This window comes from Macaca thibetana, chromosome 3 (assembly GCF_024542745.1).
Source record: "Macaca thibetana thibetana isolate TM-01 chromosome 3, ASM2454274v1, whole genome shotgun sequence".
In the NCBI taxonomy this organism is placed as follows: domain Eukaryota; kingdom Metazoa; phylum Chordata; class Mammalia; order Primates; family Cercopithecidae; genus Macaca; species Macaca thibetana.
The window spans coordinates 96,093,609-96,165,697 of record NC_065580.1 but is presented as its reverse complement, the minus strand read 5'-3'; the positions used below and the strand labels follow the sequence as shown (position 1 = coordinate 96,165,697).

The window sequence follows — 72,089 nt, the reverse complement described above, 5'->3', positions numbered from 1 at the left end:
TTGTTTCAGTTGCTAATAAATGAATTATCAATACAGAGAAGAGAAGCGATCTAAGGCTTATTGAGTACACACTAAGTACCAGGTATTGACCCAGGTACTCTCCACATGTGGACTCATCTAGTCTTTACCACAGCACTGTGAAAGTGGCACTACTGTTTCTGTTTCAAAGATGAAGACACTGACGTTCTCTGAGACTCAAGTATGTGACTTTGTGCATAAAAATAATAAACGATTGAGCCACATGACTCAGGATCGTCTGAATCAAAATTCTGTGCTCTTTTCTGCATACTATCATTTTAACAGCTGGTCTAAATGAATATCAGGTTGTTGTTTAAAATTAAGACTGTATTTTCTTCATTTCCAGTAACAAGTTGGAATTTTTGTGGTTTGAAACAGGGCCTCCTACATGGGTGAGTTTTCAGTAAAAAGTTTATCCCTTTTGGTCCCATTTGTCCACATAGAGTCATGCTCATGTTGTGTAAAAGTCACAGTTTTAGTAATTTTTTGTTCCAGAATCCATCTAGCCCACCTTTTGATTGTCTGCGCTGCAACTTTTTGCTTTCAGATCTCTTGGTTCTTCAACTTCTCCCTCGGTTTGTGTGGATTCTGTGTCTTGGCTGGTGTTCTGTCACCTCTGGTCCCAACAACCTGATTTGGACTTCCTCTGCTGGCAATGATCGGGTGTCCTCGCAGGCACAGCTCCTGGTGTCTGCTTTTCCTTCTCATGCATGGCCATGATGGGCAAGTGGTGTTTGAGCAGCCTTTCTCCCTTGGTTCCCTTATCGGTGGCAGGCATATGGGCTGCCCCTTCTCTGCATCATAGCTTTAGTGCAATGACTTCTTATTTATATAGGAACAGCCTGACAACGTAATACGTTTCTGCTTTCTCGAGCAGTGATATTTAGCATTATTATAATATGGTAAAGTTGTCAAGCCATTGAGAAGGTCAAGACCAAAAGTTTCTTGTCAGTTCAGCTAGATAAATGTATTTTTAACCTCTGTATCTGACCTTTGCAGTTAGTTTTGCTTCTTTCTGCCATTGGTGTAGCTTTTTACATGCAATTGCCTTGGTCAAACCTGAAAGTGCTTCTATGACACCTAAGATATGAAGGATATGGGCTTTTTGATAAGTCTTTGTTTTTTAAGATGTCCTTTGCTTACTTATCTTTCTTCTTCTCTATGTTCTAGATGATTAAAATTGCCTAAAGGGGGTGGTATGTTGCCAATTAAAAGCCCTACTTGAGGAATAGATCAATGATTGTCAACCTTTTTGCCACCAAAACCACTTTCTTATTTTCTTTTCTCAAAGATTCAGATTAGGTCCAAATACTAAATTTCTTTTTCCTATTTTTTTTTTTTAATTTCCCAAAGACAAGCAATTATGAAGTGGCAGAGTGAGATTTGAACCCAGGTCTATCAACTAAAACCTGAAATCTTGGCTCCTCTGCTACAGGTCAAATTGAGGCAATATTAGGTTGAACCATATGAAATTGCCGGTGTTTGACTATTTTTTGACCTACAAAAATGAAAACTGCTTGTGGCTCTGCCAAATAATATTGTTGACTGAATTAATTTAATTTCAGACAGAATGAATGCTTTATATGTAAATCAGCCTAGGTTAGATTCATCGTGGAAAACATACTAGTTCTGGGAAAACTTTTGTAATAGTAGCAATAACTCTAATACCACATTGCTTGACACTCCCTTCCTTTCTTCCACCTGCCCTGCTCTGGCCAACCCTTACACTTCCACAGGCTCCTTGGGGTTAGGGGCATTTCCTTGGGAAACACAAAATTAGGTGGATAACATGAATTCTGTCTGATATTTATATTTATAATATAAATATATATTATAAATTTAAATAAATTTAAATACAAATATATTTATAATATATAATACATATTTAATATGTATGTTATAAAAATATATATATTCATAATATAAATATATATATCATACTTATATGATATATATATATTTTAAGCTTAGTAGTCACACAAAATTTGTGTTCAGATGGAATTCTGGGATCTTTTCCTTTTGCATTGTCTAGGTCTTTGTTCCCAGCATGAAGTGAAGGAAAACCTTTCAAGAAGAAAGAGGGAGCATACAGTTGGAGGAAAACCCTCACAACTTGGGATCATGCAAACTTTGAGTAAAGGCTAACAGTGCTTATCAATCCTAACCATCAGAAGACTTCCTATATGGAAATCATTAATCATCATCGTCGCAATCATTGTTAGCACTATTCTCATCCTCATCCAAATAGCTAACATTTATTTGTCTTATAGCTTACAAACAACTCTTGCATACGTTGGATTCTCCTAACATTCCTGTGAGATAGGTATTATTAATTTCCTAATTTTGCAGATGAGTAAATTAAGTGAAGTTCAAGTTCATGTAGTGAGATCCTTGACTCTGAAGCAGCGTTGTCCAATAGAAGCTTCTGCAATGATAGAAATATTCTTTATCTATGCTCATCAATACAGCAGCCAGGTCACATGTGGCAGTTGAGCAATGGAAATGTGGTGATATAACTGGATTCTAAATTTTATTACTTTTTACCAACTTTACTCACTCGAATTTAAGTTGAAATAGCCACATGTAGCTAGGGCTACCATATTAGATAGTAGCTCAAGAACCTGTATTCTTTTCTTTGCCATGTTTTCTGTCTTTGGTGAGGGATTCTGGAGACTGAAAGAAAGGGAATGATCATAAACTCTAGCATCTTATTTTGATGGATACAAACGTTCCCCTCTGCCGCCACCTGAAAGGGATTCCAAGGGGTTACATGAACCTTGCACAATCTGCCTGTAGAGGCTGTTAGACTATGAGATACTCTGATTTTTCTGGCTGTTTAACTACATTGTCCCAAAAAATACCCTCCAAGACAGGCTAAACCAAACTCACCCAGTTTCTTTCTAGCCATATGGTCTTATGACAAACATGACTAATTCCTGCTCTGTTTGGTTTGAATCTTGTTAATCTGCCAGTTGGTTAGCACCCATTACAAAGCAGCTTTTATCTGGAGATTCTCATTAGCATGTGAAATTAGTCTAAGTCTAAACTTCATTTTGCCAAATCCTCCCTCAGTCTGTTCTTGAAATAGAGTCTGTTCACAATAGAGGTTTTGTTCCTTGACTGTCAATAAGGTCAGATAATTAGCTTAAAAATTTTTTAAATCAGATATTTAGCTTTTTTTTTTTTTTTTTTTTTTTTTTGCTACAGTCTAAGCTTTGGCAAAGCTAGTTTTTTTAAGTTTCACTTCTGCAATAGAGAAAAATGTCTGTTGCCCAGTAAACAAATGATTTCTTATTGTATCAATTTGGTTTCATCAAAATAATTTTAAAATATTCTTTTGCTAAATTTCACTTGACCCGCTGCTGCTTCTAATTATTCTCTCACCTCTAACATTTTTCAACATTGCCAAAAAACCTTCTTGACATTGCTTTTCTACATTTTCCCACCAGTAATGGAAGGTAACACAAAGAATCAGAAATGGCTGCATTAAAATTTTTAAAAAAATAAAATTATACTCAGGAGGACAAGTATGCATATGTGGTTCCCTTAATTATTTATGGTTTATTTGTTTTAAAGTAACTTTTTATTAGTTTTTCAAAAACAAAACATGTTATTCAGAAAACAGAGAAAAATCAGAAGCAATTACCCCAAGACTTTCTAGAATAAGTAAAATTTTAAAAAGAGTCTTTTGAAAAACTGACATTAGGTGACCAACTCCTTATTTGATCAAGTAAGGACAATGAAAAGACAGAGAACGAAAAGGAACAGCTTCTCTCATCATCACTTCTACGGAGAAAGGATATTAGTATACTAAAAAAAAATTTTAGCATAAAGAATAACCAGTTAGACTAAACATATTTAGTTTTATAAAAAGCATGATCATTGCAGTGTCCTCTTTTTCTCAGTTTTGACCCAGACCTGGGGAAAATGTCATGCTGGAAAGCATTTGTGGACAATAGGTATAGAGAAAACATAAAAGTCCCCCTGAGTCCCACTTTGCATGGCTGTTCTATTACTTCATTACACTTTACTGGAATAATGATAACTGTGTCTGTGAAAGAAGGGACTTGCATTTTCCTTGGCATTTCCTGCTATTCTGTGTCTTGTCTACCTCTCTTTGTAGAGTGTTTGCAAAGCCTGCCTGAAGGTAAAATAACTGCAAGTGAAACATGAAGGTCTTTTTCCATCTTGTTGCCTCTCCTTTTAAAATATTTAATAGTGCAACCAAAACAAGATGGGAGATAACCTGAGCAGAAAATGTGTGTCACTCAAAGCCCATCATTTTCTCTGTCCTGGCCATGAATAGTTATTAAGTGGTAGGAGACATTATGGCACACTAGTTAAGAGCTTGGGCTTTGGAACCTGCTGATCTTAGCACAGCTACTCACCAGCTTGGAAAGAATCTGAGTCTCAGCTTTACCATCTGTAAAATGGGGATACCTAAGTCTTCCCACCTATTGACATTCTTGTGAAGAGTAAATGTCAGTTGGTCAGCACAAGATCTGAATCATAGTAAGGGCACATTGAATGGCAGCTATTGTTTGTTTCATCTGTAAGACACTGGGCACTGGGTCGAAGGAAGGTAAAGGAGCTTTTGTGTTTCTCATTGTGTGTGGTGCATTGTCATTGCTCACTAAGTATCAATACTAATCATCATAGAGAGTGGGTGGATGCTCTTTGGAAAGGGCACGAAGGGTCTGTGCAGGGCAAAAGTCAGACGCTTTTGATGTGCTGCTGGGTCATAGCCGGCTTCTTAGAATCTCCAAAGGACTCAAATTCGCCTCCTGCCAAATGTCGATGTTCTCTGAGGCGCAGGATCCAGAAAGGAGAAGCTGAGAGAAAGCTCAAGTGTGGGTGGGACTCCCTGGAGAAAAGCCGCCCGAGGAATGCAGGGACCTGGGTCCCGCATCATCAATCGCCTATTGAGAAGGTGTCCCAGATCTAAGATGCTCTCTGGGAGGGCTTGGCTTTCAGAAAAGACAAGTTCTAGAAAGAGATTTGATTGTTGTTTGAGGGAAGGTAAAGATATTTTAATTTTTTAAAATTTCTATCCCAATTTTGTCTTTGCTGAGGGGCAGAGGTGACAGGGAGCGATGGAGCTGGTCACAGAAGGACTGCAAATCCCAAACTACAAGTGTTCTGGGATGTAGTGCTTCTCGTGTCTCATGTTCTAAATGAGTATCATTTTATTGTTTTTTTCTTTTTGTCCATTAAAACTGGCTTGGTTTCCTGTTGGAAAGTTTTTGGTTAAAAGATCATTTTGCTGCAGATAACACTCTCTTCTCCTTCCTTAGCTAGGAAAGAATAGCTGGCAGCCTGCGGTGCCCCAGATAGTATTGTTTGAATCTGGGAACAAAGATTGATGAAAACATTTGAGCCATAATTTTGACAAATTATTGAACTCCCTTAAGCTTCAGTTTTCCTATCTTTAAAATGGGGATAATAGTAACATCCAGCTTAGAAGGGATTTGGGAGGAACAAAGGTGACAGTGCTGGCCAGATGTGGAGTGCAGTGGCTGAGCAGAGACAGCCCGGAGTGGACATTAGTTGATAACAGGACAAGACAAGTAGAACCAGGCTCAATGTCCCACGATTTATGTCGCTGGTTTCTGCTCTTCAGACAGCACCAGGGCATTTCCTTCAGTCACAATTTTCTTCCCTTAGGAACTCTGGGGGGCATATGCTCCCCTCCCAATGCCCGCCTCCCAGTCAGAAACAAAACTGGGGTTTTCAAAGAAACAACTGCTTTCCCTAAGCACAATCTTCAAAAAGTGGTGCCTTCTCAACAAATTTTAGGATATGTTGACTTGAGATTTGTTATATTTACGGTGAGAAGATATTAAAGAAAGCCCTGAGAAATATGTCAATGGAACACAGTCAAGGTAGTCAAAGGATGGAAACTTTCTTTTTCTTTCTTTCTTTTTTTTTCTTTTTTGAGATGAAGTCTCACTCTGTTGCCCAGGCTGGAGTGTAGTGGCACGATCTCAGCTCACTGCAACTTCCATCTCCTGGGTTCAAGCGATTCTCCTGCCTCAGTCTCTGGAGTAGCTGGGATCACAGGCACCCGCCACCACGCCTGGTCAATTTTTGTATTTTTAGTAGAGATGAGATTTCACCATGTTGGCCAGGCTAGTCTCGAACTCCTGACCTCAGGTGATCCACCTGCCTCCACCTCCCAAAGTACTGGGATTACAGGCATGAGCCACTGCCCCCCGCCAGGGTGGAAACTTTCTATGTGTGCATTCCCTTGCCTGTACCTGGTGTGGGCCCTGCCCTCTGGCCGACCTCGCCCTCAGCTCATCCCCATTGCTATTCAAACACTGCCATCCTCCTTGCCTTCTTGTGCTGGGGACTCATTTTCTTTTTAGGGTTGAGTCATGCCTCATTTGGAACCTGGGACTATGTAAGCCCTCTCTCCCATAGTTGTAGGAACTGAAGGCAAAATGAGCAAACATGCTAGAAATAATAAAGTGCAAGAAAATGATGCCTGTTAGTAAGTGGCGTCTTTTTTGAGTTTTCTACGCATGGTGATTGATTGTGTTGCACCTTTTGCATTTCCACCATTGTGATCAGCACTCATGGAATGGGGGCGTCAGGCTCTGAGATGCATTCTGTGGCTATGCACCAGCATCTGTGTTTTGGTTTGTTTTTACTTTTCTTGTTAAAAGCAAACTATTCCACTATGCAGACAGAGTGTGTAGATCTGGTGAACATTTGATCTGGTGAATATGCTGTTTTCCAAGTGCCTCCCAAATCGGGCTGTGTATTAGAAAAAATCGGAGGCACTGATTTTCAAACAATTCTGGATCTTGTCCTTGAGGATAATTCTGTGGGTCTGGGCTGGGAACTAGGAATGCCTGTTTTTATCACTCATCCTGGGAGATTCTGACAGGGCCAATTCACGGACCAGCCTTTAGGAACTGCTCCATCGGTGACAGCCACACACACACACACACACACACACACACACACACACGCACACACACACACACTCACTCCTCTGCAGCAGATAATAAATCCCTCCATGGGATCAGAAGCTCAGGGCCTCCATTTTCCAAAGGAGGCCGCCTGCAAGAAGATTTTGATGAAAAACAAGCCAAGCCTGGTTCAATTCCCAGGGATGGAGTTTAACAGTGACTGATCACTCATCATCTGCTATTTGAGTGTCATAATAAAGACAAATGGGAACTTGGGAAAAGATTTCTCTATAACTCACCTATAGTAGTCAGTGCACTGCACTGTAGACCACAGGGTAGGCTGCTGAGCCCAGAGAAGGGCAGTTATTAGTTAATAGGTACGCACTGAGCTTATAAAATGTTTTATTAAACAACAAAATCCTAAACATTATACAGGGTCCTGTTTTGTGGTCCGTATGCTGACTAAAATTCCCAGGTGACTTTAATGAGCAAATGGCAGCCCATTAAAATTACAGTAGTTTTGCAAAGAAAATAGGTCTCCAGGGGAGGACGAGAAAACGCACCAGGCTGCTACTGTGTTGATAGTTGTCCCAGGAGCTCCCTTCTCTTCCCCAAAGGTTGCTGGTGGAGGAAAACCTGCTGTTCTGAAAAATGTTTACCCCCGTCTGGCCTGTCCTCCTGTGTCTGAGGACACCGCTTGCTTTTGCTAATCAGTTCCTAGGCTTGCTGACCTTGAAACAATGAAGAAAACAATACTTGGTGGGTATTTTGCTTCATAAAGCAAACATTTATAGTTAACCCCTGGGAAAGAATAAACTTGTTTTTCCATATTAGTATGGCAACCTCAGCTTTCTTTCCAAGAGACTATATTATAAAGCAATAACCATGTACCTCTATGAAGTTATCAAATTATAACTTGTAATTTATATTTTCATTATATAAATTATAAGCCTCTTCTTTATATTAGAGGTCACTAGGAATTTTGCTTTGTTTTGCTCTCAGAAAAGGTACTGTTTCATGCAGACCAGAGGGGCGGTTTCTGATCTTCTTTCCCCGGATATACTATGAACATGGTTCCCACTGTCTTAGAATTTATTCCCCAGAGATGGCATCTTGAATATTTCTTTCCAATGCACATCACCATGCAAGCATCCTTCATACTGAGGTGTGGGAAGAGTTTTTCACAGCATGTGAGATGATAAACCTTCTATTTCAGCGTTTGTATGTAATTTACACTAAATATGATGTTCTATAACCCTTACCATTACTGGTCCCTAAGTGGACCTCAGCATTCAATGGATGAATGCTGAGAGGCAGCAAAGCTGCATGGACCAAAAAGGGACCAAGAAGGGCAAGGGTCAAGGAAGACCTAGATTCCTCATTTTTGCCCAGTCTTCATCTGACTGAAAACACACCCCTATGTGCAAGTTTTCTCTTTAAATCACCATAACCCTCTTCCTCTCCTCTTTTGGTACTTTTTTGGTGAAGTCTGTCATTATTTAGTTACCCTTTAAAACATCATCTCCTTCTGAGGCTTTCTCTAGCCAGCTACTATCACTCCTGTTGCCCCTGCCAATCACTCTTGATTTAATCACTGTCTATTGTATCACCTTTTTATATTTCTGCCCTAATACTTGCTACTCGGTGATATGATCATGTTGGTTTATTTCCTTGACTATTTTTTGTCTCTCCCCATCCCTGTCCTTAGAATGTAGGAGCTGGGGCCTTACATATCTTGTTCTTCATTGCATCTCTAGCACCTCAAACAGTGCTCAGCACAGGGTGACAGACAACAGCATTTGTGGAGTGAATAATCTGTGGAAATTCTTTTTTTTTTTTTTTTGAGATGGAGTCTTGCTCTGTCACCCAGGCTGGAATTCAGTGGCACGATTTCGGCTCACTGCAACCTTTGCCCCCCGAGTTCAAGCGATTTTCCTGCCTCAGCCTCCTAAGTAGCTGGGATTATATGCACCTGCTACTGCGCCCAGCTAATTTTTGTATTTTTAGTAGAGACAGGGTTTCACCATCTTGGCCAGACTGGTCTTGACCTCCTGACCTCGTGATCCACCCACCTCGGCCTCCCAAAATGCTGGGATGACAGGTGTGAGCCACCTCGCCCGGCCAGGAAATTCTTTATACCACCATCACATTTGATCTGACAGTATGCTTCCTTTAACCAGTTATAACAACTTGAGTACAACCAACAATAGAATTCTTTAAATTTGGTGAATGCTTTAGAGTTCTCCATTATTTCATTTATTCCTTAAAAAACCAACGGACAAGAGGCGTATAAGCATTTTTGTAGCCGAGAGCATGGTGGTTGTCACAGGCTGCCTTAGTTGACCCTTGATACCATAGACCTGTGGTCTCTTGTATAGTTAAATTTTGATGATGCTATATTTTGATTGGCAAGATGTTGATAACTTTCACATTAAGACTTTTCTAAAATCCAATTCAGTAGACTCTCTGGAGAAGGGCACTTACTAAAGACTTGAAAAAAGAGATGGTTTCCTACTCCTCCTGCCTCATCTAAACTGCACACTCCAAAGTGGAGCTAACTCTTAAGTCCTCAAGTTCCTCAATCTCCATCCCAGCCCTCTAAGCCTGCTCCAAAGTTTTATTTTTTGGCATTCCCCTTTCTTATTGTTGATATTCCACTTTTTGAGTTACAGAAATGGCCTCCCATTAAATTTTCTTCTGTAACCCTTGGCGACATATTCTTTTTAGGTGAAGGAACCTCTGCCAGTAGCTTTGAAGTTTTTTTTTTTTTTTTTTAGTGAGATGGAGTTTCATTCTTGCCCAGGCTGGAGTGCAATGGTGCGATCTTGCCTCACCACAACCCCCACCTCCTGGCTTCAAGCAGTTCTCCTGCCTCAGCCTCCCGAGTAGCTAGGATTACAGGCATGTACCACCACTCCTGGTTGATTTTGTATTTTTGTTAGAAATGGGGTTTCTCCACATTGGTCAGGCTGCTCGAACTCCCGACCTCAGGCGATCTGCCTGCCTTGGCTTCCTATAGAGCTGGGATTACAGGCACGAGCCACCGTGCCTGGCCACTTTGAAGTATTATTTGTATTTTGTATTTTTGGACTTGGTGCAACCCAGTGGGAAGTCAGATCATTAAGACCGATGGTGATAACATATTTTGGCCAAGTTAAGTAGCAAAACCATGGGATTGGGAGAAAGGTACCTTTTCTTTGATGCCACATCACTGTTCCTTATGAGATTCCCAGGAAGGAAGGCATGGGAGGTGCAGGCTGGGTGTGGTGACTCAGCACTGAGTCTTGCTGAGGGCTTTCGAGGCTCAGTGGGTAAAGTAGGTCAGGGGAGGAATGTGTGGGCTCTAAGTCTGACTCTGCCTCTTAGCTTATACTTTATGTGTAGATAGTGGCATGGAGAATGGAAGCCTGGGATAGAAAGTCCACACTGGTGATTCCTTGGAGGCTGTAAGAGATGATGGCCCTATGGCTGAGAGGGTTTAGTAAGTGGTGAGAAGTGTGCCAGGTGTGCAGAGCCTGGCCATGGTCCCAGACGCAGGTTCTGCCTAAACTGACTTTACTATAAAATGTCTTCAATGGGTCCAGGGTGGACAAGTTCTCAAAATGCTTTCTAAAATAGTGGCAGCCAGAAAATGGCCTACCAATATGCCCGGTAGCTATGCTATTCTAAGCTATGTTTGGCATGTGGCTGCATGAGCAATTAATTCTGCAAGCCATAAATGACACCGGTCTTGTTACTAGATGGTCATTTCTTACTGAGGACACAATTATTATTTCCTTTGTGTCTTGGAGATGGTTATGGTGATTTAAAGGGAAAGCTTATACATACAGGTCTGTTTTCAGTCAGATGAAGGCTGCGCAAAAACAAGGAAGCTTCCTTGATTCTTGCCCATCCTGGTCCTTTCTTTGGTTCATGCATAATGACCTTTAGGAGCATATAAGTATAAGAAACCTTCCGTCCGAGGAATGCCTTCATGCTCTTGATGCCCATGTGTTCTTTGCTCCTGAGGCCATCACCTCTACCCACCATGATTCTAGGTGACCGTAGATCATGAGACAGAGTTGGGAGAATGACATCAGGAACTAAAATCTTGCCTTCTTATTTGATGAGTGAAATTAACTTTCTGAAGAATGAGTAGAGGAGAATGATTTTTTTTCCTCTTAGATAACCTGACCCTGAAGGTTGCCTCCACCTCTTATGCTTTAAGCCTCAGTTTCCTTCTCTGTAAAATGAGAATAATGTCTACCTGGACTTTTGTACAAATTAAATGAGATAATATAAAGGTGGGGTGTGAGAGCCAGGATAAATTCAGTTCCCAGCCATTTACGAGGAGCTATCTGTCATGTGCAGGACACAGCAGACATGCTAGGAGCCCATTGATAAGTAGAGTATTGTAAGTAACTAAGTCACATGTCTGTATAAAGTTCTTTTAGAGGAAGGGCATCTGACTTAACTTGGGAAGTATTTGGGAGTGAGTGAGCCTGGCCTGGGGATAATGTCAGGCAAGGGGAGGTGGGAATGCAGATGTAAGTCTTTAAAAAGAAGGAGAGGAAGACACAAGTAGGGGGAGAGCGACTCTAAGCAAGCAGTACAGTACCTCAAGGTGAGTGAGCTCAGAGTGGTTCTAAGTGACTGGGCTGGAAAGCACAACGTTGGGGTGGATGAAGAAGAAGGTGATGTTATCAGAATGGCCAGACTTGCTGAAGAAACAAACATAGCAGCAAGGTGGGAGGTCTCAAACTGGTTGGAGATCTGCAAAACAATTCTGCTGGTAACTAGCTCACTGATAGAGGTTGAAAACAAGATGTATGTCACATATATCAAGCTCTTTCAGACATGTGTTGGGGGAACTGAGAGACTTAAGAGAGTCAAGCCCAAGCAATATTATTAATATGCTCCATCATCAAATGTTGGAGCCAGGCCAGAGAGGGTTTTCTGTAATAAATTTTTTTCCTTGGATATTATCCTGTGAGATACATAAAGTTTAAGGCTGTCAGTGGAGAAGCATTCTATAAACCAGGAACAACTGACATTTTGGTCTTTAGAAGCTAAGTAGATATGGCTCCAATCTGAGAGGGGTGGAAATTATTTTTATTCAGCAAAGCGTCTTTGTTGGAGAAATCATAGAGCATGCTACAATCATTAAGTCGTTGAGCCTTCCTCTTTGCATAAAACATTTGCTCAATTGGCCTATGTATAAATCTATTTTTTTTGTTCAAAATGGCAGAAAAGCATTGATATGGGAATTGAGCTTAATAGGTTTGGAGAGAAGCATCAGTCATGCACCAGACACTAAAAGACTGGCCTGCAAAGAACTGTCCTCTTTAACACACCAGGGGTTATCCAGCCTGCAGTAGTCATTCAGTAATTCCGCAAGTATTTAGAAAGGGCCATGATGTCCTAGGCTCAGCACCATACTATAGATCACAGTGGTCAATAAGATGGACAAGGCCCTGATCTCATGAAGCTCAAGGTCTGGTTGGGGGACTTGATAGCAATCAAATCATAGACAAGAGACTGTTAGATGGTGCATCATGCTGTGAAGGCACTCTAACAGGATCCGGAGACAGAATGGGGAGTGGTTAGGGAAGGTCTCTGAGGAAGTGACCCTGGGCAGAGACTTGAATAAGGAGCCAGCTGTGCAAAGGTCCAGGGGAGAGAAGAGCAAAGGCCTTGAGGAAGGAATGGGATTGGCAATTTCACCAAGTGCTGTGGGGTGACTCAGGCTGAGAACTCTGAAATCAGGCTGTCCTGGTTTGATCTCAGTGCTGCCACATAATAACTGTACTAATTTGGGCACATTACTTAACCTCTCTAAATCCTACTTAGGTTTTCTATGAAAAGGGAGCTATTACAGAACTGCCGTAGGATGCTTTTATGAGATAAAGCAAGTAGAATGTCTGAGTAAGAGTAAGCATTCAGTAAGTGTAGGTCTTCTTCATCAATAATGAAGTCCTCAAATGTTTACTGGGCATTTTCTACATTCCAGGCATTAAGCCGCAAATGTATTACCAGGGATATTGTCTGCTGCTGTTATCTAGTCCTACGGTTTGGGGAAAGATTTTCCTCTTTAGACTATGACCTCAGGGTACACATAGGACATACACACAGGGGAGAAGCTATTTATTAAATATGACAGATGGTACTTTGTGAGCTAAATGCTGGATTATTGTACTTGAAAACATTGGTTTCCCCAATAAATATTTGTTGTGTGCCTGCTGTTAGTTAAGCAATATTTTAGGTAATGGGGATAAATTATGAATAAGATAAAGTTCCTGAGCTCATACAGTTTACAGTTGAAAACTCTTAGCAAAGACTTATCAATGTCTAATTTGATTATAAGTTTCAACAAATAACTCTGAAAAGGCATGAGATGCATCTGATGTAACCTTTCTCTGGGTATAACTAAAACTATGTGTGTGGAAAAAGGATTCTATTTGGCCACCAAAGTTTTCACCACTCTTAATATGGAACCAATTTTTCAGTATTCAAGAGGTAGTAATACAGGGAATTGGAATGGCAGTCTAAGCCATTGGCTCCTTTTTTCCATCAAGAAGAAATCCAGGGGAAGTGTGTTATATGTATTGAAAGAGAATGTGTTCTGAAGTCAGACAGACCTGACTTTGAAGGCTGCCTCCACCTCTTAAGCCTCAAACCTCAGCTTTTTTTCTCTGTAATGTGGGGATAATATCTACCTGGAGTTTTGTGCAAACTGAATGAGTTAATATAAAGTTTCCATCCCAGTCACTGATATCGGCATGCAATGAATATTAGTTTCTAGTCTCCTTTTTCCCTACGCCCCTCCTCTTCCCACTTACATTCAAAACTGGGGTTTCCTCTGAACTATCAGCAAAATCTAAGCTGTAATTATCTCATGGTTATCTCAATGATAGAAACGTTGCTGGGGCTAGAGATTTGAGGCATCATTTTGGAAATGGTTATCTCCAGTACCCTTCACCTCCTGGGCTGAGATGCAGTTTTCTGAACAAGATGAGATGAACAAGGTGACACTATTGACAGCAATCACATGGGCTGGTTGTGAGAATTAAGTGAGATAATATGTATAAAAAGGGCTTAGCATAGTGCCTGGCACAAAGGAAAAAAAAGTAACAGCTGCTATGCATATGCAGATATTTTAGGCTCTCAGACCAATTTTTCACTGCTGGATGGTCTTGGGAAACAGCCACACTTTTAGAGAATCTTTTGTTCTAAATTTGAAACTGAGAGCAGGCAGTAGGCAGTGTAGGCTGTGACCTCATTTGCTCTTGGACTATGGCAGTGTAGTAGTTCTTGAGACAAATGTGAATAAAATATTACTTTGGACTTTTGACAACACTTTGCATAAGTATGATCAAACAAGAGACTCATGGGGTGAGTCTTCCTCTAGGACACAAATGGATAGAAAGTAGAAGAGAATGAGACTTTTTAAGAGAAAATCCACATTTTAGTTTTGCTAAACAGAGAATCTTGAAAATTTAAGAAGTATGAGTCTTGACAATCCTAGTACAACAAGTTTTAAATATATTCATTCAACAAGTATTTATTAACACCCACTATATTCGGGCCAATATTTTCTGGCTTTCTATTCTAGGAGCCTAGGCCTCAATTTCATGGTGTATCTTGTGTACTAATCCCTAGCTTATTTTGAAAGTGCAGCTAACATTCACCCAACTTCTAAACAAGTCAGCATATTAATAGGGAAAAAGTATACTTTCTTTTGATTAAACTTTGAAATTTAATTAGTTAGTCCCAGGAGAGTGCAGACATTATTGTCAATATTATATAGTAGCTGATCCAAAAGGACCTTGGCTAATAGTGTTCTAATTGTGGAAAGCAGGGAGAGGAAGGCCACAGGCTTTGCCAGAGCCAGCTAACCCAAGCTCCATTTGTTCTTCAGGGAAGGACAGAATTTGGTTTTAAGACCAATTGTGTGCGTGTCAATGTTTTGAATTCATGTTTCTTTTTACATTGTTAAATTTATATATTTCAGCTTCACTTTGTTTCATCTGATGCCTTGATTTTTATCTTATTCAGTCTCTAAAGTGATAGGCAGTCTTTAGACGTATTTCCCCACCATCTCCTCTTCTATTTTTATACTCTACCCTTACTAGTACCAAAACTAGAGACAATACAAGAAAAGAAAACCACAGACTAATACCTCTCATGAGTATAGATGCAAAATCCTCTGTAAAATATTAGCAAATTGTTTCCAATAATATAGAAAAAGGTTAATATATCAGGACCAAGCAAGGTTCATTCCAGGAATGAACCTGGACCATTCAGGCTGGCTGGCTGAACATTCACAATCAATGGGTATAGTTCACCATATTAACAGATCAGAGAGGCAAAGCCATGTGATCGTCTCAATAGATGCAGAAAAAGCATCTAACAAATTCAACATTCATTCAAGATAAATCTCTCTGCATATCAGGAATAGAAAGGAAATTCTTAACCTGATAAGGTCTTCTATGAAGAAGGTTATCTATGAAAAATATACAGCTAATATTATACTTAATGGTGACAGACTGGAAGCTTGCTCTCAAAAATTGGGAATGAGGCAAGGATCTCCTCTCTCATCACTGTTTAATGAGCTTGAGAAGTGAAAAAAACAAAGTCCATGCATACTGGGAAATAAGAAACAAAACTGTCTCTATTTACAGACAACATGATTGTCTGAAAAAAGTTACAGATAAATAAGGGAGTAATGCCAGAATAAACTCTGTGGTGCTGGATTGCAGTCAGAGATGTTGTATGAAGTCATGTTTATTTTAGTACATATACAGCTAAGCAGATAAAGAAGTAAATATACATGGATTAGTATACATACACACATAACCTAATGTTGTTCACTGAGAGCCAGGATCACTCACATCCTTGAGCAATGAACACACTTAGCTCCAGATTTTGGTTTCTAAACATTATTCTCTAATTAAAGGAACCCAATGTTCTTGGGAAAATGGCTAATTCTAGGACTGGGGCAGTAAAAACATAACATAAGCCTGGAGCATCTCATGGTGCCAGAATTTAAAGAAGTGGTTAAGAAAAAAACGGAAAGGATAGGACATATCCAAAGGACACAGGATCCAACCTGAAAGAGTTTCTAATGGCCAAAGCTAGAAAATTTGAGAAGCAAAATCAACAATGACAGTATTAGATTATAACCCCCAAATTAAACAAATATCTATAAATCCGTATGATATAAACACATGATTAAGTAAATAAGCACATGGGGAGAAGGAACAAGTGTTACATATATTAAGTAATGTTAATAGATGAAGGAATGAGGGAAATTGAAAATTGCCATAAGAACCTCACGATAATGATTACTGCAGGCATTATCCACCAAGAAATGCTAAGAATAGTGGGTGAAACTTTAAAGAGAAGTGCGATAGCTATCTGACCTCAAAGTGTCTTCCTCACAATGTTTGTTTATTACTGTAGTGGTTTTAACATGTGTCTGCAAATTCTTTGATATATCTCTCTCTAGGACTTGGAGTTTAATTCATCTCCTCTTGAATGTGAGCTGGATTTCATGACATGCTTCTAATGAAAAGGAGAAATTAGTAACTTTTCCTTGAAGAAATCTCATAGATACTACCTTAATCCAGTGATCAAGGTTAAGTTCACCAATAATAAGACATATTGATACAATATCCCTGAAATGTTGCAAAGGGCATGTCACTTCTGTGGCGTTCCTTCCAAAAATCTATAACTGTATCTAATCCCGAGAAAACATCAGACAAATCCAAATTGATGGACATTCTACAGAATATTTGACCAGCTGTTTTGAAATATGTCAGGGTCACAAAACACCAGGAAAGACGGAGGAACTGTCATAGACCAGAGAAGATGACAAGTAAGTGCAATATGGTGTCCTGGATGGAATCCTGGAACAGAAGAGACAGCACTGGAAAGATCAGAGAAATCTCAACAAAAGTTTTACTTTAGTTATCAGAATTATACCATGCTAACGTCTGAGTTTTGATAATTGTAGCATGGTTATGGAAGATGTTGATACTGGAGAAAGCTGGGTGAAGGGTAATTGGAGACTTATGGTCTTTGCAACTTCTTTCAAAAAGTCTAAAATTAATTCAAAATAATTTTAATTAATTATTTTTTATTTTTTATTTTTTTACCTTTTATTTTAAATTTATTTTTGTTTTTATTTTTGAGATGAAGTCTCACTCTGTCACCGAGGCTGGAGCGCAGTGGTGTGATCACAGTTCATGGCAACCTCGAACTCCTGGGGCTCAAGCACTCTTCCCATCTCAGCCTCTCACATAGCTGGAACCACAGGCATGCACCACCATGCCCAGCTAATTTATTTATTTATTTATTATTTTTTGTAGAGACAGGGTCTCGCCATGTTGCCCAAGCTCACCTCAAACTCCTGGGCTCACGTGATCCTCCCGCCTTGACTTCCCAAAGTACTGGGATTATAGGCATGAGCCAGCATGCCCAGCCTGAAAAATAATTTAAAAGTTGGTGAAAGGGAACTAAATTCTTACCCATCATGGTATGAAGTCAGTAGTCATTGTATAAAATTAATAAATCAAGAAATAGTATTTTAAGCACAATATTTAGCAATACATGAGTAACTATTTGAAGAAACAGCTGAAAGAGATAAAAGTGATTGCATACGGGGAATAGGACTGGGGTGGAGAAACAGTGACCCTTGGGTTGCTGCTTCTCGTTGTAGGCTTTTCTGCATCAGTGCCTTGTAACAAAACTTTTTATTCTGAAATAATTTCAGACTTACAAAAAAGTTGCAAAAACGGTACAGAGATTTCTCCAAATGTTGACATCTTACATAACCATGCTACAATGATCTAAAACCAGGAAATTAACACCGATAGAGCATTGCTAACAATTTGCAGGTTGATGGTTAACTACCATTAATTAAACCATGGGTGTCGTCGTTGTGCCATTATGTTCTTGATCTGGTCCAGGATCCAGCCTGTGATCTCACATTGCGTGTAATTATTGTCTTTCCTTACCTTCTTCCAATCCGTGACAGTTCCTTCGTCTCTGTTTTTTACAATTTTGAGGAGTACTGGCTGCTTATTTTGTAGCATATTTCTGAATTTTTTTTTGTTTTGAATTTGGATTTGTCTGATGTTTTATGCTTTTCTAAACAAGTATTCCTTGCTCTTGATTTAAATAAACTAATTACATAACCCAATTGCATTTTACCTGGGTGATCTTTTCTGATGTTCAATGTACTTGGCCAGGAATTTATTTTCACTGTGTATGTTAAGCCTTTTCTAAGTTTCTCAATGTGGGCTTTGTTTCTTTTGGTTCCATCATTGGTGGAGTGAAGAACAATCTTAATTTCTAGCCCCCTCCTAAGGATTTAAGCTGACAGCAAAGAACAGGTCTAATTTCCTCTGGTCGTGGGAGGAGACCAACCACAGAGGCAGGGCCTGGCCTCGGCCCATGCAGAGGTGCCTGGGGGTTGTTGAAATGAGGGCAAGCTTCCTTAACCAAAGGTTCTGGCAACCCCCCCAAGGCACCCCTTCTCTTCCCTGTGACTGAGCACTTGAGTGCTGACCTTTTCAGGTCTTTGCCTGTCAAAAGCTTGCCTTTGGCCCAATCATAGCTTCTCACTCCCTTTAAACAAAGAGAGTAGAGACCATTGGCGTCTCCAAACGTGCTCTCTGCCTTTTGAAGCTTTGAGAGACCGCACTGGCATAAATCAAAGGAGAGAGAGAGAGAGCTCATTCATTTAGCTGATCAAAAAAAATCCCACTGTCATCATGTCACATACAGGAGTTTATTCTTTTAATAGCTTAATTCTTTGCCTGTTAAGAAAGGAATTGTTCCAGGGCACTCATTCCATACTGTATATTAGCCATTTCATTTTTCACAGATGGAAAAAAGTACCTTTCCACACATGATTAATTTTGCAGTTGAATACCAGAAGAGCCGACCATGTGCTGGCTTTGGGCCATCCATCAGCAATCTAACATCTGTAATCTAGCCACAACGAGTCACTGTTAACATCACGAACAAATCATGGCTGGTTCATGGTCTGAGCAGTTTATGGGCCTTGTGTGGACAGAGCTTGCATTCTCCCCAGGGATTCGAAAATAAGGATGATCTGAAGTAAGGAAAGCTGCGTATGAAAAGAGGGCTCACAGAAGTTTGTCTTTAAAACATTCCTATTCCATTCTTACCAAGGAGAGTTCAGAGCTCTGCCCTCTTCCTCCTTAAAGGAGAATATCAGGGAGAGAACAGTGGGGCTTACACTTTAGAAAAGAGGGGGAAAGCATGATTAGAACAGTTTGAATTAACTAGAATCAGAACAATGGCATAAACACTTTTTTTTTTTTTACTTAGTTTCTCCCATGGATCTGAATTGTGCAAAAGAATTATCACTCACTGCAAGTGCCAGTGTGAACACTCCATCAGATGCTCCAACAGCACAATGTGTCATGGAGCCAGGCGGACTGGGTTCGAGTCCCAGTTCCCCAGCATAACAGTTGTCTTTGGATGCGTCACTTAGCCTCTCTCACCTCCTGTTTTCTCTGGGAGCATAATATCCAACTCACACAGTTGTTGTGAGGTTTCACAGGGCAGTGCTACCATATGTGCGAGGCATCTGACACTTAGTAGGTGTTGCTGGAACTTATGTTTCTGTTGTTTCCTTCTCTTTCCTCAGAGAACAAGGTGTCTCTGCCAGGATTAACAGATCAAGACAACCTTTCTGGAAGTTTAGCTGAAGGGCAGATCCTTTAGAGGAACATGAATAGCTTTATAAATTGCCTTCAAAAGTAGCATCAAATCCTTCAGTCAGTTTTAAAGGAACTGTTTACCGCTGCATATGGCAGTCATTATTTGGAATAATAAACCCTCTGAGAATCTGAACATTCATGGGCCAACAGATGGGTCAACCTGCTTCGCAATTTAACAAAGTAATTTATTTCAATCACCGGGACAGGGCATGTGAAGATTACTAATTCAGTTCACAAGCAAAAGCAGCAAACACCACTTGGTTGCTGAATTGTGCAGCCATTATGGTAATGCACACCTGTTCAGTTGGTTTTGGGACAGTCTTCATTTCGATTAGTGTTTCGTTTTCTTCAAAGGTATGTATTAAATTGCTGTAGATTCTTCTGCCGAAATGCGTGTGCTAATTGGTGTCAGGATGAGATAAAGATCTCAGTGAAAATTTATCCTGTAGTGTAGATAAAATTAAGGTCATCAAAGTTGACTTTGAGAAGTAGAACAGGTGTATCAGAAGTATATTCTTATAATAATTGGGCAATGTGGTGTTCTTTCTTTTTGAAGCATTCTGCCCAGGGTTTATTGGGGAAGAAAAAAAGCCGGGATTATTTTTCTCTCGTCTTCAAATCTGCTTAAATCTCCCAAATCTTGACTTTATCTGTCTTAATCCATGCTCACTCTGGAGTCAAAGGAAGAGAGAAATAGAAACGATGGTCAGAGAGCTTCTCTGGGAAAGTTTCTATGAGCTCAAAAGTGGAATCCAAGATGCTAAAAAGAACTGGGTGGTATTCCCCTTGATAGTTCTCATCTCCTCTCCCCCAACCCCAACACTGAGTTGGACAGAACTTCTCTGATAATGTCAGGAAGCTTCACACAAACGATGGCGCCTGGTTTGCATTTGAGAGCTGCCATATGTTAATTACAATTACGAATCCCACAAGATTGTTTTGTTGCCCTTTTTGAAAGGAAGATACTTGTTTTCTTCTATAAAATTGTTCTCCACTTTGATGTCTGTACTTATTTTACTTCAATATAGACGAGTTTCCTTTCTTACTATCCCTCCCACGTTATTCAATTTTTGGTTACCTTCTTTCTGCCAGAGGTTAGATTAGCTACTGGAATTTCAACTAAGCAGAACACAATTCTATCCCTCATGCAGGGCAGGAAGACGGACAGGGAGGCAGCAGTTATAACTCAGTGAAAATATTTCTACAATTGGAGGTAAATGCAGATTATGAGAGGATCCCTTGTCAGTGTTCTTAGAAGGCACTTCTATAGTATTTTCACATTTCCATGTATATTAGAGCAGTATATTAATATATCAATAGGGCTGCAAAATTGCGATATTTTTTAAAGTTTGTATTTATCAAACTTCAACACCCACACGAATTCAAGGACTGTACACATTAACTCATCATCTGAGGCCATTTGTGCTGCTATTATACAACAAAATACTCAAGACTGGGTAATTTACAACGAACAGAAATTTAGTCCTCATAGTTTTGTGGGCTACAAGGTTCAAAATCAAAGTGCCAGCAGGTTTCGTGTCTGGTGAAACCCTGTCTCTGCTTCCAAGATGGCGCCTTGTTGCTGCGTCCTCCAGAGGGATGAACTCTGTGTCTTCACATGGCAGAAGAACAGAAGAGCAAAAAGACCCTAAGCTAGTTCCCTCCAGCTCTTTTATCAGGCACTAATCCATTCATGAGGGCATGATTTAATCATTTCCCAAAAAGCCCCATCTTTTAATATCACCCCCATGGGGACTAACCTATGAATTTCAGGAACCATTCAGATCACGGCACTCATTAAAGGCAATGTCAAAAGTCTCAGTTTGAGAAATTCACGAATATGAGGCCTGGGCCAAATGGCCCTCCTTCTCCCCCATCCCCACCCCTACCTAACAGCTCTGCATTGCAGCTCCCTCTTGGTTTCATTTGGACGTCTCATCTGCCTAACTCCCTAACTCCTGCCCTGCCCCTCCCAAGGCTCAAAATATCTTAAACCCAGTTTTCACCTTGCCCTGAATCACCAAATCAGTTCTTCCTCGTAAAGTCTCTCCTTCTATAAATGGCCACACTGTATTGTCATCCACTTTGCACTCCTGCTTCATCATCGTTCCTTAAAATTTGAAAAACTGTTGGCTCTCCCTCTGCCCTATGCCCTGAACTCTTCCTGTCCTGTCCCTCCTCACTGTCATTTTCCTTATTTAGGACCCTACCATTCACTTGGGTGGTTATCATGCCTTCCACGAGGTCTCTCCTCTTCCTGCCTCGCACCAACATATTCCACCCCTACCCACTTGGTAAATTGATCCTTTTGGTACCGAGATATCTTCTGGCTTCCCATTGCCCACAGAATTAAACAGACACTTACCAGCCTGAGAGCTAAAACTCTCTCTGGAATAGCCCAACTCTTATCCCTCCCTCCACATACTCTAGGCACAAGATAAACAAGAATACTGACTATTCCACAAACACATCTTTGTCTCTCCACCTCTGAGCATTTACATATGCCACTGCTCTGCCTGCAATGCCATCCGGGAGATTCTGCTTGCTGAAACTCTATCCTTCCTTTAAAGTCCACTTCAAATGTTTCAGGAAACCTTCCCTCCTCCCCAACCCCCTGTATAGTGCTCCCTCTTTAGAACACTAGTAGCTCTTTGATTCTTTTAATATCTTATGGCTCTTACTTTTTCTAATGTACCTATTCCACAAATACCTAGCAAGCATCTGTTAGGAGCTAGAGAATCTGGCAGGTGCTGGGGTTAAATGAGATAGCAAGGATCCCTTTCCTCACAGAATTCATAGTCTAATGAAAGAGGCTGACAAGGAAACAGACAATTCTCATAGGGTGACGAAGCAGGAGAGTGTTTGATGGTAGCAGAGAAAAGGGCTGCTCCATAAACTGGGGCACAAGGGCAGAAGAATTCACAAATATCCCCCTCAGTTATCTCTATTTTCATTTATACCTTCTAGGTGGACCTGTTCTTGAGGGAAACTGGCTCATATCACTGCATGTCCTTGAAGTCTAAGTATTGTGCCTACTCATCAGCACTTACAACTTTGGAAAGATGTTTTTGCACAAAGCACCTGAGTCTGAAATTTGTGAAGCTCCCTTTGAGAGGTGAAGCAGGCTAGGCTTCTGGGTCGGGTGAAGGCTTGGAGAACTTTTCTGTCTAGCTAAAGGATTGTAAATGCACCAATCAGTGCTCTGTATCTAGCTAAAGTTTTGTAAACACACCAATCAGTGCTCTGTGTCTAGCTAATTGGGTGGGGACCTGGAGAACTTTTCTGTCTAGCTAAAGGGTTGTAAATGCACCAATCAGCACTCTGTAAAAACGGACCAATCAGCCCTCTGTAAAATGGACCAATCAGCACTCCATAAAATGGACCAATCAGCAGGATGTGGGTGGGGCCAAATGAGGGAATGAAAATAGGCCACCCGGGACTGCAGCTGCAACAACTGTGGGTCGGCCGTGGGAGGTTTGTTTGCTGCTGTTCACTGTCTGGGTCACTATGTCCTTTATGAGCTGTAACACTCACTGCAAGGGTCTGTGGTTTTGTCAGCAAACCACAAACCCACTGGAAGGAAAAAATTCCGGTCGCATCTGAACATCTGAAGGAAACATCTCCAGACACGCCATCTTAAAGAATTGTTAACACTAATTACGAGGGTGTGCAGCTTCATTCTTGAAGTCAGCGAGACCAAGAACCCATCGGAAGGAACAGATTCCGGACACACCTTGTGGGGAATGAAAGTCCCAGGGGAAAAAAGTAAAATAGAGTAAAATGCCAAAAGGGTTTTTTCTTTTTTTTTTTTGAGTAGGAGTCTCGCTGTCGCCCAGGCTGGAGTGCAGTGGTGCGATCTCGGCTCACTGCAAGCCTCGCTTCCCCGGTTCACGCCATTCTCCTGCCCCAGACTGCCGAGTAGGTGGGACTACAGGCGACCACCACCACGCCTGGCTGATTTTTTGTGTTTTTAGGAGAGACAGGGTTTCACCGTGTTAGGGTGGTCTCGATCTCCTGACCTCGTGATCTGCCCGCTTCCGCCTCACAAAGTGCTGGGACTACAGGCGTGAGCCACCGCGCCTGGCCCCCAAAAGGATTTTTGACTCCAAAGCTTGAGCTCTTTCCGAGAGCTTTAATTAGTTAACTTGCTGTCTCCATAATTAGTTCCATTTTACAACTTTCACAAAAAAGACCACAGGCTTAGGAGCTGATACCACAAAACAGTGTCTGAAGTCAAGGGCTTTCCTGCACCTGTTAGTTACCTCAGAAACACCCCAGTACCCATAGCAGAGTGCTTGACAGAGAGTCCACAGTCAGGGTTGGATAAGCCAGTACTAAGCACTGTCCATGTTGGAATGAGGAGAAAGAGTTTAATCTTGTAAGGTGCTGGCTGGGATCTAAGGACTGGCAGCTGTTCGCCAAACCCTTTCTTTTCCCTCCTGGGACAACTAGTCTGCAGTTCCCACTTCCCTTCAGCTCAGTCACATGATCGAGTTCTAGCCAATGGAATGTCCCTGTCCTAACGGGCCACTTCTAGGCCGCACACTCTTTCTCCTTGTTGCAAAGCTCCCTGTAGAAGATGGCAGAGACAGAGGTGGCACGGTCAGTGTCTCTGCACCTCTATGCTTGCCTATGTGGCACACCACGTTGAACTGTTAAGTGAGCAAGAAAAAAAGTTCCCTCTGTGCTAAGCCGCTGGAACTTGGAGTTTATTTGTTGAACACCTGGCATAACACTAACTGATACAATCCACGTTATGTTGTGTTCAGAAAATGAGGACAAAAAGGCAAAACATCTCTAATTGGCTGTGAAGCCAGACTTGCCTTCAGGTGGGCTGGTTGCCTTGTCTCTCTGAGTGCCTTCAGTGGTCCTTTGGAAACTTACTTTTTTGGAGTAAAGTAGGGTAGGTTCAATAGTATATTTGAAGTTTTCATGTGTTAAATTAAAAAGAAATTTGTAATTTGTGGATGCAAATTCTTCATAGCTTTCACAACTGAAGAAAAATTTCCAGATGGTTCACAAAGCACTAAAATACTGTACATTGTTTTCTTTTTCGATGGGAAATTATTCACAGGGCAATAAAAGGTTGTTTTTTCAGTAAACAGATTATGTTTCAGTCTGCGGTGTGAACACTTAAATGGAACGATGCAATATGCCACTTTTTAAAAGAGGGTTTTAAACATGTCAGTACAAACTTTTCAATCCTCTGTCCCATAAATTCAACTTTTTAAAATGAAATCAACCTGAGCCCTGTGAAAGCTCATACTGCTATATCAAAACCAGTGAAATTTGCCTGTTTATTGCCACCTATGGAATGTGGCAAAGAAACATTCTTTTCACATGGGACAATTTCTTCAACTTTACACCAAGTGAAATTTAATTGCTTTTCACTTCCTGGAATCATTAGGCATTAGTTCTCCTGGAGGCGGAGCGAAAGGAGAAGCTGAAAAATAAGTCTGTGTTTAATACATTTCACCTTGGAATTTTATCCTTCTTCCCTCTACTACTGGTTATGCGGCAAGTTACAGGCTGGGAAGCCACTTCGGAAACATTTAGGAGTTCTCATCAACACAGGTACATTGACACTCAAAGCAATTCCTCATGTCTCAACCAATATTGTCAGTGAAACAATTGGAATGTCAGGTTCTTCCGAGTTAGCGTTTTGAGATGTTTTTGTCTTAACAAAAGAGTAGTAAGTGCAGTAGCAAGTAAGCAAACAGAAGCCTGAGCAAAGCCTTCTCCAGGGTATGGTTGTATCACAACACAGGAAAAGCAGAATTGTACAGAACAAGTATAGTTTAGTAATTTAATTCACATCACAACAGACTGTTTCACTCCTCAAAGGTATTCACTGGTCTTTTTATATTTAATATTCTTTTTATATTTAATTGTAAATCATTAAATATTAAAGTTTCTCATAAAGTATTTGAATGCAGTTTATGGTAATTACCTAACAAAGAGGATGAGAAGGGATAAAATTAAAGACCCTCAGAAATGCGGATGAACAATCTGCAAAGACACGGAAGACGAAGGGAGAGCGGGAGTCAGTGGGAAGGAACACAGTGCGTCACGTCACATCCATGTTGTAATGCGAGGTATCCTCATGCTACATTGTGAATGTCTTTCTTCAGTTTTTGGGATCCTTACCCCATGATAATGTGCAAAATGCTCGTGGTCATTACAAGACAGGACATTGCTATTAGTTGGTTGAGACCTGAAGACTCTCACCTAATATCACGCTTTGGGAGGCACCAAAGATGAATACTGGAAAATGTAGGATGGAAATTGAAAACTGTACAAAGGAGGAACATAGCATGACTTTTTCTTGGGGTAGATATGGAGGAAGAGAGATGCTTAAGTGAGAGCAGCACTTTCTTTATGGGCAAGAATTCCCAGGTGTACACATACTGGTTTTGCAGTTCAGTAGAACTGGATTCTGAGCATCCTATAAATCTTAGTTGTTTTTTTTTTTTTTTTCAAAACAGTGGCAACCATTCTTTCTTAATGGATAACTACATACTCTGTGTGTGTGTGTGTGCGTGTGTGCACGTGATGAAGAAAATAATTATCCCCCACTCAAGAGTTTTAAAATGTGGATAATTTTGGTGCTGAAAACCCGACTTGATTAACGTCTCTATATTTTATTATGTTTAATTATCTAGACCTTTAATTTATTTGAAGCCATATTTTCAAGATCGGACTAGAGGACATATTTTATTTAACTTTTGTTAGCTCAATCCAAAGATTATAAATATTTAGACCAGTGGTTTTGGGACCCCAACTGTTGTGTGGGAGTCATACAACTGTTGGGGAGCCCTGGCCCCCCTAAGTCTGCAACCAACCAAAATCCCTTGGCCTCTTCACTTTCTCTACTTTACAACCAATAGACTGTAAAGATTTTTCCCCTCTGAAACAGTTTGATCTGTACTAAATTTCATCTGAATGTAAAGTTTAGTCAGGAGGGGTTTTGCCTTGTTAAAAACTCTCTTGCATAGTGAAGGAATGTTTTTTGAGGACCTATATATAGTTCTATTCTGGGCTTTGGGGAGGTTACAGTAGTCGAACAGACCTAATCTTTGCATTTTTGACTAAGTGGGAGATGGACATTGAACAGCAGGGTACTTCAATAGCTTGTTAGCTATTTACTGTTGTGGTCAGTGTGACAAAGGATGCCTGTGGAGTCTGAGTGTGTATGAGGTAGAGCTGGGCAAAACATCCTCAAGAAAGTGAATCTTATGCTGAGACTTCAAGGTTAAGTAGCATTTGGCCAGAAAAAAACAGTCACAGGAAGCATCTTGGGCAGAGTCTTTGTTCAGGGTGGCTAGAGATGGGCAGTGTGGTGGAAGAGTAGGCTGAAGCAGGTGATTAAGTGGGTGGGGAGGGGCTGGTCCTGCAGAAGGTGGAGTGCAGTGGCAGGAAGTTGGTGCCCATTAGTAGGGCAAGAAGTTTGAAATGGGCTTTGCCTAAATAAATGTTGCTTGCAAAGATTTTAGCCTGTCCATCCTTGCTGGGGTGGGTTTGGGGTTGGAGGAGATGGTCCAGCGTTTTCACCTGGGCCTGACTTTTTCTTTTTTAATTTTAATTTTAATTTTTTTTAGAGACAGGGTTTTGCTCTGTCACCTAGGCTAGAGTGCAGTGACATGATCATAGCTCTGTGCAGCCTTGAACTCCTGGGCTTAAGCAATCCTCCCGCCTCAGCCTCTCAAGTAACTGGGATTACAGGTGAGAATGACCATGTCCAGCTAATGTTTTTTTCTTTGCAGAGATAGGGTCTCGCTATGTTGCCCAGGCTGGTCTCAAACTCCTGGCCTGAAGCAATCCTTATCTTCCTGTCTTGGCCTCCCAAAGTATTGAGATTGTAGGCATGAACCACATTTGTCCTCTGACCTATTCTTCATGGGGTTGCAAGCAGAGCCCTGTGGGCCATGGCAGGAATTTGTATAATATCCTAAGATCAATGAGAAGCTACTAGACAGTTTTAATGAGAAGTGTGAGGTATTTATCAAGTGCTGTCAAGTTCTAATATTGAGGACTTGGATGAGGTTTGGCAAAGAGCATCGAAATATCTGAGTGTGTTTTTAACAAGTCATGACAATTAACTTTTTAAAAACTGTGTAAAGGAGGAAGGGCCTGGTTAAACATGATGACATTTGATCTGCTTCATTCTTGTTCAACCTAACAGCATGTAACTGTGTTAAAGAGAATATAACTCAGTATTAGTATCTGTAATAGTAGTAGACGGTGGCTGTTTTGAACCAACTAATTTTTGCAGTTATCTCACTCCTAAAAATACATGTTCTTGGTCAAGTACAGAGGTTCATGCCTGAAATCTCAGCATTTTGGAGGCTGAGGCAGAAGGATCACTTGAAGCCAGAAGTTTGAGAACAACCTGGGCAACAAAGTGAGACCTTGTCTCTATAAAAAATTAAAAATTACCTGGATATGGTGGCATGCATCTGTAATCCTAGTGAGTTGGGAGGCTGAGGCAGGAGGATCCCTTGAGCCCAGGAGTTTGAGGCTACAGTGAGCTGTGATCATACCACTACACTCCAGCTTAGGTGACAGAGCAAGACCTTGTCTCTAAAAAAAAAGAAAAAACATGTTCTCAAAAGAAGCTCATGGTGGGAGGAGCAGAAACCAATGCTGACATATCAGTCTTTGATATGGAGGTACAGTTGGCAGACATGAATTTTCCTAGATTAAAAACAAATGTGTAATGTGTAATGAAAGTTGAAATATAAAGAATTTCTCCATTTATCTTCTTGACTAAAGAGGGAAAAAGATCGTACACATTGTAGATCATTTGAGTTTTAGGTTGATGATTTGAAACATTTTTATAATAATTCAGTGTCTCTTTTTGAATATCCAGATGTTAATAATGGTTCCCTGCTATGTGATTAGAAATGAATCTGCCAAGGAAAAATGAAGCCCTTTTCTCTTGGGGGAAGTTGAGTAACTTCTGTTATTTTCCCAGGCTTCCTGGGGAAGTCTATCAACATATGAATAAATGATGGGAACCGGAGTCTGGCTGGTCACCATGGAATTATCAGCCTTGTTTTCTGAGTTTGACCTTAGTTATTTACACACTCAGCTTGAAATACGGCAAATGTAGTCACTTTTCAGCCATTTCATTCCTTGAAATCTAATAGACCTTTAAGTGTTTAAGATGGAAAAGGCTGTGCTATTTTCATAAAGGTTTCTGCTGTCATTGGTTGTGAAGGCCGTGACTTTTGCCCAAATAAAGAAATAAGATGAGAACTGGGGATTCCCTCTTCTCTATTAAATTTTTCTTGGGAGAGAGAGAAAAAAATCATCCTCTTGAAAAAGAAGCAACATTTAAAAGCTACAAATCTCTCTTAGAGATAGAAACCCAGTAACTAACTTGGATGGATGATTTTTGTTTTATTGTTGCATTTCGGATATGCTATCTTTTAATTTTTTCTTTAACACTGAAGATTCCATGCTAGGGTTGTCTTAGGTCTAGGTATTTCCAAATCATTACATTCAAGCATTGAAACACTCCCCTTGGCCTTTAGAAACATCGTGATAGTCTTCCTTTACACTGAGGGGCTAAAGCACTTCTGGTATAATGCCTAAACATAAAGATACATCTGCAATGACCTCTTCCCATATGGGACTCTTTATTCAGTCCACCAACATTTATTGACAGGATTTTTAGGGATTTGTTGTCAAATGAGATCTTGTTTTGGCAAAATAAAAACTTATCATCTGAGAAATGAGGAGATCATTGCTTTTTAAGCAGCATTTATAGGACATTTAATATGTATAGCATTTTGCAAAGGAGCAGAAGGTAATAACATTAATAACAATAGGTGGCATTGGGAGCTACCATTTGTTGCATACAATGAGCCAGGCACTGAGGTAAGTGCATTACATAGTTTGGCTTATTTTTTCCTCCAGCACTCTTTTGGGGTAGGTACTATTATCTCTATTAATGGATGAGGAAACTGAGGCTCACTAAAGTTTAGTAATTTGCCTAACACCATATGGCTAATGACAAAGGCAGGACACAGTCCTAGGAAATTTGTTTCCAGAGTCAAGAACCTTCTAGATCAGAGGCTTCCAACTGTGGTTCATGGACTGTTTTCTGGGAACCCATGAGATCAAAGTATTTTCATATTAACAGTAAGAGGTTACTTGCCTTTCTGTGCTGACATTTGCGCTAAGGGTGCAGAAGCAATGGCAGGCAAACTGCTGCTGCTTAGCACGAATCGAAGTTTTAAAATCAAGTTGTGCTAGTGGTCCTTGTGTTCTTCACTGCCATGTGCTTGTGGGGAGATAAAAAACACGATTTCTCTTAACAACATCCTTGATGAAGGAGTAAGAAATTATTAATTTTTCTAAACCTTGACCCTTATGAAAAAATTTTAAAACATACTCTGTGTGACAAAATGAGACATGAGCACAAGGCCCTTGTGCACTGAAGTACAATGCTATCACTGTTTGACAGTTTGAACGGTGAGCTGTCTAGTCCTTTCTTTCATGGGGCCCCATTTTCACTTGAAAGAATAAGACAAACGATGGATATTTAGACATGGCAGATCTTTTTAGTGGGGCATTTTTACGAAAATAAGCAAAATGTGCTTACTGTGTCAAGAAACTCACCGTATTTATGGCTAGTCATAAAATTTGAGCTTTCAAGAGAAAATTAGAATCTTGGAGATCTTGTATTCACCACCATGAGCTTGATAGCTTCAGAATACTTAAGACTTTTCTGAGCTCAGAAGTGAAATTAACACATGCAATTTTTTGATATAAAGTAAGATATCGCAACATCTGGAAAATTGCATAACTAACATAGTCAACCAATATTTCCCCAATGACCAATGCTTGATGTTACAAAATCATGCATGGGTAAAAGATTCATTCAATGTAGGAGGTAAACAGTGGATAGTAATGTTAGAGAATATAGCAACAGTTAATTTGTATAGTTTCAGATTCCACATTATAACCAACCTTTAAGAAGCTACCACTTGTTAAGTTTTGGTGTGATACCAAAGAATATCTGCAATGATCTAATGAAGCTATCAAAATGCTCTTCCTTTTTTAAGTACATAATCGCAGTTAGAAAAAAATATCTGTGATGCTGGATAATCTTCATAAACTTCAATCAAAACAATATATTGTAACAGATTGAATGTAGGAGCAGATATAAGAATCCACCTGTGTTCTATTAAACTAGACATTTATGAGATGCATAAAACTGTAAAACTATGCCAGTCTTTTTACTAAACTTTTAAAATTAAAAAAAAATTGTGGTAAAATATGCATGAACATAAAATTTACCATCTTAATCATTTTTGAGTGTTCAGTTCATAGTGTTAAGTACATTAACATTGTTGTGCAACTAATCTCTAGAACTTTTTCATCTTGCAAAACTAAAATTTTGCACCCACTGACCCATGACTCCTGATTACGCCCTCTGCCCCTCAGCCCCTGGCAACCATCATTCTACTTGCTGTCTCTGAATTTAACAACTCTGGGTGCTTCATATAAGTGAAATCATATAGTATTTGTCTTTTTGTGACTGGTTTATTTCACTTTGTAACTTTCTTTTTTTTTTTGAAATATAGTCATTTTCATAACAATGTTATTTATGTTAACATGCAATGGATTTCTTATTGTTATTTCAATGAACAATAAACACTTCAAAATTCTCAGTTTTAAATTCTAATAGAATAAATGTCAATAGATATAGCCACTATACATATCTCTATTGTATCACTAGCTGCAGTACTGTAATTATTAAATTTAATGTCTGTCTTTTTACTATATGGTGACTGTTGTGACAAAGACTGTGGAGTATTTATTTTATATCTATAGGGCAGATGTTAACTGAGTATTTGGTAAGTGATGAATGCTGAAACCCAAATTACAGTCAACACACTTTGAAAGTTACGGATCAACTTGTTGTGTGAGTGTATAATGCATAATTTTAAGGGATGATGGAATAAACATTTTAAATCGCTATTATATAGCTTAATGTGTTTGGGAAGAACTGTAACTTACATATTGAACTTCCCATTTCACCAATTTCATTGTTTAGTATGAACATAAAGTAAGATGCCAGGTAAATAATGTTGTATGTTGGAAGGGCAGAAAGTTGTGAAATTGGGACCCCAGTGCTGGAGTTGGGAAAGCAATCATAGTCGTGAGCTGCATTTCTTCTGATGAATGAGTTTTCCTGCCATCTTCCTTATGGGCATTTGCTGATAAGGAGAAACTCATTGGTAGAGAGTCCTTGAAATTTCCATAATATGTGCCAACACGAATTAATAAAAATTATGCAATATGGGAATTGAAAGCCAGTATTGTACTATATCCACTATGATGATTAATATTGAGTGTCAATTTGATTGGATTGAAGGATGCCAAGTATTGCCCCTGGGTGTGTCTGTGAGGGTGTTGCCAAAGGAGATTAACATTTGAGTCAACGGACTGGGAGAGGCAGACTCACCCTCAATTGGGTGGGCAACATCTAATCAGCTGCCAGCATAAAAGCAGGCATGGAAAGAAAAGACTTGCTGAGTCTTCCAGCCTCCATCTTTCTCCTGTGCTGGATACTTCCTGCCCTTGAACATCAGACTCTAAGCTCTTCAGCTTTTGAACCCTTGGACCTATACCAGTGAATTTCCAGGGACTCTTGGGCCTTCGGCCACAGACTGAAGGCTGCGCTGTCAGCTTCCCTACTTTTGAGGTTTTGGGGCTGAGATTGGCTTCCTGGCTCCTCAGCTTGCAGACAGTGTATTATGCAACTTCACCTTGTGATTGTGTGAGTCAATTCACCTAATAAACTCCCCTTTATATATACATCTATCCTATTAGTTCTGTCCCTTTAGAGAACCCTGAGTAATATACTCACCAAACAATATGGGACTTGAAAGCCAGTAATAGTACTGGCTTTAATTTCAAGGCTTTCAAGACCTAATAATTATGTCTTAAACCCTCATCTTTTCAAGAGAATGACTGTATTTCTCATTTGTTAAAAACCTGCCCTAATGTCTTTCTCCTGATGAATGTTCTTAGTTACTCTAGAGCCATGGGATCATTGAGGAAATTTTTTGAATTTGATTAAAAATAGTCTGTGTTAAAAATAAAAACTGACAGAATGACATATTAAGCCCTTACCTTCTCTGTATTTTATTAGTAATACATATGGTGAATAAATACAGTTGCTGCCATATAAAGCAATTTTTCGTGCTGTTAACATTGTTTTCTGATTTACTATGATTTGAGTATTTATTGATCTGGGGCTGTCACTGGCCTGAAATAACTGGTGTTTAGGGTTTAAGTTAGGCAGGATCTCACAAGATCTTAAATTCCATAGAGAAGAGTGTCTGAGAAATGTGCCTTTTGCTGGTCGCAGTGGAATAAAGCTTTTGGTCTTCTGCATACTTGGATCTGGTTTCCTGCAAAGCCATGTTGCCCACATTGGTGCCAATGGCTAAAGCTGAGTTTTTTAATGACAGCACCGACTTAAATTCTTGTCGCATTCAGACCAGTTGCAGTCTTGTCTCTGCCCCCTTCCCATATGAAGAGTTTGGGGAAGAAACACCATGAAAAGGTATAGTCCTCCTGAGTGCCTGATCCAGAGCTCAGACATTTTTGGAAGTGACTTGGCCTGATCTTTTATCTGACTGTCTAATTTAGAAAACCACAGATTGTCTGAGCTTAAAGGGAATCAAAGACAAAACAAGACTGAGGTGGCCAAGCTACAAACGCAGAGATGCAGATCTTTGTGAAGACCCTCACAGGCAAGACCATCACCCTCGAGGTCGAGCCCAGTGACACCACTGAGAATGTCAAGGCCAAAATTCAAGCCAAGGAGGGCATCCCACTTGACCAGCAGCGTCTGATATTTGCGGGCAAACAGCTGGAGGATGGCCGCACTCTCTCAGACTGCAACATCCAGAAAGAGTCCATCCTGCACCTGGGGCTGCACCTGCAAGGTGGCATTATTGAGCCTTCCCTCTGCCAGCTTGCCCAGAAATACAACTGCGACAAGATGATCTGCGGCAAGTGCTGTGCTCGCCTGCACCCCTGTGCTGTCAACTGCCACAAGAAGTGCAGCCACACCAGCAACCTGCGCCCCAAGAAGAAGGTCAAATAAGCCTCTTCCTTCCCCCGAGGGCAGCCTCCTGCCCAGGCCCCATGGCCCTGGGGCCTCAATAAAGTGTCCCTTTCATTGACTGGAAAAAAAAAAAAAAAAAAAAGAAGACAAAACAATTCAACACACCTTTTTTTTTGCAGTTGACGAAGCAGAACTAGAGAGGCCAAGTGGCTCGCCCCAGTCAATACTGAATTGGTGACAGAACAAGGGCTAAGCCCAGGGCTCTCATCAGTGGTTTATTTTCTTTCAGCTGCCTGCTGATGGGGAACATTTGTGGGACTTCTTTGAATGCAATCTTGGGAAAATATAGTGAAGTGGGATCAACCCCACCCCAACTCTCTCTCTTTCTGTTTATGTCTCTCCCTGTCTCGCTTGCACAGACACACAGAATATTCCAGTCGCAGTTCCAACAGCTCTGTGACTTTGCTTGGGTCACTTAAGCGAGCTAAGGCTCAGGAGTGTACTCTGCTGCAGGGAGATGGTGACACCTGTGCTGGCTGTTGCACGTCTTCCATGAGATGGTATGTATGGAAGCCCTTCCTGAGATGGAAAACCCTATAACTAGTGTAACAGGGTGGTAGTAACAGAAGATTTTAAAGCGAAGCTCCGAAATGCTTGTTCGCGTAGTTTTTTGTATAGGTACAAGAAATCTCATGAGGTTGTGAATCCTGCGGCTTCATTTGCATAATTCATAACTCCGTAATATGATATTGTCTTAACCAAATAGTTAGCCTTCTCCCCTTCTTTTCTTCATCCCTTGCAGCCTTTTAAGCCAAATTCTCAATTTCAGACCTTGCTGGAAGTCCCCTTGGACCTTCGGTTTGTTATTTCAAAGCTAGGATAAAAAGAGTTTGAGGTACGGACATGTCTAAGAAAAATATACTTCTTGCTTTGGGCCTTTTCTTTCATTCTGTGTTATTTGGCAAGCTTGTTCTATTTGCTTGAGCTGTGGGCTGGGGGTTAGGAGACTGACTGGGTTTTGATCCCTGCTCTGCTCTGTGTCGCTTTGGACCTGGTACTTAACCACTGTAGAAAATAAAAAGGCTGGTTCAGAGGACAGCCTGTTTTGGTCAGTTCAGGCTGCCATAACAAAGTGCCATACGTGGACTGGGAGTTTAAACAACAGAAATGTACTTTTTCACAGTTCTGGTGGCTGGAAAGTGTGAGATGAGGGTGCCACCATGGTTAGGTTGTGCTAAGGGCTCCCTTTCTTGCTTGCGGATGGCCATCTCCTCACTGCGTATTCACACGGCAGAGACAGACAGACAGACAGTTAGCAAAATCTCTAGCGTCTCCTTCTCTGTCTCTTTCTGTTTTTTTTGGTTTGTTTGTTTGTTTTTGAGATAAGATCTCACTCTGCTACCCAGGCTGGAGTGCAGTGGTACAACCTCAGCTCACTGCAGGCTCGAGCTCCCAGGCTCAAGAGATCCTCCCACCTCAGCCTTTCTGGTAGTTGGGAACACAGGCGCACACCATCATTCCTGGCTAATTTTTTGTATTTTTTGTAGAGACGGGGATTCGTCATGTTGCCCAGGCTGGTCTTGAACTCCTTGACTCAAGTGATCTGCCTGCCTTGGCCTCCCAAAGTGCTAAGATTTGAGACATGAGCCACCACACCCAGCTGGTGTCTCTTCTTAAAAGGACAGCAGTCCCATCATGAGGATCTCACCCTCATGATCTCATCTAAACCTAATTATTTCCCCAAGGTCTAATATCCAAATACCATCACATTGGGGGTTGGGGCTCCAAAATATTAATTTTTTGAGGGGAAACACAATTTAGCCCATAGCAGGCCCCTTGCAGTCTAAACGCTGCAAGTCTATATTACATGTGAGGTGTGATGTAAGTACTGTGAGATATCAGAAAAAGTGTAGTACAGAAAATCCAAAATACATCTCACTCCTCAGGAGCACAGCCTGTTTGGAAAGCAACCATAACACAAAGCAATGTGAGAAGAATCACACGAAAGGAGCAGAGACAACAAGGGCCTGCTGCATTTCGAGAGAGAGAGAGAGAGAGAGATTGATTCCCACTGGAAGAATCAGGAAGGTCTTCCTGGAAGAGGTGGCATTGAGTTGGAATTTGAAAGATGGCAAGATATCCACAAATGATTATGGGTATGGGGTGAGTGACAGGCAACAAGAGCGAAGTTGGAAACATGCTTTTTGGAGAACAGATAAGCCTGAAGTTTTAGCAGGGGATAGTCCTGGAAATACTGGTTCAGTCCACCCAGTTCTAAAAGCAAATCTAAGAACAATGGAACATGTGTGATGACTGGAGAACCTCTTCAGCAAAATAATAAACAAAGTGGGCTTTGGGGGAAATTAACTCAACTACAGGGAGGAGAGTTGCTTAGGGCAGAGAGGAGATGAACAGAGAGGCCAGTTTGGAATCTAGAGATGTGGCTTGTAGATTTCTCTTAAACATCTGGAATGTATATTCAAACAACAACAACAAAAATCAAGCTGTGGATTTATTCACTGCTGGAAAACCACCATCACCCTTCTGGTTTTGGCTTCTGCTTTGGGTGATCAGATTTATTTCCTCTTGTCAGGAGTTATATTCCCTTTGCGTAATAGAGGCTCTGGGTGCGTCCGGGGAGGTGTCTGTAGTCAAGACAAGCTGCCGTTTCCAAGGGCAAGAGCTGGCATTTCACTGGTCGCTGCATACCTCATTTCTGGGACGGGCAGGAGTGAACTTGGTGGGGCAGTAGAGCCTGAAGCAGACTGTGTTCTACATTTTGGGAGCTGTCATCCTCAGGGATGAAAGACTGTCGATTCAGTTTTCAGTACCCTTGACGTCTGCAAGTTGCTTTTGTAGCCTGAATTCCTCAGGCCTCTTCTGCCTGGCGTAGGAAGGTTGCCACCTTGACATGAGCCGTCAGACTTGGCTGCCTCACTGCGTCTGTCTGTGTGACAGTAGTGGCTCTGCCCTGATTTTATTTATGGTTGTGTTTCACATGGGCTCAGGACAGTTCTCATAGGTTCTTTTCTGAGGGTTCATTGTTAGTGTCCCTTCCTGCAAAGCCACTTACGAATGCTGTTTCCTGGGGACTTTCATGCCCTCTCCCTTGTGGCTGCCCTGAACACCGATTGTCAGAGTTTCCAGTGGTGCCAGAAGATGCCGGGCCCCATTCCAGGCTCACTGTGCTGGAGCCACTCTGTCGTCTCTCCTGGGGCATTGGTGCCTCTGCTCAGGGCCCTGAAGCATGAACCTTCCTCCCTCCAGGTCACACTCCTCATGCCAATGAACACCCAACCCCTTTGATTCAGAAGTTCTCCAGACATGGCCAGACTCTGAATCCCAGTTTAAGCCAAGCCTGAGGACTCCCACTCCCACACCAGCCCCTACAAGGCATGTGGCTATTGCACTTTGTTTCTTGTCCAGGTGGCAGGACAGGGAAGCAGGTGCTAGAGGCACCAGCAGCACCACTCCCAAGGTGTCAGGGGTGAAAGTGTGGCAGAAAGTTGCATAGTTGCATGTCGATGTAAAGTATCCTCCAGGGAAATTTCATTTTCAAAAATGCCAGGACTGACTGTATTTTCGTAGAACCAAGACAGAGCTTCCGTTCTCAGAGGGTGGGCTTTGTAAACAAGACGGCCCACTGCTGAGTCCAGGAGTTGTCTCTTTGGGGCATTCAGGGAGCTCAGGGGGACGCTGTTGCTAGTCGGTTGCCCTGAGCAGGAACTTCTCAGGCAGGATCAGGGGACTGGGAGCCCTGGGATTTAGGAAAGCGGGCTGCGGGAAATGCCCTCAGCTGCAGGTCAACCTGCGTCCTGGTGTTGGGTGTAACATGGTATGTAAAGAGTATGAATTGGTGGAGCAGCTACCCTGTTTTTCCATCATGGCATGGGGCATCTTTTCAGTTCCAAGCCTGAGAGTAAATTCTGGAAGGGTGGGGCAGGGTGGACCTTTGGGTAAGAAGACAACTTCGTTGCCATTAGGCCGGCACAGTCCCCAAAGGGCTGACATCCCTGGGTCGTGCTGGGCAGTGGGGGCTGGTGGTTTGGGTACAGAGGGCACAGGGGGGCACCAGCTTTGAAGTGGCTCTTCAGCTGATGGTCAGTTATTAGACATCTCAACTGAATGACTGTTGTGGGGAAACAAAGATGAACAGATCCCTCTCCAGGGAATTCACATTCCGTTTGGGGAGACAAACAAATAAATGCAATGGAAAAAAAATGCTATGACTGAGATGTCCTGTCGCAAAGAGTGTGCCTCAGCAGCAGCAGCGGGAGACAGAAGGTGGTAAACATCCCGGGGGATGGGGATTAGGATTGCCTGTGACCTCCAGGTGGATGGGTGGGGCTTGAGGACATGGAGACAGAAGCAAGCATGGGTGAGGAAGGCCATGGGGCACCCCAATGCTGGGGGTGCACGGAGCGCAACTGAGGGTGCTCATGGATGCAGAAATCTGAGGAATCGATTTTTTCCTCAAGGTGACAACAGTCAAGGCAGAAAGAGGGCACTGGTGTCCCAAAATGCGGACCTGGGAAGTGAGTCCCAAAGACCCCTGGACAGAGTCACCCCAGTTCTCTCTGTGGGGATCTAGTTTTAGGACTTGTGTTCCAGAACGAGCTCCTTCTATTTGATGGGCTTCAAAAGTGGTAGGGCCTTGTAGAAATGACTAGTTTACTAGTGTGCATTGTGCACTCCCTCAGATCTCTGGTTTGGAAACATGCCCTTCTAGAAACCTTCCCTTTAAATTTAATTATTTGAATTAGTAATAGAGGCAACTGGTGCAAAAGATACAAAAGGAAGGTAGATAATGAACAGTAAATCTCCCTTCTAGCCCAGGGACCCAGCCATCCTCTCACCCTCCCTAGAGGAGGCACTGTGTTCAGTTTCTTGTGTCCTCTTCCAGAGATATTTTATGCACAACATGGCTCTTTCTCTACACACACACCCACAGCACCTATTTAAACATAAACAGCAACACACCATAAGGTCTTTCTGCACCTTGTTTGTTTCTCCTAGAAATATATCTGGCTCTGGTTCCATATGAGCTCATATAGAGCTTCCTCAGTTATTATAGCTTCTGCTTATTCAGAATATATGTGTCAATAAACATGTGCCTATTGACACATATGCCCCATGATCGGACAGTTAGGTGCTTTTGATCTCTTGCCATTATAGCAGTAGCACTGCAAATATACCTAACATCCATCATTTCACAAGAGTAAAGTACTTGCAAAGGGCAATATGTTTCCAGAAGAAGAGTTGTTCGATCAACTTGTATATGCATTTAAACTTCAGGTAAGCATCACCAGGTTGCTTTCTGTAATGGTCATATCTCTTTCCACGCCCACCAGAAATGTCTGAGAGTGCCTGTTGCTCCACACTCTTACCAACGGATTCTGTTGTTGAGCCTCTTGGTCTTTGCCACGCTGATTGGTGAAAAAATGTTTTTTCATGGTAGTTACCATTTGTGTTTCCTAGTAGTTTGACAGAAATTGAGCATCTTAAGAGAGTACTTTTAAAACTCCCGTACAAGTTCAGTCCTTTTTGAAGTAGGCAGAGGACAGAAGGGAACAATATTCAGAAAACAGAGGTCCCAATCAGCTGAGAGATAATTGTAATAAGTTCCTTGAGGACAAGCACGTATCCTTTTCCTTTTTATCTTTGTTGGCACACAAAATTCACTATAAATGTGTGTCAGATTGAATTTATGTCACTTTGGTGTAAGAGGGGAAACTTTTTTCGTATCTGCCCTTCAGACTTTGATGTTTCCCTTTCAAGAGTTTGAAAGTGGTTTCCTGGAAAAATTCTGTTCAAAGAGTGCGAGTTTCATTTCTCGTTACAATGTTACTGCCTGAAGGCCCCATTCATCTGTTATCTCCATGGCTTTCTCGTTGTCTTTCCTAAATCATCATGTATCTGTGAGGAAGGTGTCAGAACTGCATTAATCTCAGAATATGAGGAGAAAACATTTTGTGAATGACCTGGACTCCAAATCTTGAAGGAGTGTTTCTCTATAGCCTGTATTTGCTGCCCATTTTTTCATACTGCATTAGCCAGTATTAAATCTCAGTGAGTTACAGCTCTTTGGTGCATTCACCTTAACTCTAGGACATTTACCAAAGGAGTTCTGATCACGGGATCCCATGGGAAACATTAGTATTATAATCTACATTACAGCCAGTATTGAAAATTTTATTAGAATGCAGTATGATATATCGAGATCTCTACAAAAATGAATCATTTTTGCAATTTGACTTTGCAACCATTAGAACTTTCCATAAACATAGATCTATGCATCCAATAAAGAGCATACAACATGAAACTTTTTGTACACTCAAATATTTCAAATTTTAGGATAAAAAGCTTAGTGGCAATAAATTGGATATCTATGTGCCTTGCCCTGACCCCTTAGGAATGAAAAAATATCTGTTTTTAGTCACCAAGTTTTATGCTGGAAGTCATGTTAAAAAAACGATTATGGACAATCTTATTTCCTTTCTTCTTTCCTCCCTTTCTTTTTTCTTCTTCCTTCTTTGGTCACATATTAGGCAGCTACCATACACTGGCCACAGGGATAGTCAGAAGGTAGGTAATTGTGCTTATAAATATGACTGTTTTCACAATCGTTGTAAGGGAAACTTATTTTCTTTTTCTGTAAACCTTTTTGTTGGCAACAAACACAAAGGAAGGAGCTGATTCCACAGCCTAAGACTGGTGGTTAAAACACCACTTTCTTGTACAAAAATCTCACATTCACAGAGGTGCCAGAGTGCTTGAAATTCTGCCACTAGAGTTTTTATCCATTTGGTTTAAAGTATTAGCCCAGAAAGTCCCTGTTCAAGTGCAAGTCTATAACTTGGGATAAATAACGTACACTGATGTGTACTGAGGTATTTGAGATTTTAAAAATTATACAATTAACTATCATCTAGGAGAGGACTGACTCCTAAGGAAAGGGAAACACCAGGTGGGTGGCGCCTGATGGTGGAAGGGATGAACCAGAACATGGGATATTGCTGGGGATTTGTGAGAGTGCACAAGACAAGGGCCCTGTAACCTAGATGTATAGACATTGCTCCATTGTCTCTGGATAGTAGAAAACCAGGTCATTGTGGTGTCACCTCGTTCCTTCTCTGGGTATCTGTCTGTCTCCCTTGGATGGTGACTGGAATTTGCTGGGTAAACTCCCTGCCACTAATCAAGACTAACCTCCCTAGGTGGTCTACACCTGATTTCCAACTCAAACTCTCACACAGGTGTCCTCTCCTCTGTAGACCCTAAGCCACGGGGAATTATTTGCTGTTTCCCCCCAAAACCAGCCCAATGCACTTCTTTCCATTGCTTCTGCTCACACTCATTTGTGCTGAGGATGGTCTGCCTGTCTCATACTTCAAGTCTCAGTTTGAGAATCACCACTCCTTGAAGACTTTCATGACTTTGCCATCTTCACACCTGCTCCAAGTAGAGTAGACCACTCCCTTCTTTGGGCACTCAGTGAATTCTAGAATACTTCTAGCACAGCATCTACAACTTTTTATAGCACTTACTGGTATACCTTTCTGTTTCTTTACTAGAATCTAATCACCTTGAGGGCAAGGACTATGTCAAATATATCTCCGTATCCCTAGCTTCTTTTAACACTTAGTAGGTAATGTATGCCTAATGCTTTTTGGCTGAACAAATAACAAATGACTGAATATCTTAGAGAGGGGACTTAGTGATATATAGGATAATTCATAGATTATGGACATGGGGGTCTTGCTTCTTGAAAACTCCATTTGATTAGGTATTTCTTGAGCACTTAATACTTGTGTCTCTGTGACTTAGTCACAGCTCCCACTTGCTGTCAGCCTTATACACTATCTAATGTAATCTTCAGCACAACCTAAGAGATATGTATTATTATCCCTGTTTTTTTTTTTTTTTTTTTTTGGTTGAGGAAATTGAGACTTGGCAAGATTAAGTAATTTTCTCAGATTTACACAGCTATTCAAAATTGGACTCCATCCGAGTCCAATGCACTTGCTTCTTAACTGCTGCATGAAGCTAGGTACTACAGAGGATGTAAAGGTGCTGCAAGTACTTCACAGTCCAATGGCAGAGGACAAGCATATGCCATGAACTCTTCTAATTCCAGGCACTGGATAACTGCTACAATAAGGGTATAAAAGGCTGATAACCACGTTTGTATATTTATGGAGTTGCCTAGTTTTACCATCGTGATATATAATTAACCTTTATTCATATATCTCATAAATAGAGATGAAGAAAAATTCATCACAACTGGAAGCACACACATTGGGTTGCTACATTAGCATGCTTTGGTATTGTGCAGATAACCAAATCCTAGCCAACGATCATTGGTCCAGGTCTCGCCCAGTTCAGGTGGTGTCTGTGGGTGACATAGCCTGAGTTGTGCCTTTGCTTGAATTACTAGCCTTGGCACCAAGGATTTAAACATAGAATAGAGTGGCAGGACCGTGGTAGTAGATTAGAATATCTTTGTTAACTTAGAAGTTGGGTGAGGTTGAATTGGAACCAAATCACGCTGAGGCCCTTCAGAATAGATGGTGTGTATATACTAATGAACAAATTGGATGGTTCTTGTGGGAAAGGCACCAACAGTGAATGGGAACACAGCCAAGTGAGCACATGAAGACCAAAAATTTGGAAAACTCAGGGAATGGCTATTTGGGGCAGAGTGGGAAAACATATGGCCACTTAGACTAGACCACCCAGTTGGATCTGCTGATGTGCAAATCACTGTGGTGTGGAGACTTGCCCAACCCAGCCCCATCTCACCATCTCCTCAAGAAAGGTCTTGAGTGACAGAGGGTCTGGATACAGAGGGCTGATGGTCATCAGGAGAGGAATTCCAGTGGGGTCATCCTGAGGCTAACTTGTTCCCAGTCAAGATGACTTTCTGAGAGGTTGTTCTAGGAAATAGTCTGTGCTTTCAATTTGATTTTGAGAGGTCTGAGGGGTTAGCTGAAGAGAGGAACCAAAGCAGTTAGGATGAGACTCTGTTGAGGTAGCAGAAACCCCACCATAATAGTGGCTTAATCCTGTGTTAGTTTGCTAACGATAAAAAATAAAAATGAAAAAGTAAAAAGCTAGTGGCTTAAATAATAAAGTCTATTTCTCTTTCTCATAAAAGAAGCCCAGATGTGTCAGCCTAGAACACGATTTTACTCTGCGGTGTCAGGAACCCAGTTCCCTTCTATCCTGCTCAGCGTCTGGCTTCCCCTCCGTGACCCAAAATGGCTGCAGAAGTTCTTGTAACCACATCCTTATTCCAGCAGTAACAAGGAGAAAAAGACAAAGAAGCACATACTCCCTCCCTTTAAACATAGTTCCTAGATGTTGTACCCAGCACCTCCCGTAGTTGCACACCTAGGTGCACGGGAGGCTGAGAACTATAGTTTTACTCAGAGTGAGCACATGTCCAGCCAGAAATCAGAGGTTCTTTTATTAAAGAAGAAAGAAAGAAAAGATTTTGTAGGACAACCATCAGTCTTTGCTACATTGAAGCAGACAGGAGGAACCTCCTGGAGTTCTTTGGGTGGTAGTACATCGAGTCGGGGCTGGGATCCCGGGGCTGGTAATTCTAGATCTGTATCTTGGGCCTCAACGGAATTGCTGTGTGCTTGAGTCGAAGAGAAGGCAAGGAGGACGGAAAGGGAGTTTGTTTCCTGAAGCATGGCACATAACAAGCCCTTAGCTCCTGGGTAGACCCTCCGTGTGGATCAGCAACATATCCTGAGACATGATCCTCAGAGCAGCAGTTCTGCAAAATGGTAGAAGGTATGAATCAAAAGGCAAGGGCCGTGGTGAAACAAGTTGGTGCAACACCAATTTATAGGCAGTTAAGCAGGCCACTTAACAGTGAGAAGAAGCCTTAGGACCTTCGATGTGGACTAATGAGCACTACAGAATTCCAACCAAGAGTGGAATGCGGCACACAGCTTCTCCCCCTCCTCAAGGCACATCTCTAGTGTCCTGTGGAATGTGCCCCATGGATTCTCAGAAATTGGCAGGACAAGAAACTATACAGTTGCGTCGCCTGATGTCACCTCTGACAATGTGTGTGACGGCAGGTTGGTGCTACAGAGGGAGGTTTCGTGGGGCAGCAAAGAGCAGAAGATGCTGAGGCTCACGTTGAAAAAGGAGGGAAAACCAGGCCTTATGAAGTTCTCTACAGGCAAAACAAGAAGGCAAAGACGTGAGGATTAAAGTAGAAACTCTTGAATAAAATCGGTGTGGAAAGAACCATGACAGATACTTCTCCCAGAACGGCAGAGAGAGGGGGCCTGATTGACCCCACCGAGGCAGTGACCAGCCACGTGCTAAGCCCTGAAGGAGCGGCGGGCTCCTTCCATCTGCAAACTCTGGGGCAACCACAAGAGGAGAGCTGCTAAGGAGTGGGCATCCTCCCCCAAGCTGCAGCCGCCCAGGGGGAACTGCAAGCTAAGACATTTAACCGCAAGCTGCTAAGACATTTAGTCCTCTTAAAATCCACAGTGATTGTCTTTCCCTCAGATTTAAAACTTTTCCCTCAGACAAAACTTGCCCTATCCCCTAAAACGTGTAGAGAAAGAAACTTTGGTAGTAGTGATTGACAGTGGTGGTGGTGATGCTCAAATACGGTGGAAAGGTGGGTCCAGCCTCCTGGTCTTCCCCTTTTCTCTCCATGGGCTTCTCCTCATTACCTGTGTGATGGGAGCTGGTCTATATCTTTGCTAATTCCCCTTTGGCAGGGTGCAGAACAGTGCAGGAGGGACAAAAGAAAAGGTTATGAGAGAATATTATTTTTCTCTTGCAACACATACTCCTACCCCTTCATCATACATTCTCCTACTTCTGACTCTATCTTTCCACTATTACAGAAATCTGCTTATTTGACGCAATCTTCTGAATGCCGCCTTTCCCTCCCAATTTTTGGGGTTCCTATTGTGTACTTTGTCTTTAGCGGTTGTTCAGAGCTTGCCTCTTGGCTTCTCTAAATGTTGAGAGGACACAGTTATGGCTTTGTGAAACTGGGTCCCCCAGTGGAGCCACAGTGGTGGCCCAAGCTAGAGGGGGGGCTGGTTCTGGGCTGCGACTGAGGAACTGGTACTAGAAGAGGCCTGAAATTCCTATGCGTAGAAACTTGCCCCAGTTGCCTTAAGCCTCCGGAAAGCTGCCCATGTGATTATTTTAACCTGATTTCACTAGAGCTTGCTAGATTTTACTTGCTGATTTTACTGGATATGGTCAAGGTGAGAGTTAGGAGTAAAGACAGAGAGACACAAATCCCCTTTCCTGGTGCCCCTCACACCAACCTGGGAGCTACGCAGCTCTGCAGCGTGGAGCAGAAAATTCCTCAGCCTTGATTGTTTCTATGTTCTTTGGAATTATAAAATGAGCGATTGTAAGTTCTGAGACAGGCTCTAGATTCTGCATCTGAAGATTGGTACCACTGCTTGTATTTCTAGATTGACTTGATATGACCTCATAACTTTACCAGAGTTTCCCTAGGGACACTATTCCCTGCCAAGTGTGTCTCACTAGGTATGATAATTTGCCCCAAAGCTGTGGAAAACTAGAAAAGGACAGATAAAGAATTCACCAATGTGTAAGTCAAGCCTAGACTGATATTTATTGGATTCATAAGGCTGAATTACTGATAAAAAGAGGGGAAATAAGCAGAATTGTCAGTGCCGTTAATACTGTGTGCCAAAGGGCAGAGGCACTTCTACAGCTGGAGAGGACAATAAAAAACATAAGCACTTAAGGACTGAAGAGACTCAGTCACCTCTGGCCAGTGTGGCTCAAATAAATCTATACGGGACCCCAAACTTGAGACCTGATAAATGTGCCACTTCATTTCTCTGAGCTGTGGAGTCCATATGGGGCCAAACATGTCAACATTTCAGACCACATCATTTCTGATTTTAGAAGTTTTCCAAACAGAGTGGGTATTAAAACCCCAAATCTTACATGCAAGAAGAACACTTTTGTGGATTACCAAGCAAAATGTTCAGCTGCCTGTGACTGCAGAGCGGGAGGACAATACAGGCATTTATAGGCTGGGCCTCCTGGAATCCTCGTTGAGAAGTGTTGGATGGAGGAGCCTCCATAGACGGCTGCCCACCTCCCATCCCCAGTCCCAGACCCCACTCTTCTTTCAAATATCACACGTCAACAGAAGCCGAAGGCTGCTTGCTTTCTCTGAATGAGAAAAATAGCCTCAGATTTTGCGATTTGTATGGAGCAGGGAATTCAAAAATTTTAAGTTTAATTTCTTATTATTTACCCTCATGAAGTATTTTGGAATCAATCCACATTCAGCTCCCCTCCTATTCCTTACCCCTTCCTGAGTGGTGCAAAATGTTTAGGTCTGGAACAGTTTCAAAACACATGAAGAACTTACTTCTACCAAGCCACTTGGTTTTCAATCTTAAATGTCAACATACTTAATATACGTAGCACTGTCTCGCATAACACAATTAGAATGTGTAAATACAAGGTCTCTCAGTTAAATCAACTGCGTGAACAAATATACTATTGAATGTTTTACATATGTGCATCTTTAAAAATCATAAACATGCACATCTGTTTAAGTTTTGTGTCTACAAAGTTCACACACAAGTAAAAGTTGGTGATATTATTTTCTCTACCCAAAATGTTTAAAAAGTATGTGTGTTTATATATGTAGAAAATTCAGTCTAAAAGCCATATATGTTTCCATCCATATATATGTAAAGTTAAATTACCCATCTTACTTGGCATTTATATCACCTCCTTTGTGAACAACATCCTTAAAGGTTGGTTTTTATCGTTTATACTATGCCTGCTGAGATCTGCTAAATATAATTGTGATTTTGGGGGATTAAGGTAAAACCAGATCTCTGATGCAAGCTTAGACCACACCCTCCTCTGAGCCAACTCTGTGAAGCAGGCTGGGAAGCAGCAGTCACATGAGGTGAGTGGGGACTCAGTGACAGCAAAGGCTGCCTCTTCCGGTAAATATTAGTACATCCTGGACACACTGCTGAGAGCTGCCAGTCACACTGCCATTTCCATGGCAGCTGTGGGGCCTGCAGAGGCCAACTTTCTGTCAGGCAGCTCAGCACACAAGCTTGGAAGCTGGGTGTGGAAGGGAAGATGTTTTAATTCTCACATCTATTTCATTAAAGTCAACACATTTTGTGGGTGCCAGTTTCTAGCATGCTGCAAAGTAATCAGCACTTTAAAAAATGTTTGAAGAAGTTGGGATTTGGTAACCATTCTAAACAAACCAGGACCACACCACAAACACATTGGTATTGGGGCCCTTATATGCAAAGTGACCTCATGTGCAAGAGGGAAGCAATCTCATGGATCCTGATCCACTGCTGCAAATACCCAGAAACCCTCAGGGCTTACATTCATGAGCCTGAGGCCCAAGAACCCTCCATCTCTCATTCATTCTTCAATGAAAAGAGTAAATTAAACAAATATATATTATTCCAGCAATAGGATGTCCTACGGCCATGGGTCATGCACTAATCTCTTGGTCCATAAGACCCAGAGAGGCTGTGATTTGCTCAAAGTCAGAGAAGGGTATAGAATCAGGGTCCAGTAACCTTTTAAAATTTTAATTAACATTTGTTTTGAGCAGTTTTCAGTTTACAGAAAAAATTGAACCCAAAGTACATAGAGTTCTCATATATCCCCTCTTCCACCCACCCCAAATTCCCCTGTTTTTACTATCTGGCATTAGTTTGGTACATTTGTTACAATTGATGAGCCAATATTGACATATTATTAACTAAAGTTCATAGTTTACATCAGGGTTCGTTCTCTGTGTTTCATCCTATGGGTTTGACAAATATATAATGACCCATATCTGCCATTATAGTGTGGGGCGGAATAGTTCCACTGCCCTAAAAATCCTCTGCCTCTTCATCCTACTCTTCCTGTAACTGCTGACAACCATGGGTCTTTTTACAGTCTCCACAGTTTTGCTATTTCCCAAATGTCATATAGTTGAAGTCACACAGTATGTAGCTTCTTTCTTTCTTAGTTCTTCTAAGATGAACTTCCTTCACTTAGTAGTATGCATTTAAGTTTCCTCCAGTCTCTTGGTGGCTTGATAGCTCGTTTCATCACTGAATAATATTCCATCATATGGTTGTACTGGTTTGATTTATTTACATATCGAAGGACATCTTGGTTGCTTGCAAGTGTTGGCAGTCATGAATAAAGCTGCTATTACCATAGCGCATTCCTTCCACATGGACTCAACGTCAAATGTCAAGACTTTGCAAAATTGATTCCTAACAATGGTTGCATTTGGCAATGTTTGGGCCTCATCAAACCTTTCCAGTATTATCTGCCCTGTGTAAACTCTGCTTCCAAGAGACTCCTCTATTCCATCTCTGAACCATCCCTAATGTAACACACCCATTCCAGAGTTGTTCTTTTATTCATATCCCTTTATCCTACTTAGAATGTTTTTTTTTTCTTTAGTTTTCCAATCTGTATCCTACTCATCCACGCATGTTCATCTCCTGCCTCTGCTGTGGCAGTCTTCCCTGGATTCCCACAATTTTAAGGCAAAAACTCTAGAAAGAAAATGGGAGGAAAGGGAAGTGAGTAATTTACTTTCTCAATGACAAAATCCCCTCAACATGGAGAAGAGCAGTCAGACAGATGTGCTTCGAATCCTTGCTCCACTACCTTACTGGCTCTGTGCCCTTAGGCAAGTTACTTAACGTCTTGAAGTTCGGTTTTTCCATCTATAAAATGGGTTGAACACTATCAACATTTTGAGTTACTGTGAAGATATATGTAAAGTGCTCAGAGTACTTTCTGACACCAATAAATGATGATGCTCTCCTCTTGTCCCACTTACTCCTTCTTATCACTATCATCTCCAAATCCAGAAATGATCTCTCCCTCTTCTGCATCCTCACAGCCTTCTATGTGTGTCCTTTTCATGTCTCCAAACTGGAATGTATGCATGTGGGGCTGCTTAACCCCTTTGGCATGGACAGTGCCAGGGGCAGGCTTTTTGTGTGTATTCCTTTTCATTTTAAATAGGTGAGGTTACACAGCACTAACCCCTGTGTTTGTAGAACCCTGTTCCAGCTACCCTCTTTCTGTCTGTGTGGGTAACATCCCTAAATACCCTTTTTTTCTGGGACAGGAGAATGCTCCTGTTGGATGTTCAAACTGTTTCTGAAATAGGGAGAGGACTGTCAGTTTCGGCGGGGAGTGGGGAGATGTCTGAGAATTTGTGGCTAGGGTGCCCCTATGTTTTTCTTTCAATTACTCATGGCTGAGGATCCAGTTGGAAGATAAATCAGACCCTTCTGCCTTCTCTCTCTGGTTTTGTATCCTCATTTCAGGCTAATGCTGGGGAAGGAAATTGAGAGGAAAGCCCAGCTTTGAAACCACATGATGAGTTTTATTGGGGCAAGAAAGTTATAACTGTGGTAAGATTACAAAACAAATAACTTATGTGTAAGTGACCTCCCACCAATCTGGTGATATCTGAGAGTAGCAAATGTAGAAAGAGTGCAGTGTTATTTACACACCTTTCCTAATCACCGTGGGACCTGGGATCTCCGGGAATCATTGAGTCTGTCTTTTGTGCAGGGCACATAATTGGTTTTGGGTTTTATAGTACAGGCCAGCAAACATTTTTTTGTCATGGGTCAGATAGTAAATATTTAGGCTTTGGGGGCCATATACTCTCTGTCAAGATTAATCTGCTGCTATATTACAAAAGTAACAATGGCCTATATGTAAACAAGTGGGTGTGGATGGATCCCAGTAAAATTTTATTTATGGACACTAAATTTAAATTTCACATAATTTTCTTGGGTCACAAATAATATTCATTTTGTTTTCCTCTCAACCATTTAAAAATGTAACAAGCAGTCATAGCTTGTTGGCTGTACAAAAGTAGGTGGCAGATGCATTAAGCTGTAGGTTGCTGATCCCCACCTTACAATATCATAGGGAAAACTGGCTTAGGCAGAATTGGGGTGAATCAGGTATAATTTTTTGGTGGGGTGAAGGGAAAATGATGTAAGAGGAATTTGATACCCCTTTGTCTCATTGCTTTCATTCTGAACATTAACCCATAGATTGATCATGTCACCTCAAACTAAATTGATCGTTAGTGCAGTATTTCTCAGCATTGGCATTGTTGACATTTTGAGAAAGATAATTCTTTGCCGAGGTGGGGGGTGGCGGTGGGGATGGGGTTCTTTGCATTGTAGGTTTAGTAGCATCCCTGACCTCCACTTACTAGATGCCAGTAGCCCCTCTCCTCTCTGCAGTTTGACGACCAAACACAGCTCCAGACATTGCCATGCACCCAGCTGAGAACCACTAAGCTAGTGAAACAGTCTCAGAATGACAGGAAATTCAGCGAACCCTTAGCAACCAACTAACTGGGATGGAGGAGAAGCATGCATGTATGTGTGTGCACTTGTGCATGTGCACGGGTATCTCCAGACGGGGCAGTCTTCTCTGGCTTCCCACAATTTTCAGGCAAATCTGGAAAGAATACGGGAGGAAAGAGAAGGGAGTAATTTACCTTCTCAATGACAAATAATGCATTCCCTGAAGGGAGCACTCCCTCAGGGAAGACTCCAGTCCAGTCATTAGCAGGGTGTTTCTAATTATCAAATAATCAAGTCAGGCTCCACAGTGAGTAAACAGGGCTCCAGGCTTTTAATAAGGCCTTTATTGTGTGATTACCCTTTGAATGCCAATTAAAAGTTCTTTTGTTTTTAGTAGGGGACAAATATTTCATTCTTTCTATGAAAAAGAAACCTCAGTAGGAATTGAATCATTTCACTTCCTTAGCGGTACAGAAAAAAAAAGATAAAGGAGAAAAAACATGTCTTTTTTTTAAAGGAGGCAATGGAATGCTTGAATTCAAAGAAAAAGCTGCATGTACTGCTTTAACCTGGGTTTTCAGTTTGTTTGTTTTTTTGAGATGGAGTCTTGCTCTGTCGCCCAGGCTGGAGTGCACAATCTCAGCTCACTGCAACCTCCACCTCCTGGGCTCAAGTGATTCTCCTGCCTCAGCCTCCTGAGTAGCTGGGATTATAAGCACATGCCACCACTCCCAGCTAATTTTTGTATTTTTAGTAGAGATGGAGTTTCACCATGTTACCCAGGCTGGTCTTGAACTGCTGACCTCAGGTGATCCACCCACCTCGGCCTCCCTGGGTTTTCAGTTATTAATAGAAAATGTTGAACCGAGCACTGCGGTAGTGAAAAGACTGGAGATTTTTCACAGCGTGGCCTTCAGGGTATTACGAAATGCTATCTATGATAGATATTGTATTGAGAACTTATTTGAACACACAGGAAAGCATGGACTGACTGAGACAGTTGGCATGGCTTTTTACCATTCTGTACTGGTTCTTAGTAATTGCAGATGAAACTGACATAGAGATGAGTAAGTAGCAGTTTAGCCATAGAGACAAGTAAATGCCATTTGATTTTCATACTGTGGCAGATATCTAGGAACAAAAGTCAAGGTTCCTCTATTTGCCAAGAGTCTCCCCACTCAGAGCCACCCCTTGGAAAACCAAAATTTAAAACTGAACTAAAATACTCAAAATACCCTGTGATCCTGTGAAGGAAATTAATCGGAATCACCCAAGTGGGTGACTGTTCCTTCTTCACTCATTTGCCACAAATCAGCTTGTTTTTATTTGCCTCAGAACTCCCATTAAATAAAATTTCCCATGACCAAAACGCAGATCTGTCTTCTTTTCCTACTAAAGAATCTGAGCTATGTTTCTTTTCAACAAATCCCTATTCCCTGACCCATATTCTACATTTCCCCATGTTTTGTCTACTTGTCTTCTGATTCCAGCTGTGTCATTTTAGTTATCACGCCTTTGTGTCTCAGGACAAACATCGTAGAGTGGGAGCGAGTCAAGGATGCCGACGACACGACATTAACCCAAACTGGGCAGCTACATGCCGGCATCCTAACCAATGACCTCCACCCACGCACTGTTGACAGGAGCATTTTTTTCTCCGAATGCATATTTTAGTCTTGATTGACCATCAACCATATGACAGGGTTGTCCTGTGGGCAAGTTTATTATTAACAGCTCACAGCTGGAGTTACAATAACTACACATGGCTGTGACATTGCACTAATTGACCAAGACACGTCTGAGAACAAGACACAGAAAGTGGCCATTTCAAATTACTTCAAGCACAAATGGAGGGTTGACTGGGAAACACCGGTTTCAGATTAGAGGTTTCTGTATGTTGAGACCAAATCGGTGTGGGTAGAGGGGCTGGTTAGAGAAGGGGAAAGCGAGGTTGATAAGTCATGCAAAGGCTTATTTTGAGCCTCCATTAGGTTCCTATTTCTATAAATTATTTTAAAGAGATTCCTGTTGATGAGAAAGAAACAACTGCAGTTAAGTGGAATTAATCCTGAATTTTTAAGTACTCAGACAATTAAATCACTAAATTCATTGGGTGCCTTCCGTTCATATTTCCCTGTCTAATCCTGCTGTCACAGGCGAGGCTGGGTGAGGTCTAAGAACAGTGTGTGCTCTGATGGCTACATCACTTAGCATGAGGGTCAAAGAAGCCGAGTTTGGAGGGGGCCTGGGTTTGTCTGTACCCGTGAGTGGAGTGATGGGGGCAGGGACACTAGCTAGGGATTATGCATGAGTTAACTGGCTACCGCTGGCTCCTCTAGGGGAAGGCTCCTGAAACGTTATGAAATGTGAATAGGCTGTCTGTGCATCTCTCAGTAAATTTCTTTCTCAGATGTTTCCAGCTAGGGCGACTCGATGGAGAAATGACTGGGAGAGAACAGAGGATAAAGCCAATGAGCTCAGTGTCTTATAAATCAGCCGCACCGAGCTGAACTGGAACTGTCAAACTGTGGCAAAACCTGCTGCTGTGCAAGCTTGTGAGGCTTTTCAAAAACAAACCTAACCCTCGCCTGGCTCTCTAGTTGGGAGAAGGCTTAATTAAAATTCGGAGAGGAGTGAGGAATGGAAAAAGAAATATGGTTTGCTCAGAAAATAAAAGAGAACAAACTCAAGGGAGCCCATATGTGACGTGTCCCAATTCTGACTTGGCTCGGGCAGAGGATTACAAGTGGGGCCATGCAAAATAGCTAAGTGCTGTCATTAGTAAATCCTGCCTAGAGGTCCAGTATTACTCTGTGCTCCAAAGCAAAACTAACCAAATAACCCTGAATTCTCCCAATAATGTTACCCCTGTTTTATGGATGAGGAGACTGAGGCACAGCGAAGGTGAGTCCTTTGCCCAAGGTCATATAGCTCCATATATGGAAGAGCTAAATAGGATTTGAACCTGTGAAGTCTGGCACTGGAATCTATGCTCCCAGCCACCATGCCATCAGTCTCTCTTTGGGGACATCACAGACCCCAAGTTAATAACCCCTGCTTTAGGCAATAGAGCAGTATGCAGGTCTGATCCTGACACTTGGTTTTCTGAGAGTCCTGCTCAGACGTTCTGTGTCTCAAGTGTATCCAGCGTCTAGAAAGTGTATCCAGCGTCTAGAAAGTGTATCCAGCGTCTAGATCTGTGCCTATGATATTTAACTACCTATACTCGTCTGGGGTTATGTTAGTGCCTTCCACTGCCCGAGTCTTTATACCAAATGCTGAAAATCAGCTTTGAATTTGGAAGCATAGGATTTGTGAGGAAGAACTCACGGAGGTTTCCCATGGCAATTGTAAGTCTGCCAGATTGCATTGTCTCCATCCATGTGAAGGTGTGAAGTTCACCCCCTTGTGCACCAGAAAACAAGGCCTGTGTATCAGGCCTGAAGTTGCGTTACTGTTGCTAGGGAGACCATAATTAAATTTCCTGAATTACACACAGTGCGATATAATGTTGAATAGCCATATTTATTTGCCTTCTAGGCCCTATGGCATCTGTTGTTTAGTTCACAAAGCTCCTATTGACTGAAGGAGGGGTTTGTTGATCCAGAAAGCTGTGATGGGCCCATGAGGCAGTGGGAGCTGGAGGACTCCTGGGTAGGGCCGAGAATTCTCATCTAGTTCAGCAATCACCAGCCAAATGGCCTGGCACAGGAAAATCCGTGGAGACAGCCTGAGACTCTGGCATGAAGTTGATCCCTCTCTTTCCTGATGTTCTCACTTCTTGATTCAGGGGAAGAAAGAGATGGTGTGGGAAAGTGGTGGTATGGAAAAGGAGGGATAGCAGGAAGGAGGCGAAGGGGGTTGGTTAGAGACAAGTGGTGGAAGAGGGTTGGAGGGCTATGGACAGAGCTCATGTGTCCTGTTCAAAGGCACAGGGGTGAACATGAGGCAATGTCCAGGGATGGGCATGACTTGGGGCATGGATACACAAGTGAATGAGACACAGTCCAGCCCTTGAGGAGTTCACCACTGGTTGGTTCCCTAGATACTTAAATGTTATAAGAACTTCACAAGCAGAGAACTGTTGGAAGGAGAGGAAGGGTCCTTTAGCTTTGATGGACAGGTTGGGAAAAGATCTGTGGATTTGGTGATGGTGAAGGTGAGCTCTTAAAAGATGAATAGGAATTCAGTGGGTGATTGGCTTATTGAGCTCAGGAAATGGTGTAGTTAAAAACACAAGCATAGAGGGGGCAAAAACCTCAGATGCTGGGTATTCTCTGAACCTGCCATCTCCAGTGACCCTGGTGTACCCTGAAACCCCAGAAGTTTTCAGGCATATGCAACCCAGATGACTGTGAACCAAAAAGTCAGTCAGTCCCAGGCCCTCGCCTGCGATTCCCTGCCTGGCCAACCTGTCCTCCCTTCACCCACGGAGCTGCAGAGGGCAGCATGGTGGCCTTCCCCTTGTCGAAGCAGGTAGGCCAGGGAGCCCAAGGGGGCAACGATGGTCCTGGATGGGAACCACATGACCAGGTATGAAGGAAAGAGAGTTGATGGCTTGGAAGTGAAGAGTCCATTCCGTAGTAGTTTGAATTTCATTAAAAAAAATTTTTTTTCCCTAAAACTTCTCAAAATATTTGCTGGGATTGCCACTCCTAAGTTAGCAAACGAATGGGTGACTTCTCTGGAGCAGAGGAACAAAGGAAGAGAGCAAAGGAAGGAGAAGGGTAGGGGATTGGGCTTCATACAGGAGCTCACTGAGGCACAGAACCCTATCTTATGGAACAGAGCCACAGAACCGTGACAGAAGCGGGTTTTGCTGCCTGAAGTTCATGAGTGTTTCCATTAGAAGTCAGTTCTATGGCGTAAACCCGGGAGGCGGAGCTTGCAGTGAGCTGAGATCTGGCCACTGCACCCCAGCCTGGGCGACAGAGCGAGACTCCGTCTCAAAAAAAAAAAAAAAAGAAGTCAGTTCTAATTGAGGCATTGGAGCTCTCTAACCCATCAGAGTGTGGAGTGATTTCTCGTCTGGCTTCAATTTGGTTGTTTCAATTACTGAGGTAATAATGTAGTCACACCTCCATTACTCCAAGGTGTGCTTCTTCTTAATTTATCTTTGTATTCACCATTGGACTTTCCAGATAATCTGTTTTTAGTGTTGTTCAGTCTACCCTGCTGAAGAAGATGTTTAGAAATATTTTCTTCCAAAATAATAAGATGAAGAAGAAATGACTTCTTCCCTTTATTTTATTTATTTATTTATTTATTTATTTATTTGTTTGTTTTGAGATGGTGTCTCACTCTTGTCCCCCAGACTGGAGTGCAGTGGTGCAATCTCGGCTCACTGCAATCTCCACCTCTCGGCTTCAAGCAATTCTCCTGCCTCAGCCTCCCAAGTAGCTGGGACTACAGGTGCCCACCACCATGCCCGGCTAGTTTTTGTATTATTAGTAGAGACGGGGTTTCACCATATTGGCCAGACTGGTCTCGAACTCCTGACCTCAGGGGATCCGCCCTCCTGGGCCTCCTGAAGTGCTGGGATTATAGGTGTGAGCCACCATGCCTGGCCTCTTCTCACTATTTTTAAGCTTTTTGTTAGAGAAATTTCAAGAATGCATCCACAGTGGAGAGCATGGCACCGAGAACCCACATGTGCCCGTCATCCGGCCTTCACGGCAGCTCAAGGCTGATCTGATTTCCTCTCTCCCCAAGCCCTCTCCCTCATTCTTCCATGGCCTACTACCCCCATCCACTGGATTGTTTTGAAGCAAATACCAGAAATCATGTCATTTTATTTATAAATCCCTCAGTATGTATCTTGATAAGGACTTTAAAAAATGTGTAATTACCATGCTGTCATCACACCTAAAAAATAGGATTGCATTTCCAGTCAGTTTTAAAATTTCCCCAGTTAATGAGTCAATGTCTATTTACTAATAAGCAGGACAAACCTATACACTGGATTTGGTTGTCGTGTCTCTTAAATATATTTTAATCTATAGCTTCCCTTTCCTGCTGGCTTTTTTCCTTGCAATTTATTTGTTTAAAAAACTAAGTTGTTTGCTCTGTAGAGTTTGCCACATTCTGAATTTATTAATTTCTAGTAAAATGATACATCTAGGGGACCATATTTAATAGCTGCGAAACCATTAGGTGAAAGGCCAACAGGAAATATATTGGATAAGGCTGATGATACCGGAGCCCTCCGGTCAATCCTAACATCCCCGAACAATCTGATGTGTACATTACCTCCTAGAGTGAATTCTTACCCAAAAATTTAACTTGAAACTGATTGAGCCTATAGTTCTCAAAACCACTTTATAGAAAATACAAGGACAGAAAAGAAAATCACATGATAGGCTTCCCCCACTTATTTTAACGTAGCAAGCATTTATTTCAAATTTCCTTGGTTACTCTGTTATTAACAGGCACTATATTGTGATGTTTTCCCCAAAGGTTACTGAGGACTAAGGTGTATCTATTCCTCACTAAATTGACTCAGACTGCTGTAATTTTGTGGTCCTTTTGCCTGGTTTTTGTAGATTTTCATCTACTTCTAATGAGGACTGACTGTACTGTAACAATTTTCACATGCCTCAGTGACCTTCCTCCTTGGTCTTCCTCCTCCACCTTAGCCCCTGCCCACAGGTTTTTTCCATTTTGCTGTGGATGGAGAAACGGAACATCTATCTTTGTAAAACTTGTAAAGGTTAAATAGCTCTCAGTGAAAGCTAAATAATGGCTTCTGTTAGTAAACACATGAATATTAGTGACAAGACTTTAGCGAGAATGCATTGTGATTTTTTGCTTTTTTCCTAATTCTTGATTGCAGTCTGAACAGCAGAAGTATCTGGATAGATGAGATATAACCCCGGTGTTGCTAAACTGATCACGTTGGATAGGAAGTTCGGTCATAACATGCAACATAAGCCGTAGCTATGCATAGGAAAGGTGGAAAAATTCTGAGTTAACAAAACCCAGGAGTGCACACAATCCTGAAAATCCCACAGGAATATAACCTAGATGAGATCATTAAGGATAAACAAATGCCACACTTCACTTCCTGACACATCACATTCTATGGGTCCTGCTTGGCCATTCTGTGCATCACTATTGGCATCACCTTCTTCTTAAAACATCCTCTTCCTATGGATTCCATGACCTGACATTCTGATTTTCTCCCACCTCTTGGGACTCTCCCCAGTCTCCTTCCTGGCTCGTGCTCCTCTTGCTTACCATTAAATACTGGAGAATTTCAAGGCTTGATACACTGCCCTCTTCTCCTTCACATTCTACACCCTCCCTCCATGACCTCGTCCGTACTCATGGTTTTAATTATTATCTATATGCTGGTGACTCTTAAATTTATATCTCTAGCTTAGGCTCTCCTCCGAGCTCCCAATCATAAATCCCATGGCCTATTCCACATCTCGACTTGGCCATCTCACAGCACTTCAAACTCTGCATGTCCAAACACTGAACTCATGCCTTCTTCCTCAAACCTGTTCCTCCCCCAGCATTCCACCTCAGTAAACAGCAGCGCCATCCAAGATGAGCAAATCAGACACTTGGCAGCACCCTGGACACCTCCCTCCCGCTCACTGCCATATTCAGTGAATCAGTAAAATGCTGTTAATTCTCATTTCCAAATCTAGCCACGTCTCTTCATCTTCACAAATGCCACCGTAGTCCGAGCTCTCATAGTCCCATTCCTAGGTTACCTGGAGAGCTTCCTACTCTCCCCACATCCTCTCTGTGTCCAACCTATTCTGCAGCCAGGAGCCTTTACAAAATATATAAATCTGCTTATAACTTCGTCATCTTCACAGTGCTTTGAAAAACAAAAGACCAAAATCCTGGCTTACATGGCCCTATGTTATCTACCTCCTTCACCAGCCTCATTTCACAACCCTTTTCTTGTTCTCTGGGATCTACTCATCCTGGTCCTCAGGTCAGGCCTCAGGACCTTTGCACATGCAGTTGCCTCTGGTAGGATTGCTTTCTTCTCTTGACCTGGTTAATTTCTATGTGTCTTTCTGAACCTACTTCTTTTAGGAAGTAAAAGAAGTACTTTTACCTTTTACAGACGATCAGCTGCTGGTAGGTCTTCCTAATGTCATGTTCACAGACCTCATTCTTTATGATTGAACCAGCTTTACAGGTGTGGAAACAGAAATGTTAAGTAACTTGCTTGGGGGTCCAGGTAGCGGCTTTGTGAAAACACACACTGGATCATTTTCACTTTAATAGCAGCTACATCTCTTGTCAACTATTAGAGTTCTGTGTCAAGTTTTGGTTTCTAAATGTTGTGTAGATGCTGGAATGAGCTGAGAGAAAAGAAACATGCTAATTAAAAGGTAGATGAGTAGGACCTTTGAAGGAAGAGCAAAGGAGGTGGGGATTGTTTAATATGGTGTGGGGACATGGGAAGAAACCCGGATTTAGAGTTTTCAAGTTTGGGGAGGTTATTACAGCAGAGATGGCAATAAAAATACTTTTTGACTGGCCACGGGGTACAAAAGATGATATTTCTCATCTCTATAAAGATGAGAAATTGTAGCTGGAGGGGGTTTGGTTTCACAAAAGAAAGGGTGATTAAAGATTTGAACAAGACACAGAGTTAGTTTCTAGAATGTCTTTTTGCAGATGTGGTTAAAAGCAGGATCAATAACCTTCTAATTCATCTGGTGGCTCAGGCATTGACCTATTTCAGGCAGGGAGCTGGGCCTGCTGACCTCCTGAGGTTGTTTGAATGACTGACTGACTGAATGAATGAATGAATGAATGAATGAGAAAGTGAACCTTGCCATCTGTCACAGGCTAGATTGTGCTTCTGCCCTGCCTGGCGTGATAAAAGAAATACTGAGTGGCACGCGTCCCTAAGGTTTCCTCAGCTGATCACACTCAGGTGGCCTTATCTGCCGCCCAGGTGTTTCCATTTATCGCTGATAAACTGTCTGCCGAGAGTCAGCGTTGGGGTAAGAGGTGGGGGAATAAGTGGAGGGGAGGGTAATACCCCAGATGTTTTCCAAGAAGACAGGAGAAAGTTATTCCTCAGTACTAATACATTTCGTCATCCTATCTGCCTGCAGATGTTAAATTTGGGAACGCTTCCAGGTTCTCTTTTTGCTCTTAAAATAAAATAAGTTGTGTATTTAAAAACATCCAGGACGCAGTCTTCCCTGGGGATGTGTCTCTTTTGCATATGGATGAAGCTTTGGGGACTTAAGAGGATCCTAAATTTTACTGGCTGTGTTTCTTCCAGTCTCACCAGTCCTGTTAGGTTTCTCTGTCGGAAACCAGGAAAAATGAAGATAATCAGAAGTGCCAATTACTGAATACCTACTGTGTGTCATACAAAATTAAATCACCATGGCAATACTGCAAGGGCCATATTAACACCCATTTTACACTTGGGGAGTTCACCCAAAGATTGTCATTTCTCCAAGTTCACGAAAGCGCTAAGTAGCCAAACCTGGTTCAAACCCAAGTCTGTGTAACTTCAAATAATAACAGCAACATTTTGAGAGCTTTCTAGTGTCCCAGTCACTCATTAAATCCTACGGAGGAGGCATTATTAGGTCCCTTTGAAGGTAAGGAAGCTGAGGCATAGGTCATCTAGCTAGTAAACACAGAGTAGAGAGTCAAAGCCCCAGCAACCTGGCTTCAGAACTTATGACCCTGTACTGATTTCCATCCCCTTTCAACACTGCATAGAGAGCTTGGGTTGCCTGGATGCAAGCTTTAGTTAAACGATCTCAGCTTCAGTATCTCGAGGAAGAACCCTTTCTTCCCTGTGTTGTCTTGTCTTTCCATTGATCTTCTGTTGTGGGAGTAGCTGCAGGCTCCCCACCCTGTGACAGCTTTCACGTGCCAAGTCCTTGGCTACAGGTGGTGAGGTTGTGGCTCCAGCTCAAGTCTCTCCCCTGGAGTTGGATGTTCCAGAAAGGACACTCAGTTCTTCAGGGCTGACTCTGTGATCCAGGCTTTGATCTGGGAAAGGTTGCGCCTCATTGCAGAGTTGAAGCTATCTCCCTGCTTTGTTTACATGAACGCCCTTCCAGGACTCTGTCTGCTTTTGGGGTGGAAGTGCCCTGCCAAAAACTCCAGCTCTCCATGCTGGCTGTGTGGCCAGCATACCTCCTGCCTTTTCAACGATTCCTCTGCCCTGGATAGAGAGCGGTGTCTCATAACAGTTTGGAAACTACAAAAGTTTCCCTGGCAGGATGAATGATGGACTCGGCAACATGTTTTTGCCTTTTGGAGTTGCCCTCCAATTTTTCCAGGCTTGATTCTGTAAATCATTTCATCTTGTAAAAATACTGGGCTGTGAGCACAGATGATCTCAAAGGTGAGGATTATTTGAAACTCCATTTGAAAATCTATCCTCCTTTCAACAGATTATTCTTGTGAATAAAAATTTTCTTGTGAGCATGCCAGTACACAGGTAGTTCTAGGGCCTTTGAGAGGAAGTAGAATATGCTTCTGCTCCAAGAGGCTTTGGAAAAAGCAACTTGTCTATATATTGACAACTAATTTATCATCGAAAACGTTAGGCCTGCTCTCTGCAAGTGCTCCTAGGGAGGTGTTGGGGGATGAAGTGGGGAAAACTCTGAAATGTCTTGAAAGATATGTCAAACCCATAAACCTGAAAATGTCATTTAGAATATTCTGTTGCTTTCTGCCATCCCAAGGAGATGGAAATCTACTGTGGTTTTCAAGATAGGTTAAGGTTATGTAACTCACAGAGTTGGAAGAACATTTAGGGCAATGATTTGAAGTATTGCATGTTGTGGTTTTTGCTCATTTTTCCCTTTTTCCAACAATGAGAGAGAATCAGCTGGAGGCAGGCTGTGACAGAGAAGGTCCAACAACCTAAGTTGATGGATGATATCAGAGAGGAAGCTTCTTTGACATCTGTGCTCTTCTTTAACTCGCTGACCGAAGAGTAGCCCACATGCAATTACCACATGCTTTTGAAATGAACATTCGTGAATGTTAGAAATTATCTTGCTGGTTTTTGGAGTGAAGGCAAATGTGCCTACTTTTTAGCCATACTTAGGAGACCTAACTCATTTTTTAGAGTATCTGCAATGTAGTGGGATCCAATGAATTTTTAAAAAGTGCCCAATATTCTATTTAAAATTTTGTTTAGATATGAAATTCTTTCATCACGTTATACCCTAGAAAGGTAATTTTATAAAGTATATTAGTAATGTTGTAATGATTAAAACTGATCACAAAGTGGTATAAATGATTAGCTTGGGGAGAGAAAAGAAGACCTGAAAATCTTCTATATGTTTGTGAAGCATTAAAAAAAATGACATTTCATTTAACTCTCACAAAATTTTTTCTTTTTTGCAGATGAGGAAACAGAAGCTTGGAGATGTGAGTGAACATTTCCAAGGTCCTGCAGCTAATCAGTGGCCGAGCTTGTGAAGAAACCCATAGCTTTCAAACTCTGAAACTGATGCTCCTTAGATTCACCAGGCTACCTCACTTACCGCCTAAGTGAAATCATCATGGAGGGCTCCTTGTCCACCTCTTTGCAATGACCCCAAGGATCTGAGACATAGCTACCTCTCAACAAAGGCAATAACATCACATCTAGGAGGGGCAGTAGATTGATTCTTGAATTAGGCTGCTTGAGCTAGTACTCGCGCTCTGCTGTTCACATGCTATGTGGCTTGGGGGCAAATTACTGAAACGCTTTGTACTTCAGTTCCCTAATCTGGGGGAAAAAAAGGTGTGGATAATACATATACCTAACTCACAGGTTTTGTGAGAATTAAATGAAATGGCAAGTGGTTTGCCTAAGGCCTGGAAAAAATAATTATTCAATATGTCTATACATTTTCTCATTTTATTTGGAGCTTGCATCATGTTTAGTTATTCATTTCTTTAGTAGAAAGCCACCCAGAGAAAAGCATGCAGGTTTCTTATGAGAGGAAAAAATAAATGCTTGTGAGCACAATTAGATATACCAAGGAAGACGTGGGTAACCCAGTGGGAGAGCATTGTTAAGGTGGCTGATCATGCTTCCTTGTTTTTGTTTTTTCCCAAACAAATTACAGATTCCAAATTAAGGAGCAAGACTAGAACAAAGGTGAAAATTATGAAAAATTTCTGTGAAGCCCAATGCTCTATAGTAACCAGTTAGCAAAAAGCTATTGAGGAGAAAGGAACCAGACTAACGCAATGTCTTTTTGCTATAGTTAATTCCATCACTGTGATTACCACCAGCATATTTTCAAAAAAGAGAATATTTAAGAGACTCAATTCTGATAAAAGTTGGGTGCTATATAGTCTCAAAAGTGAGCTATGAAACCCTGTCCCAAGCTAGAAAAAACAAGTTTGCTCTCTTGTGAGAGTATTCTAAAAAAAATTTTTTTTTAAAAAAACCTGTTTCTTACTAATTATTTGATTTACATTGAACATTTTGAATTTTCCATTATGTGAAGGGTCTAAAGTCTTTTGCCAAGAGCAATGAAAATGGTGGGAAGGAAAAAAAAAAACCACACACACACAAAACACCCTTTGTATAAATTTCACCAATTTCTGCACAGTTAGAATACATATTAGTTTTTCTTGCATCAATAGAAAACATGTTTTCTTGTATCAATAGAAAACATGCTGATGGAGGGAATCCATTCTGGATATGTCAAAATAGGACCTTTCCCAAAAAACTCAGACCATTTAAAATTGCTCCTTAAAATAGAAGCTTATTTTTCCCTTTTAGATTTTGCTCTTCAGGGATTGGAGCTCATGACGATGCTCCCTCTGTGACATTGTATTTCAGGGACATTTTATTAAGCATTTCACCTTCAGTGGTGATAGCATCCCTTGCTGTTTGGGAGGTGGGGTGGGATTGATGAAAATAAAGGTTAGCCCTTCCTGATCTCCCCGGGGGCCATGTTGTCTCAGTTTTGATCATTTCCCCCAAATTAAGATTTCTGCATAAACCCCCGTGTCTGTGTTTGGCTGGCAGTTTTATGGCTGACCAAATTGTGCACTGGCCGCTGTTCTGGTTGGCTGAATGTTTATACAGGCTGTTAATCAGATCGGGGAGGGGGCTGTGGATATGGTGACTGTCTGTGAGCCGGAGCGGTCCTGTTTGCTGTCGTGTGCAAGGGCCTGCACTTTGTTACTACAAATTACATAATGACATGTTACATTTCAAAGTGTATTTTTACTTCAGGGAAAATTAAACCAATAAACAAACAACCCTGGTGGAAAAAAAAAAAAAGGAAAAAAAGAAAAAATAAGATCCCTGGTTTCCAGATCTTCCTCTTCGAAAAGGTTCTTAATTAAATTGTAGCTATAAACAAATCTTTGTTTTATTGCAAAGAGAGCAATTGTGTATAGAAGCTATTTTTAAAAATTAGGATGTGAACATTTGCCGGACAAGGGTCTGGTCCGTGTTACGTATTTTATGATCTGTACAAAATGAAAAGGCAAGCTTGTGTGGTGATGGTAGATTTTCAATTTTTGATTGCTAATCCCTCTCAAACGTTACTCCTGCCTTGCTTGAATAGAGCCTGTAAACACAGGAATTACCTTAATTTTTCCAGGTACTGATTCAAACTGCTTAGCATAAGCATGAAATTGCCGACCCTGAATTTTTAGTCATGTAGAAAATCAGTTCTTTTCTTCATACTATCTGCATTTTAGGAACTTTGAAATTGTTAAAAAACAAAACTAAACCAACCTTCTAACTCAACTTCCAAACTTTTCACTGCACACTTATGCATGCAACATTGATTCTTTTCTGTAAGCTGTTCAAATTAAGTATATGTTCAGGATCCAAGTTTATAATGATACCCCTCTGTGTAGTAGTTACACTCATATGTTATTGAAATATGCGTGTATGTACTTGTACAAAATTTTTTTGGAATAAACTACATTATCAAAAGAGAATGTGTTTTCACTCTCTTCTGTCTAGTTGAGTGGAGTCCTGAGAATAAGGACACCTATTAAGCTGCATTTTGTATGAGTTATTTGATCAAATCAGTTCTACCCAAGATCTGCTGTTATCAGAACCATTTGGCCTGGAATTCCTGGGTTTGTTCAGGTGTTTGGCTGCTACTAGGAAAAGCAGCAGCCCAGGAAATGGTTGGGTGAAAGAGGGTCCCTATTATATTTTAAAAACACCCGCTGATGCTCACGTTTCTTAGGCAAAATTACGATGTGACTTATAATAATTTATCAGTACAATCCACAAAATGAGAAATCACAAGATCAATTGAAATAGACAGTCTAAGTCTTCCTGTTCAGTTTATTTATTTTTAAATTCAGGATGTTTAAAAAGAAACCTTTTCCCCTTAAATCTTAGAAATAAATAAAGAGGTTTTGAACCTTCAGTTAAAATGTCAGATTTCAGCAATGAATGGAAAAAAGAAAGGGTAGCAAAGTAAAGGACAGATACATAGTGGAGATTTTTGTGACTAAAAAGGGATCATTTGAGGCAATGCTATTTGCTGGCAAAGAATGCTTTCCCTATCTCATCTTGGATTCTTGACAGTTCTGTTTGAATAATTAGTTTAGATTACTTTATTGCTTATGATGGTATTCAACCCTGTCCCAAATTGACCATCCACTTTTCAAGTGGTTGTGTTTTTGACTTGTCTGGGACATTCTGATGGGGCTTGACCTTGACTTTAGAGTGAGCAGAAAAGACCACCAGATTTTTTCACTGCTGCTTGAACTTTCCTTTTCATTCTCTTGGATTGAATGCTCTCAATTTCCCCAGGCTGACAACTTCTTTCCTCTGCCTATTTTGCCATCCATGTCATGGTTTGTGTCAAGGCTCTAGGAGAAGTCTACCATCAGCACCACAGCTCCTGTGCACAAATCCAGAATGCCAGACTGAAGGCAGAAGGAAGGGTAAAAGTTCAAATCTCAGATGGCAATTCAGATTTAGAAAACAGAATGAGAAAGAGCAGTGGCGTCCATCTCTCCTCAATGATGAATTCATGTCTTAAATTGTATCTGCATCTATTTCTTTCTGTCTACCATCCATCCATCCATCTTTCCTTCTTTCTTCTTTCTCTTTCTCTTTCTTTCTCTCCCTCCTTCCTTCTCTTCTTTCTTCCTTCTTTTTCGTAAACAAAACTAGTACTAATGCAGAAGTCTGATATTAGACTTTAAAAATGAGTACTACTCTTTTTTTTTTTTTTTTTTTTGAGAGAGAGCTGGTGATTTTCTTCCTTGCTCGGCATTAACTGTCTTACTGTCTTATGATACTTATCTTTAATGTGGCATATCAGAGAATCTCTTTGAAAATGTTACAGCTTAATGCAGCTCAGGGAAATAAAAGCCCACTTAAAAAAAAGGCAAAATAAAGCTTTCTGATATGGACTTCACAGATAATTTTTGAGAAGGTCCACTTTCGTATGCATGCAAATCTGTTTAGAAATGTTTTAAATTTTAAAGCATGCATACACATATAAAACTCATTTATGTGTTTTTAAATGCTGTTTAAAATTTTAAAGCATATATAGAGAGCAAGAGAGCAAGAGAGGGTGCTCAATATGCATCATAATAGCATGAGAACTGAAAAATGAAAGTTTACTTGCCAATTTAACTGGCTTTGCAATGCAACAGACTAAACAAGTCACATTTTATACAATGTATATGTTTATAACAGAAGTGCAGCATGCCAGTGTGCTATTTAGATCATTTTCCTGGTTGAATGAACAAGCTCACAGGTTCACCATTTAATATTTGTTCTCTTAAAAACATGAAACTCGTTTTGAAAATACTGGCTTAAATGGGCATTATTAAGTCTTTATCAGTTCTAAGTATTTCAGCCTTTTGCATCCAGAAATTTCTCAATCTGACAGAATAAGAAATGCATTTACATGGCCTAAGCTCTTAAATTGTCCCTTTCAATTAATGCCCCATCATGGAGCAATCTGGAAACCATTACTCAGTAACTCTTCATTATAATTGCTTGCAGCTGAGTATCCAGCCCTTGGTAATATAAGAATAAAAGAAAACTCAGTTAGTAACAAGTGCAATTGATTCCATTCAGAATTCCCTTGGTGCTTTGCCATGTTTGGCCTGCATAAGAGGAAACACGAGGGTTTTTTTTTTTTTTCTTCTGGGGCCAGGAAATGAATTGGCAGACATAAGATGGTTTGTGTGGTGTGTGCCTTCATTTTTCAGCTGGTCCTTGTTAAAAATGAGACGGTGGGACTCCTGCTTTCTTCCCCACTGGCTACATTTTTTTTGGAGGGCTTTTCTGGTAATAGATAAAACCACAAAATTTCAATTTGCTGCAAACTAACAGCATCCAGAAACTGTCACTTTCTGTAGTCATGGCCCATCCTGGGACTTACTACTGCTAAGGAGTGGGCTTTAGAATTTTATCCACTTCTACCTTGGTCCTGACTTTATGAGAGCAGAGTCCCTGGTGCATTCTGTACAGGTGGAGAGTGTTTATGTGTTTGGAGGCTATCAATCACCAACTCCAGAAATGTAAAGATCTAAATTATGATAGATGAAAATGTGAAAATGTGATGTGGTAAACTAACCACTCCGCCAACCATGTTCCCCTCCCTGCCCATGAAAATCAAGGACCTGGCTTTAAAAAATGGTGAAGGGAAATGTTCTTATCACCCATTCCTGTCAGAGATGATGCAGCTCATTGCTGATGCTGAGATCCAATGTCCAGTGCCAGAGTTCCCCTGGATTCTGAGCACTAGGGGCTGGACTGTGGGGACCATCAGTTCATAATATCCTGTCCCCGCTCCCTGCTATAGATGACTGAGGCCAGGTGACAAGGACACTTAACTTCATAAATTAAAAATGTGTAAATTCTAAAATGAATTTTTAATTATAGAATGAATTGATGTTCAGCAAAGAAATTTGAATGTAATAAAACTCTCATTTAATTATTTCCATTATTTGCTTTCATCATCAAAGGGAAAAAAACATCTCTCTGAAGTTAAATGGCATTTCATTTTGATTTATTGTAGAAAGAAGATTGGAAAATCTCCCACGACCAAGGAAAATTATGAAAAATATTTCTGATATTTTGTCTATGCATTTTATTTTTGAGGGTGTTTTTTAGATTAGTGTGACTATTTTGTATTTCCTGCCCTGCTGTAAACTTTTTAAAACTTGCTCTTACAGTTATCATTAAGCACATAATTTAAAATCCCCAATCAGGATTCTTAAACAAGAGAGAAGCAATCTCATACCGCTAGAACAAGAAGAACAAAAGAAGGAGGAAAAATCTTGACCTCTGGAAGATCCACGATGGCACGTGCGAGGCACTGACACAGCATCCGCCGGCATCACCGACTCTCCTGGACCCCAGAAGCCCCACTTCCCAGGCTCGGAAACCCTGCAGCAATGAAAAGGAACCACAGACAAGCCATAAGGAAGAGAATTTTTCTATTAAAAAATAAATACAAATGCATCCTTAGAGGCAGGTTTCATGAGGACAGGGAGAATCGGGTTTTGTGTGTGCCTGATTTCGTTTTTCTGTCTAAAAGATACAAAACAATAAACTGAGTTAACTTGAACTTACAAAGATTAAAAATAATCAATTCCTGTTACTATTTTCAATTTTTTTCCCAGTTTTACTTCTTTAGGTATGAAGAAATATAGCCTATTAAAACCTGGATTAATAAAAAACCTTTCATTAACTTTTAGAAGGTATGTGATAATGAAATCAGTGTATGTCCAATAACTTTGTCCAGTGACTATGAATTCAGGTCAATTAATCAGTGATTCTCAACTTCAGGATGAGTTTGGGGGTGGGAGTGGGAGGGAGGTGAAGCCTGCACTTAGTGAAGAAGATGTATCTAGTAGCATAGATGTCTATGTTTGAAGTAGTCAAACCCCAAACTCTGGGGGACTCTGGTCCAGGCCTTTGGCCAAAGGTGCGTACAGCCACAGGCATGTCCTCCAGTCTTCCTTATGAAGGCCTCCTTGATCCTCTAAGGGAACCCTTCATGAATGGGTCATATTCCTTCATAAATCAGGCAGGCCTGTCTGCCCAGTTATCTAGGCTGTTTACAGGACCTTTTCTTTGTTTCAGATTTTCAACACTTTTATTGAAATGCTTTCTTCTTGTCCTCCTGAGGACAAGCAATTCTCCCTTTTCCAATCAATCAAAAGGTATTTCTTGAGGTCTGATTAAGAGGAATTTTCCACAATTGTTCAATGCTGCTGTTTAGTAATGTCTGTGGCCAGTCTTCCTAAGACCAAATTCTTGGATCTGAATGACTTCAAAAATCTTCTTTCAATGAACATTGCATCTAATAATGTTGAGTAATTTAAACTGCTGAGAAAAGATCATAGTTTTATAAGGAGATGAGGTAGATTATTACTTTTCACCATAGATTGAATTTATTTTATCTGTATTCCTCGTTATATGTTCTTATTTTTACTTTTATCTACTTATATTCTTATAGACAGAGTCTCACTCTGTTGTCCAGTAGGTAAAGTGGTACTCACAGGAGGCCATAGCTCACTGGCTTCAAGTGATCCTCCTGCCTCAGCCTCCCAAAATGTTGGGATTATAGGCATGAGCCACTGCTCCTGGTCTTTAGTGATATGTTCTTAATAAGGATTATTTCGTTTTACTACAACACACGGAAGTCCTATGACCAGGAAATGTACAAGTGGACAAGAAGAGCATATTAATAATAGCTGGCCCTCAATTATTTGTAGAGGGGTAGACTTACAGAGGTTCCAAAGTGAAGTCCCCATGGACATACACCATTCAATGTGTCTGGGTCAGCCAGCAAAGTATTTTTGAAAGCATGAATTAATTTTCATCATTAGAGAATGGGATAATTCATATAGGAACATTTCCCCCTGCTTCTCTAGAAAATCAATGGGTCTAGCAACAGTGGTCCGCCGTTTGGCCTGGCAGCCATGAATAGATGTTGGGGAGTGGTGGCCCCTTCTAGTGGGCCAAGCGCTCTTCAATTTGCCCCCAATCTCCTCCCAGCCAGCTTCACTCTTCATTACCTGTTGACCCTTGTCTGCTTTTGAGTGTGAGAACTCTACTGTGTTTTAGAGCTACTTGAAATTCCCCAATTGTCCTCCTTTTCATCACTGATGACAAAACTCTTCTTTTTAATGCTGCTGTATAGACGCTTGGGTGTTGACTGTGAACTATGACCTCCGTGATCAACTTGGAATCAAATGTCTCTCAGGAGAGGATATAAAGGAATATCTGGAGGGGGCCCCTCCTCATTCACTGAAGGAAGGAGACATTCATTTATTTCCTCTTCCTGCTCACTGACTGTGAAGATAATGATCGCTTAAAGAAATATGATATAGGGAGGCCAGAGAGAAAAACAAAGAAGCAAAGCAAGAAGTGTGACAAATCCTCAAATGCATTTTGAGCAGTTGAATTGCATAGGGCACTGTAATAATGTTGCAGGACACTTTTACAAAGATTTGAACACCAGGCATTCTAATCCTAAGCACTACACAAAATGGCCCTGCTGATTTGCCCCCATGGGGGTTTACAGGCCTCTAGTGAGGTCTCTCACCCAAGTAATGAAACATTTCTGTGGTAGGCTGAAGACTGTGGGCCCCCAGATCCATGAAAGAGCAAGCTCAGCAGGTACCCAGTCTCTTCTGGGATCTAGTTTGTTCTATATCAGGGATCAAGAGGAAACCCACATAGGGTGACTCTTCTCAGGATGGTAGAGCCTAAAGGGGAATATCCAGCCCTTTCTTTGACCTCTTTCTATTCCTTCGGCCTTAGCAATGAGGGCTGGGAAGAAGAGGTGACTATGCATTTGTGCATCTCCCTGCTTCCAGATCCCTTCTCTCCACGGAGGCCGAAAATCCCGTTTAGATTGGCAAATCTGGCTGAACGATGTCCAGATTAAATCTGAGAACTTTCTCAGTGTTAAAGATTTCCAGCCTTTAGCATCCATAAAAGCAAACAAGATAAAGTTACACTCAAAATAGGAACGGTAGGGAAAAAGGTCTCCCAGGGTTTACCATAAAAATCAAATTACTCCCAGGACCTTGGTGACAGTTAACTCTCTGGCTCTCTTATACCACGCAGAATTATTGCTCTGAAAGAGTCTTTCTCACAGTTCTCCAGACATTTGTTGTATGCTCTCTGTGTATCTGGGCATGCACATACCACCTGGGTCCACACCATGCATGGTGCTGACATCTCACAGTTGCTAACAAATGAGATGACACCAGAAAATTGCTTTGTCCAGCTCAGCAAAATCAAACTCCCTAGTTGAACTTCCTTCTGATGCTGGAGACCAGGGAAACAATGACTAAAGGGCAGGTGACTTGGCAGATCTGTAGCAGAAGGCCAGCCCCAGCTGTGTACTAAGGAGGGGCTGAAATTGTGTGGGGACCTACCAGTTAATTCTTGGAGCTTCTCACTGTGCACACTTAGCTTCCTATCATGTCTGCTTAATTGTTTGAAATGTATGCACACATGTCCCTGACAACCAAGGAGCTATAATTTCTTGGTAATTCATTTTGCCAGTTTTTCTTTCCCCTCTTCTCTTAGAAGGTGCTCCCCATGGGCAGGCCCAGGAGTCCCCTTACATAGAAATCAGAAGACCAGGAAGGAGAAGTCTGCACACGGCAAGCCAGCTGTGTTTCAGTCCTATGGCCCTCTTCCATCAGTGACGATGTCCAAAAGAATGCAAAAGCCCTTGTGACAGAGGCTGCTGGGGAATTAACAAACCTGCTTCCTCTTCCTGCTGGGCTCACACAGCCCATTGCATTTTCCAACCTCCATTGCAATTAAGTGACTGTGTGACTGGCTTTGAGCCTGGGAAACATGGGCAGCAGTGATTACACCACTTCCAGGCCTATCCTATTCAAACTCCCTTGTGAGGCTCTCCATGCTCCTTGTCCCTTCAGCTGGTTCCTATGGAAATGACTTCCAGGGCAACTTTGGGAGTTCCCTGATGAAGATGCTGAGCCACAAGATGGGAAGAGTCTGGGTCCCTGATTCATCATATGGAGGAGAGCTTCCCAATCAGGAATAATCTCACTGGACTGTGACATGAGCGACAAAGAAACTTTCCTTTTGCTAAACCACTGAGATTTCTGGGTTCTGCTGATACAACAGGTAGCATTGCTTCGAAAAATACAACATGAATCTAGGACTTTCTGAAAGAACAAGATGATAGGTAAATAAAGCCTAGGAACAACCTGTAGGAACTGGAGAATGGCGCTTATTATGGATGGAGAAGGAAAAAGAACTACAGGTCCTCCACAATCTTCAATGTAGATTACATCTGCAGTAAAAGAATATCTAGTGTAGATCAAGAATAATATCTAGTGTGAATCATACATTCCCCAAACATGAGATGCTTGTAGCTTGGAGAGATCAATATTTCTTCAGACAATCAGGCACTAACAGTACTTGTGGATATTCACTGTATCTGGAGTCAGAGCTCCAGATGGTAAAGTTCTTTGAAAAGCTTGCAATTGGCACAGAATGGAACATGGGACTTTGTAATTAGGTCTATCCCAGAATTACAACCTTTGCCCATACTAAGTTGGAAACAATAGAAAGTATTTAAATGTTGGACATTTTAATTACAGAGTAGGAGAGAAAAAACACGGTGAATAAAGATGTTGTGGTATATTGGCTATAATATTCTTAGCAAAGTAGGAAGTTATGATTTCACAAAAACTCTCAACAGGTTTGTCACTTTGATGGGGGGAGACTGCAGGTATGGAAGCAGTAGAGACGTGAATTACTCTGACATTATGGCAGAACATTCCTCAAGTCTTGTCTGAATAATTGGACCCCCTTACAGGTCCATCACTTTGCCACTATGAGATAATATTGAGTTTGCAAGAATGCTTTTGCAGAGGCCGCTGTGCTCCTGGAAGACAGTATTTATAAAAATAGTCACTTCGTGGGGTGGTATCTGTTTGGGATAGCGTGAGCCCCTCACGACTCTCAGCTTTAGATATGGAAAACTCG

General features: G+C 41.4%; 2 protein-coding genes across 4 annotated transcripts; both read left to right on the top strand.

The window, feature by feature from the left end:
• The first annotated feature begins 33,401 nt into the window (after window positions 1–33,401).
• LOC126951398 (ubiquitin-like) lies at window positions 33,402–33,800 on the top strand. Its single transcript, XM_050785480.1, has one exon. The coding sequence runs from the start codon at window positions 33,417–33,419 to the stop codon at window positions 33,798–33,800; it is 384 nt and encodes a 127-aa protein (XP_050641437.1). The 5' UTR covers window positions 33,402–33,416.
• A 361-nt stretch (window positions 33,801–34,161) lies between these two features.
• LOC126951391 (uncharacterized) lies at window positions 34,162–70,224 on the top strand. 3 transcript variants are annotated; one of them, XM_050785476.1, is made up of 4 exons: window positions 60,097–60,491; window positions 61,505–61,566; window positions 64,890–65,023; window positions 69,253–70,224. In XM_050785476.1, exons 1-4 carry the CDS (start codon window positions 60,480–60,482, stop codon window positions 69,402–69,404), a joined length of 360 nt encoding a protein of 119 aa, XP_050641433.1. In that variant the 5' UTR covers window positions 60,097–60,479; the 3' UTR covers window positions 69,405–70,224. The 3 variants fall into 3 exon arrangements, 1 of the variants encoding a protein (XP_050641433.1); XR_007724447.1 differs by lacking the exons at window positions 60,097–60,491; window positions 64,890–65,023; window positions 69,253–70,224 and adding exons at window positions 34,162–34,321; window positions 67,120–67,237 and having other exon boundaries at window positions 61,505–61,528; XR_007724446.1 differs by lacking the exons at window positions 60,097–60,491; window positions 64,890–65,023; window positions 69,253–70,224 and adding an exon at window positions 34,162–34,321 and having other exon boundaries at window positions 61,505–63,958.
• Window positions 70,225–72,089: the final 1,865 nt, after the last annotated feature.

Bases quoted from the DNA above. Each gene is read 5' to 3' on its own strand.
- LOC126951398 (XM_050785480.1), top strand. From the start codon at position 33,417: ATGCAGATCTTTGTGAAGACCCTCACAGGCAAGACCATCACCCTCGAG.
- LOC126951391 (XM_050785476.1), top strand. The intron at 61,567-64,889 runs GCCGAGCTTGTG...CAATTTCCCCAG, and splicing joins GGTCCTGCAGCTAATCAGTG to GCTGACAACTTCTTTCCTCT. The intron at 65,024-69,252 runs GTAAAAGTTCAA...GCTGCTGTATAG, and splicing joins GACTGAAGGCAGAAGGAAGG to ACGCTTGGGTGTTGACTGTG.